Genomic DNA, 72,089 nt, shown 5'->3' with positions numbered 1-72,089 from the left:
AGGTGGGGTGGAATGGACAGGGGGGGAATGGGATCGAGACCGCAGTTATATACCCAGGGCTCTGGTTCAGCGAGATAGACTCTCAGCCACTTCTGCTTTCTCGTTGTGTTGCCTGCCTGAGAGACGGAGGGCTGGGAGAACAGAACTCACAGTGCAAACCCACTCCAACTAAAATAAACCCTGTGGTTTCTGACTACTGGACAGGAGAGAGAGGTTCCGAGCAGTGCAGAACTGCAGCTCAGCTCTTCCCAGATCTGGTACCGGGGGAGGGAGTCATTCACTGTTTACTCCCTCCACCCTCTGCTGATGGCTGAGCTGGTCCTGGGGTTGTGACCCTACACTCCCTGCCCAATAAATTCCATAAAACACAGGAATTAGACCATTTGGCCCATCGAGTCTGCTACTCCATTTATTATTCCTCTCAACCTCGGCCTCCTGCATTTTCCCCATAACCTTTGACACCCTGACTAATCAAAAACCTATTAACCTCTGCTTTAAATAGACCCAATGACTTGCCCTCTAAAGTTATCTGTGGCGATGAATTCCACAGATTCATCATCCTCTGGCTAAAGAAATTCCTCCTCACTTCTGTTCTAAATGGATGTCCCATTATTCTGAGGCTGTGCCCACTAGTCCTAGACAGCCCACTAATGAAACATCATCTCTATGTCCACTCTATCTCTATGTCCACTCGATCTCTATCTCTATGTCCACTCTATCTCTATGTCCACTCTATCTCTATGTCTATGTCCACTCTATCTTTATCTCTATGTCCACTCTATCTAGGCCAGGGGCCATTGACTCCTACTATTAACTGAGGGGTCAGTAGGCCCCAGGTTGGGAACCTCATACCTAGGCCTTTCAATATTCGATCAGTTTCAATTAGATCCTCCTTCATCCTTCTAAACTCCAGCAAATTTGATCTGCCCCTCTTCTGAATTCTTCAGCTGAGTGCTGGTGTTTGCAAATTTTATAAGGTGAAAGTCCAGTCTCCCACATCGCCAATGTCTCCCTTTCCCCACCAGACAGCTCCTTTGTCCTGAACCTCCCTATCAATCAATCCCTCCATTGACTGGGTCAATCCCTCCTCAGAATGCCTGACTGGCCCACTATCCTCACACCATAACTTTTAAAGAAGAGCTTTATTTGTCACATGTACATCAAAATATACAGTGAAATGCATCAATCAACACTGTCCCAGGATGTGCTAGGGGTTGCCTTGCTTCCAGCACTAATGTAGCATGCTGATAACTCACTAACCCTAACCTGATAACTCATTACTATCTCACTAACCCTAACCTGATAACTCACTAACCCTAACCTGATAACTCAATAACCCTAACCTGTGCATCTTTGGACTGTGGGAGGAAACCAGAGCACCCGGAGGAAATCCACGTGGTCGGGGGAGAACGTGCAACTGCTTACAGGTTATATCAGCAATTGAACCCTAATCACTGGTGCTGTAATGCACTACACAAATCAGTTACACTATCATGCAGCCATAGAACATAATCTTTTCAGTCCAGAGACAGCTCTGGGGAATCTGGCAAGTTTCTGATCCCTGAGTCAGTGTATGACCTGGGCCTTCCACACCATCACTGGACCCACTGGTCAGTGTCAGGTCTGCACGTGCAGGCTCCTCCTAGTCCACCCAGCTAACAGGATTCACCTGCTACTCATTTCAAACGCATCACCGGCAGCCTATTTAACCCAGTTCTCATCCACAGTCCTTATTCACTCATTGAGCTAGTTGCTTTTTGCTTTCAATCTCCCTGCCTAAAGTTTACCTTCTTGTCTGATGTGTTTAGTTTCTGGTCTTCTTGTTTGTGACCCCTCATGGATTGTTATTTTGTAGTCAATTATTAAAGCTATTGTTTACCACTGAATCATCTCTGCTGCTCTGACACTCCCTGACAGTCAACCTGTGGCACTGGCAGAAGGTCAGACCCCCTCACTCTCTGGTGAGTCATACATGGGGATCCATAAAGTGCTGCCAATGGAAAGCCGGAATTCCAAATGCTAGGATCTAGGCTCGGACACCACGGCTGGATACACAGAATATCGGGATTCATGCAGAATGTTGAAGGCTGTGAGGTGAAAGGTGGTGAGACTGGGGTTGACGCACAATATACTAACAGGATTATGCTTACCACAGCATTCTCCCTGTTAATCCTAGTTTCCTACACTCAATCCATAACCCTCCAAGCTCTTCCCCTCCATGTACCTGTCCAAATGCCTCGAAAGTGTTGCTGTTGTACCTACCTCGACCACTTCCTCTGGCAGCTCACAACCCTCTGTGTGCAATTACCTCCAGAGCCTCTTTGAAATCTCTCCCTCATCTGTGCCCTCTAGTTTGGAACTCCCCTACCCTGGGGAAAGGCTATGACTGTTCACCTTGTGATTTTATAAACTTCTAAATCTCTCATTTCCCTGTTCTCCAAGGATTAAAGACCTGACATGGCCAACCTCTCTGTATAACTCAGGCCCCCTAGTCCAGACAACATCCTCGTAAATCTCTTCTGCACCTTCTCCAGCTTGACAAAGTCTTTCCTATAACAGGCCGACCAAAAGAGCACACAATACTCCAATCTGTCTTCGCTCTACCCCCAATCTCATCCTCTTGCTGCCCCCTCTTCCCATCTCTCTCACTCTCTACCCTACCCTCTCCCCTTCTCTTCCCCTCCCATTACTCTGTCTCCTCTCTCCCCTCTCTCCCTCTTCCCCCCTCTCTCACCATCCCTCCATCCTCTCTTCCCCTCCTCTCCCCTCTCTCCCTCTCTCTCCCCACTGCCTCTGCGACCTCTCTCCTCTATTGGCCGCATGCACTCGCCATTTCTCTCTCTAACTGTAGCCACACTGTCTCTCAAGGCTGGCTGCCTCAGACCTCAACAGGAAACCCTCAGGGTCCGACCTCTTCACAGCTGCTGACGAATGAGGGCTGAGTGAACCGGCAGCCATGCACAGGGAACACCCGTCACCACGGGGAGCAATCCCCATGCACAGGGAATGCCCGTCACCATGGGGAGCAATCCCCATGCACAGGGAACACCCGTCACCACGGGGAGCAATCCCCATGCACAGGGAATGCCCGTCACCATGGGGAGCAATCCCCATGCACGGGGAACGCCCATCACCACGGGGAGCAATCCGCATGCAGGGGGAACGCCCATCACCACGGGGAATAATCCCCATGCACGGGGAACGCCCATCACCACGGGGAGCAATCCGCATGCACAGGGAGGGAACGCCCATCACCATGGGGAGCAATCCCCATGCACGGGGAACGCCCATCACCACGGGGAGCAATCCGCATGCACAGGGAGGGAACGCCCATCACCATGGGGAGCAATCCCCATGCAGGGGGAACACCCATCACCACGGGGAGCAATCCCCATGCACAGGGAATGCCCGTCACCATGGGGAGCAATCCCCATGCACGGGGAACGCCCATCACCACGGGGAGCAATCCGCATGCAGGGGGAACGCCCATCACCACGGGGAATAATCCCCATGCACGGGGAACGCCCATCACCACGGGGAGCAATCCGCATGCACAGGGAGGGAACGCCCATCACCATGGGGAGCAATCCCCATGCAGGGGGAACACCCATCACCACGGGGAGCAATCCGCATGCACAGGGAGGGAACGCCCATCACCATGGGGAGCAATCCCCATGCACAGGGAACGCCTGTCACCACGGGGAGCAATCCCCATGCACGGGGAGGGAACGCTCATCACCACGGGGAGCAATCCCCATGCAGCGGGAACGCCCGTCACCACGGGGAGCAATCCCCATGCAGGGGGAACGCCCATCACCACGGGGAGCAATCCGCATGCACAGGGAGGGAACGCCCATCACCATGGGGAGCAATCCCCATGCAGGGGGAACACCCATCACCACGGGGAGCAATCCCCATGCACGGGGAGGGAACGCCCATCACCACGGGGAGCAATCCCCATGCACAGGGAACGCCTGTCACCACGGGGAGCAATCCCCATGCACAGGGAACGCCCGTCACCACGGGGAGCAATCCCCATGCACGGGGAGGGAATGCCCGTCACCACGGGGAGCAATCCCCATGCACGGGGAGGGAACACCCGTCACCACGGGGAGCAATCCCCATGCACAGGGAACACCCATCACCACGGGGAGCAATCCCCATGCACAGGGAACACCCATCACCACGGGGAGCAATCCCCATGCACGGGGAACGCCCATCACCACGGGGAGCAATCCCCATGCACGGGGAATGGCCGTGACACCTCTGTCACTTCAGGTGGATAATCTGCTGAGGAGGAGGTGGCCGATGTAAAGCGGTGGGGGAGGGTGGACAGTCCAAGCTGTCCTGGGATACCGTTACTGCATTAGAACCATCTCTTCCAACTCAACACCAGCGTGGGTGGAGTTGCATTTCCCGAGTGTCTATCACAGCCACATGTCATCCCAAGGTGGACAGGACCAGATTAATTTCACCAGCATATGCCATGACACTTGATACCGTGACGGCACAGTACAATGAAATGCATGATAAATAAATATGGAGAGAAAATACTGAGTTACATTAAGTATCTATTTGTCAGTTATATAGTCTAGTAAATGGTATACAAAATTCTGAGAGGTATACAGTGGATAGGATAAATTCAAGCAACACACGTAAAAGTTGCTGGTGAACGCAGCAGGCCAGGCAGCATCTCTAGGAAGATTCGGCCTGAAACGTCGACTGTACCTCTTCCTAGAGATGCTGCCTGGCCTGCTGTGTTCACCAGCAACTTTTATGTGTGTTGCTTGCATTTCCAGCATCTGCAGAATTCCTGTTGTTTGAGGATAAGTGCAAGCAGGCTTTTTCCACTGAGATTGGGTGGGACAACAACCAGAGGTCATGGGTTAAGGGTGAAAGGTGAGAAGTTTAAGGGGAACGTGAGGGGAAATTTCTTCACTCAGAGGGTCCATAAGACATTGCAGCAGAACTAGGCCAGTCAGTCCCTCGAGTCATTCCATCGTGGCTAATCCCAGCTCCCACTCAACTCCATACACCTGCCTTCTCGCCATATCCTTTGATTCCCTGACTGACCAAAAAACGATCAACTTCCACCTTAAGTAAACCCACGAACTTGGCCTCCACCGCAGTCTGTGGCAGAGCATTCCACAGATTCACTAATCTTTGGCTAAAAAAATTCCTCCTTAACTCTGTTCTAAAAGGTTGCCCCTCAATTTTGATGCTGTGCCCTCTAGTTCCTCTGGAGAGGAAATACCCTCTCCACATCCACCCTATCTAGTCCTTTCAACGTTCTGTAGGTTTAAATTAGATCCTCCCCTCCCCCCATCCCCACATTCTTCTAAATTCCAATGAGTACAGGCCCAGAGCTGCCAAACGCTCCTCACAGGTCAACCTCTTCATCCCTGCGAGCCTCCGCTGGACTCTCTCCAATGACAACACATCCTTTCAGAGATATGGGGCCCAAAACTCTTGACAATACTCCAAGTGCAGTCTGACTAGTGTCCTATAAAACATCAGCATTATCTCCTGTCTTTTATATTCTATTCCCCTTGAAATAAATGCCAACATTACATTTGCCTTCTTTACCACGGACTCACCTGTAAATTAACCTTCTGGGAGAGACTGTGAGAGTGTGGAATGAGTTGCCAGCACATGGTGCATGTGAGCTCGATTTCAGTGATTAGGTACGTGGATGGTAGGGGTATGGAGGGCTCTGGTCCCAGTGCAGGTTGATGGGAGTAGGTAGTTTAAATGGTTTCACCATGGACTAGACGGGCCAACGGGCCTGCTTCTGTGCTGTACTTCCCTATGACTGTGACTCCTCAGCGTCTGACTGTTCATTGTGTAAGATCCACCCTGGTTGGTTCTACTGAAGTGCAACACCTCACACTTGTCTGCATTAAACTTCATATGCCATTTTTCAGCCCATTTTTCCAGCTGGTCCAGATCCTGCTACAAGCCATGACAGCCTTCCTCACTACATCCCCAATCTTGGTTTCATCCGCAAATTTGCTGACCTAGTTAACAACATAATTTTCCAGATCATTGATATAGAAGACAAACAATGGACCCAGCACCAATCCCTGTGGCACACCACTAATCACAGGTCTCCAGGCAGAGAGCCAACCATCTACTACCACTCTCTGGCTTTTCCCACATAGCTAATGTCTAATCTAATTTACTATATCATCTTGAATGGCAAGTAACTGAACCTTCTTGACCAGCTGCTCATGCAAGACCTTGTCAAATGCCTTGCTAAAGTCCATGTGGACAATATCCACTGCCTTGCCTTCATCAAGAAATGATCGTTGACTTCAGGAGTTCAAAGGACAGAGTACACACCCCCCTCCATATACATAGAGAGGTAGTGGAAAGTGTGGAAAACCTAAAGTTCCTTTGAGTTATGTTGTCAAAACAGCGTACATAGACCACCAACACCTCACTGCTTGTGAAAAAGGCACAACAAAGACTCTTCTTCCTCAGAAAGCTGAAACAGGCCAAACTCCCACAAAAGCTGTTGCTTAACTTCTACAGAAGCACAATTGAAACCATCCCGACCAACAGCGCCACAGTGTGGTATGCCAGCTGCACAGCCGCTGAGCGACAAGACCTGCATCGCGTGGTGAAGGCGGCCCAGCGAATTGTCAGGATGGAGCTCCCAGGACTGGACACCATCTATTCCAGCAGACTCAGGAGGAAAGCAATCAGCATAACCAGAGACACCACACACCCCGGCCACTCCCTGTGTGACCCACTGCCGTCCAGCAAAAGGTTCAGGACGCTAAAAGCCAGAACAAATAGACTGAGGAACAGCTTCTATCCCAGAGCTGTGGCCTCCATCACACCACTCCCACAGAACAGTGACTGAAACTGTGAGCACACACATGCACACACATGGACTCAAATACTTGCACTAATGGCACTTTGTGCATTACTGTGATATTCTGGTGCTGCTGCAGCTTATTTTCTGCTACTTATCTATTTAATATTGTTTTTCTATTGCTGTCTTGTTTTTATCTACCGCTTTATTTAATTGCCTGAGAGGAAGCCAAACAGAGTTTCATTGTACCTATGTATAATGACAATAAAGATCATTCAATTCAACTTGCCTGGTAACTTCCTCGAGAAGCTCTGTAAGATAGGCTAGATATGACCTACCACACACAAGGCCATGCTGACAATCGCTAATCAGTCCCTGCCTTTCCAAATACTCATATATCTGGTTCTTTAGAATATCTTCCAATAACTTTCCCACTACTGATGTCAGGCACATCGGCTGATAATTTCCTAGTTTATTATTAGAGTCTTTCTTAAACAACATAACAACATTGGCTATCCTCCAATGTCACTCAGGATGTTTTAAATATTTCTGCTAGGGCTCCAGCAATTTCTACACTCGACTACTGCAGGGTCCAATGGAACACTCTGTGCCGAAATAATTAATGATCAAACGGCCAACTAAACTAATCACTATGGACATCACAATGTCCATATCCTTCCATTTCCTCACATCTATGTGCCTATCTAAATGTCTTTTAAAACTCTCATGTATCTGCCACTGCTTCATTTTTCAAACAGTCAAACTGTGGATAGGAAGATCCCACAAGTAGCAAGGTGATAATTTACCAGCTGTGGGATGGAGACAGACCAGGGCAGGAGCGAAGATCCTGTTCATTGATAATAGACAATGGTGGATACACTTGGTAGGTCAGTTAGCATCTGTGAAGAGTCAACGTTTTGGACGGAAGGGGGCAGGAGGAAAACCAGACCATCACACTCTGACTGGCTCTGCAGCTGTCCACGTGCTCCTGGGTCCACCGAACTGTCGGTCTTGGGGGGTGCGGGATAGGGTTGCAGGTTGGGATGTTGAGTTTGTGCTCAGATCCCTGATCCCACTACCTCTGTCCATGGGCTGAAGGTGTCACCGAGCATTGACATTCTTCACTGCCCTGCTGGAGAAGGTGCTCCCTCAGTGCTGATGGTACGTTGGTAAAATAGTTTATTATTATGTCGTTTACTGTGAGACAGTGAAAAACTTCTCCATACAGATCAATTCATTACACAGTGCACTGAGGCAGTACAAGGGAAAACAATAACAGAAAGCAGAATAAAGTGCTACAGCCACAGAGAAAGTGTAGCTCAGTCAGACAAGGTCATAATGAGGTAGATTGTGAGGTTAAGAATCCACCTTATCATACTTGGGGACCGTTCAGTTGTCCGATAACAGTGGGATAGAAGCTGTCTTTGAGCCTGGCGATACGTGTTTTCTCCCTAATGGGAACGAGGAGAGTGTTCGGGGCTTGATTACTCTGGCTGTTTTACTGAGACGCTGAGATGTGTAGACAGAGCCCATAGAGGGGAGGCTGGTTTCCACCATGAGCACAGCCTTGTCCACAACCCTGCACTTTCCAGCGATCTTGTACAGGGCAGTTACCAGAGCAAGCGGTGAAGCACCCAAGCGGTGAAGCACCCAGATAAGATAAGTTTTATGGTGCATCAATAAAAATGGTGAAGGTCAAATTCCTTTAGCTCCCTGAGGAAGTGGCAGAGCTGGTGAGCCACGATGTCTATGCGTTTGGACTACGACAGGTTAATGATGATGCTCACTCCAAGGGACATGAAGCTCTCACCCCTCTCAATCACAACACCATTGATGTGGACAGACATGTGCACCCCCCACCCCTTCCTGTGGTCAATAACTGCTCAATGGGGAGGGAGTCCCTGGATTTAGCCCCGACCAAGGAGTGTCTGATGCCCAACCCCTTGGCCAGCCTAACACTCCCCAGACAGCACCCCCAGAGGCCCCAGAGGGGCAAATTGTAACAGGATACATCGTCAGTTTATATCCAGGATTGCCCTGTCATTTGGGGCAATGTCTCAGAGGAGGTCTGCTCCACGGAACTCTAGACACCAGGTCTGACCAACTCTAGAGATGGTGCCTGTCCCTTTAAGGAAAACGCTGTCCCCGATTGCCCTCGCAGGAACCTCTCTCATTGATTGTTGGTGACCAGCTGCCCCCTGCTGTTATTTCCCGGTATTTCGCCTCATTCATAATTCAGTCGAAAGCTGAGCTGAGCACCCCAGAGCCTGGAGAAGGAAACCCAGATTTAACCCTACAAACACGGAACGTCCAGAGGTTAGCAGGGTAACCAGTCGGGCAGGTGGAGACTATCGGTGTGGGCTGATTGCAGAGTTTGGAAGTTGGCAGAGAGTCTGAACATTGGATCCGGGTTGCAAGTGGTTGTCATCAACCATCAGGGTTTTGAACCGATCTGCACAACACTAAACCTACCTGAGCAAAGGAAACACTTTCACAGAGGGATAGGGTGTGCAGAAAGTTACCAGCTAACTACCTCTCTCTCTCTCTCTCTCTCTCTCTCTCTCTCTCTCTGTCCCTCTCTCTCCTCTCCCTCTCACCCACCCCATTCTCTCTCTCTCTGCCTCTGCCTCTCGCCTCTCTCTTCTCTCTCTCCCCACTTCTCCTCTCTCCTCTCTCTCCTGTCTCTCCTTCCCATCAATTTCAAAACTCAAATATATGTTCTTATTCCTAAACTACTTTAGGAATGCTTGCATTGTGTCCTCGTGTGGCAAATCCAGCACACAGCAACATGCAAGGCTGCAGAATAGTGGACAGAGCCTGCTCCATCACGGGTGCAAACCACCCCAGCACTGACAGCACCCAGAGGTGCTGCTTCTGTCACAAGGATCCCACCATCCGGACCAGCCCAGCACTGACAGCACCCAGAGGTGCTGCTTCTGTCACAAAGATCCCACCATCCAGACCAGTCCCTTCTTGCAGCAACCACTGAGCAGGAGGTACAGAAGCCTGAAGTCCCACACCAGCAGGTTCAGGAACAGTTAATTCCCTACAACCATCAGATCCTTGTGAATCGCTAACCCCACTCAGCAAGGAACACCAGGCCACTTCTGGCACTACCATGCACCTGTCTCTAATTGTGTCTGGTTCTCGCACAAGGTCGGTGCCTACACAGTTTCCTTCACTAATTTTTACAATGTTTGTTTAAAATTTGTATTCTGTGCGCTGTCTGTTCCAGATTGGATCGGAAGGCCTTCTTTGGTCAGGGTTGACCATTGATATTGCGTTTACACCGGAGTCGATTTGCAAGCCAGGGCAGCACGTTATGAAGAGCAACGCGTTGACCATGCGGCAGGCTCTGCCTCTTCGTACAGCTGATGAACCCAAAGGAATGGCAGAGACCCAAACACAAGTGGCGTGGTAGGGCCTGAAGTTGAAGGAGTTGGCGTTAAACTCAGGGTCGGATTACCTTAGGGACTCCAGCCCCAGATATTTCCTTGGGGTTTACTCCCCTGTGTGGGTATAGCCACGAGGCAGCAAAGGTTTGAGATCAGAGTTTTCCTTCTAGAAGAGCTGTCAACCACACTGACAAGCCCCATCTGGCTGATGTCTATGACCAACTATTAATCTGCCTACTTCCATCAAGTGTACCCGGACCATAGCCGTCCATATCCCTCCCATCTATGTACCTATCCAAACTTCTCGTAAACGTTGGAACTGGAATCACATCCACCACTTGTGCTGGTAGATCGTTCCACACTCTGAGTGAAGAAATTCCCCTCACGTTCTCCTTAAACATTTCACCTTTCACTCTTAACCCATGACCTCTAGTTCTAGTCTCACCCAATCACAGCGGAAAAAGCCTGCTTGCATTTATCCTATCTGTACCCCTGTACACCTCTATCAAACCCCCCCTCATTCTCCTACGCTCCAGGGAATAAAAACCGAACCTATTCAACCTTCCGTATATCTCAGGCCCTCCAGTCCCGGCACCCCCCAGTAACTTCCTCTGCTCTCCTTCGAGCTCCTTGAGCAATGTTGGGAGTTGCACCCATCAGGGCAGTGCTGCCAGTGGAAGAGATGACGAGGTGACCCAGGCCCTAAGTACAACCCTCCCCTACTCCGTGTTTGCAGCCATGGTATATCTGGGCCTGATGCCCTGCGTTTCTGGATGAGGAGGCTTTCAAGAGGAGATTTACCAGGATGCTGTCGGGATTAGACAGCATGTCATATGAGGACTGGCTGAGCAATCTAGGGCTTTTCTCTTTGCAGTGAAGGAGGATGGGAGGTGAACAAGATGATCGGCAGCATAGATCGAGCAGATAATTAGCGCCTTCTTAGGGGGGCATAACTTTAATGTGATTGGAGGTAAATTATAGGAGGGATGACGGAGGTGAGTTTCTTTACACAGAGGATGGGGGGTGTATAGAACGCGCTGCCAGGCGCGGTGGAAAACCACTAGAGTCACTATGAGGCTCTTAGACAAGCACGTTGACAAAAGAAAAATGGAGGCTATGCAGGAGGGGAGGAGTGGATTGTTCTTATAACGGCACAATATTGTGGGCCGAAGGGCCTGTACTGTTCCAAGCTCTGTGTTTTAACTCCTGTGCTAAAGTCCTGGGCCGTGTTCATTAACCACAAACACCCACACCCATTTCCTCGGTGCAAGGTCTGCCATTAGCTTTACGTTTACCAGGTCTACTCTCTCCCACAAGGGGGAGAGTTCCTCCGGAGTTCAGTTCTTTGATCGCTGATTCGCAGCCTCAGTGAACAGGTTGTAAGTCAGTGCTGTCTGATCACACTGTAGAGATCACCCTCCACTATTGGGTGACAAGTGGTTGAGAAGCTCGATTAAGATCATAAGACGTAAGAGCAGAATTAGGCCATTTGGCCCATCAAGTCTACTCTGCCATTTAATCATAGCCAATCCTTTCTTTCTCCCCCTCTCAGTCCCACTCCCCAGCCTTCTCCCTGTAACCTTTGATGCCATGTCCAATCAAGAACCTATCAATCTCTGCCTTAAATACACCCAATGACCTGGCCTCCACAGCTGCTTTTGCTAACAAATTCCACAAATTCTCCACCCTCTGGCTAAGGAAATGTCGCTGCATCTCTATTTTAAATTAACGCCTCTCTATCCCGAGGCTGTGCCCGTTTGTCCTTGAGTCCTCTGCCAGGAAGACATTTGTTTCATATCTACTCTGTCTAGGCCTTTCAAAATTCGAAAAGTTTCAATGAGATCCCCCCTCATCCTTCTAAATTCCAGCGAGTACAGACCCAGAGCCATCAAATGTTCCTCATATGATAACCCTTTCATTCCCGAAATCATCGTTGTGAACCTCCTCTGAACCCTCTCCAAAGTCAGCACATCTTTTCGTAGATAAGAAACCCAAAACTGTTCACAATACTCAAGGTGAGACCTCACCAGTGCCTTATAAAGCCTCAGCATCACATCCCTGCTCTTGTATTCTAGACCTCTTGAAATGAATACTAACATTGTATTTGCCTTCCTCACCACTGACTCAACCTGCAAGTTAACCTTAAGGGTGTTACAGCACAAGGACTCCCAAGTCCTTTTGGATCTCAGATTTTTGGATTCTCTCTCTGTTTAGAAAATAGTCTGCACATCTATTTCTACTACCAAAGTGCTTGACCATGCATTTTCCAACAGTGTATTTCATTTGCCACTTTCTTGCCCATTCTTCTAATCTGTCTAAGTCCTTCTGCATCCTACCTGTTTCCTCAACACTACCTGCCCCTCCACCACTCTTCATATCATCTGCAAAATTGGCAACAAAGCCATCTATTCCATCATCTCTATCATTTATATACAGCATAAAAAGAAATGGTCCCAACAAGGGCGCCCGCAGAGAACCACTAGTCACTGGCAGCCAACCAGAAAAGGATCCTTTTATTCCCACTCACTGCCTCCTACCAATGAGCCAATGCTCTAACCACGTTAGTAACTTTCCTGAAACACTGCTACATCAGACTTTACTTTCTCCCTATCAAATTTCAAGTTGAACTCAATCATATTGTGATCACTGGCTCCTAAAGGTTCCTTTACCTTAAGCTTCCTAATCATCTCTGGTTCCTTACATAACACCAACTCAGTACAGCTGATCCCTTAGTAGGCTCAACAACAAACTGCTCTAAGTAGCCATTTCATAGGTATTCAACAAATTCATTCTCTTGAGATTCATTACCAACCTGATTTTCACAATCTACCAGCATGTTAAAATTTCCCATGACTGTCATAACATTGCCTTTTTGACTCGCCTTTTCTATTTCCTGTTGTAATCTGTGGCCCACATCCCAGCTACTGTTGGGAGGCCTGTATAGAACTGCCATCAGGGTCCTTTTACACTCTCAGTTTCTTAAGTAAACCCACAAAGATTCAACATCTTCTAATCCAACGTCAAATTTTTCTAATAATTTGATGCCATTCTTTTCTAGCAGAGCCATGCCACCTCACCCCCCCCCCCCGCCTACCTTTCTATCCCTCCGATATAACAAGTAACCTTGGACGTTCAGCTCCCAACTCCAACCATCCTTCAGCCACGATTCAGTGTTGGTCACAACATCATATCCAACAATCTGTAAAAGTGTAACAAGATCATCCACCTTATTTCTTATACTCTGTGTATTGAGATATAACATTTAGAGTACCGTATTTGCTACCCTTTTTGATTTTGCATCCCTAATGCACTGATACACACCCTGCTGGCTGCAGTTTTGTCCTGCCATCTGCCTGCCCCTCCTAACAATCTGACTGCTCGCCATCTTTGCTTTTTTTATTATCTGTCCTATCCCGAGTCCCTTCACTCTGGTTCCCACCCCCTGCCAAATTAGTTTAAACCCTCCCCAACAGCTCTAACAAACCTGCCCACCAGAATATTGCTCCCCCTTGGGTCCAGGTGCAACCCATCCCTTTTGTACAGGTCATACCTCCCCCAGAAGAGATCCCAATGATCCAAGAACCTGAAGCCCCGCCCCCTGCACTAGCTTCTCAGTGTCGCATTTCTCTGCCAAATCATCCTGTTTCCACCCTCACTGTGTGTGACACAAGTAGCAATCCAGAAATTATTACCCTGGAGGTCCTGCTTCTCAGCTTTCTGTCTAGCTCCCTAAATTCTCTCTTCAGGACCTCTTTGCTTTTCCTTCCAATGTCATTGGTACCAATATGTACCAAGACATCTGTCTGCTCCCCCTCGCACTCCAAAACGCTGTGGACGCAATCTGAGATGTTCCTGACCCTGGCACTGGGAGGCAACATACCAATTAGGTGACAAGTTCACGTCCACAGACTGGATTTCTTTAGCCTGATCACCCCTATTGGGGCATAGGCCATGGAAAGCATCTCGCCAGAGTCCGGGTGTAGCCCATGTTCCTGCTGCATCCTTCCTCTCCCAGGGGTGAGGTTTTCGGAGCATTGTTGTAGCTCTGGCTTTTTATGGGATGGGTAGTTAAACGCTCTCTTCGCAGCTAGGCCTTGGACCGTACATGTTGGAGTCAGACAGGATATAGATCATATTGAAGTACAGCACAGTACAGGCCTTTCGGCCCACAATGTTGAGCCAATCCTTTAACCCACTTCACTTCCCTGCCACCTGCACTTCATTTTTCTATTGTCCACGTGCCCATGATGTGCGTGGTAAAGATGGGACGCCGCTGGGTAGAGGCTGGTGTGACTGAGTGAGGATGGCTACTCTGCACTCTGTCGTAGGCCACGTTGTTAAGAAGCATTCAGTCATCGAGTAGGGAAACAGGCCTTCGGCCCAACTCATCCACTGCTGTCTGCACACATTGAGGAGTGAGGAATATTGAACGGATATTTTGATGCACCGATATGGGCACTATTTAAAATATTCTACTTGTGGTTGTTTGGGGGATAAATATTCACAGGGGGCGTGTTACGGGGAGACAAGTAGAGTGGAAGTGACAGCCAGAGAATCCAAATGTTGACTGAGTATGCAGGGCAGGACCAGCAGAGGGAACCAGAGAGCCGAGCACAGACCGACACAATATCGATAGCACCTTCCACAACCCTGGGACGTCCCAGAGTTCACTACACACATGCAAGTACATTTATACTGTAGGTACTATTGCAGTGTACAAGGTTGCTACACAGAAAGCTCCCACAAACTGTGACGTGCTTTCATGACACGAGTTCTTCAGCACTGCCACTTAAATTCAGCCTGGTAACCCACTTCACCCGGAGCTGAAGTAACATTCCTCTATTCTGAGACTGTGCCCTTTAGTCCTAGACTCCCTCACTATAGGAAACATCCTCTCCACATCCACTCTGTCTGTGTCCTATGGTCCTAGACTCCCCCACCATGGGAAACATCCTCTCCACATCCACTCTATCTGTGTCCTCTGGTCCTAGACTCCCCCACCATGGGAAACATCCTCTCCACATCTACTCTATCTGTCCCCTCTGGTCCTAGACTCCCCCACTGTAGGAAACGTCCTCTCCACATCCACTCTATCTGTGCCCTCAGGTCCTAGACTCCCCCACTACGGGAAACATCCTCTTCACATCCACTCTATCTGTGTCTTCTGGTCCGAGACTCCTCCACTATAGGAAACATCCTCTCCACATCCACTCTATCTAGGCCTTTCAATATTCGATAGGATTCATTGTGTCCTTCCTGCCACACCCCACACCCCCATTCTTCCAAACTACAGCGAGTACAGGTCCAAAGCCATCAAACGCTTCTCATTCCTTTCATTCCTGGAATCATTCTCGTGAATCTCTTCTCGAACCTCTCCAATGCCAGCACATCGGGAATAGAGTTTTGACCAGCGACCAATCCGCGTTTCTGATCAATTAGCAAGAGCCAAGTAAAGGAAGGCAGGAGCAAGCACAGCGGCTGTCATCTGAGTGGGCAGAGTCAGAGTGGTGATCTGGAGGCTTTAGCTCCTCGAGGCTTCAATCAGAGATAACAAGAAATGAAAAGGATCTAGGTTAATTTTTTTTTCACATCCCTTCTTTATATCTGCTGAGCTGGGACAGTGGAGATGACAGGCAGGATAGTGGAATGCTCCTCTTGCGGGATGTGGGAAGGCAGGGAGATCTCCAGTGTCCCTGACGACAACAACTGCCAGAAGAGCATCGAGCTTCAGCTTCCAACAATTCACGTTAAGGATTTGGAGCTGGAACTGGATGAACATTGGATCATTCAGGAGGCTGAAGGGGTGATAACTAGGACATATAGAGAGGCTGTCCCAACACCAAGGGGGAATGGGGGGAGAAGAGGCACGCTGTGCTGACAGAGAATTCGTTAGTTAGGGGGAACAGACAGGAGGTTCGGTGGGCCAGAATGACACTGCCAGAAAGAGATTGCCTCCCGGGTGCCAGGGCCAGGGGCATCCTGGATCGAGTCTTCATCATTCTTAAGTGGGAGGGGGAACAACCAGAGGTCATGGTCCATAGAGGTACCAATGACATGGGTAGGACGAGTGATGATGTTCTGCAAAGTATGTTCAGGAGTTAGGTGCTAAGTTGAAGAGCGGAACCTCCAGGGTTGTGACCTCAGGATTGATACCTGTGCCACGCGCTAGTGAGGCCAGAACTATGAAGATTAAATAGCTTAATACCTAGCTAAGGAGTTAGTATAGGAGGGAGGGCATAAGATTTTTGGATCATTGGGCTCTCTTCCAGAGAAGTTAGGACCTGTACGGAAGGGATGGTTTGCACCTGAACTGGAAGGGGACTAATATTCTAGTGGGAAGTGCTGTTTGAACTAGAGTTGCAGGGATATAGGAGCCAGAGTGCCAGTACAGTTAGTGGAGAGGTTGTGCAGACAGATGTTGGTAAGACCTCAGACAAAGTCAGCAATCAAAAGGTTGAGCATTGTGTGACTAGTGTTCTGAGCTGCGTATATTTCAATGCAGGAAGTATCATAGGGAAGGCGGATGAGCTCAGGGCATGGGTCAACACCTGGAATTATGACATTGTAGCCATCCGTGAGACTTGATTGCAGAAGGGGCAGGACTGATAGCTCAATATTAACATAGAACATAGAAATCTACAGCACATTACAGGCCCTTTGGCCCATAATGTTGTCCCGAAGATGTAACCTACTCTAGAAATTGCCTAAAATTACCCTACCACATAGTCCTCTATTTTTCTAAGCTCCATGTACCTATCTAAGAGTCTCTTAAAAGACCCTGTTGTAATCGCCTCCTCCACCATCATCAGCAGTGCATTCCCACACACTCACCACTCTCTGCATAAAAAACTTACCCCTGACATCTCCTCTGTACCTACTTCCAAGCACCTTAAAACTATGCCCCCTCATGTTAGCCATTTCAACCCTGGGAGAAAGCCTCTGACTATCCAAACAATCAATACCTCTCATCATCTTATACACCTCTATCAGGTCACCTCTCATCCTCCGTTGCTCCAAGGAGAAAAGGCTGAGTTCACTCAACCTATTCTCAGAAGGCATGCTCCCCAATCCAGGCAACATCCTTGTAAATCTGCTCTGCACTCTCTCTATAGTATCCACATCTTTCCTGTAGTGAGGTGACCAGAAATGAACACAGTACGTTTTATATGTGACAGAGTAGGAGGGATCAAAGGAGGAGGGGTGGTGTTACTCATCAGGGAAATTGTCACAGCAGTTTTCCATCAGGACAGACTGGAGAACTCATCTAGTGAGGCATTATGGGTGGAACTGAGAAATAAGGAAGGTATGGCCACGTTAATGGGGCTATATTACAGACCATTCAACAGTCCGAGGGATTTAAAGGAACACATTTGTAAAGAGATCCCTGGTTGTTACAAGAAACATAAGCTTGTTATAGTAGGTGATTTTAACTTTCCCCAAATTGAATGAGAATCCCAAACTGTAAAAGGACTAGATGGGATAGAGTCTGTCAAAAATGTTCAGGAAAATTTCCACCGGTATCTTAAGGAAAGGTACTATTCATAAAGTCTCACTTTATGCTGATGACCTATTGCTTTTTATATCTAATGTTACAACTTCTTTACCCTCTATGTTTCCTTTACTGACTAATTTTAGTCAGTTTTCAAGATATAAATTGAATTTACATAAGAGTGAATTGTTTCCTTTAAATAATTTGATACCAACCGATATTAACCTTCCTTTTAAAATTTTAAGAAAACAATTTACATATTTGGGTGTAACAATCACTAAGAATTATGAAGATCTATTCAAAGAAAATTTTCTAACCTTCATGAATTACGTGAAAAAGACACTTTCTAATTGGTCGCCTCTCTCTTTATCATTGATTGGATGAATTAATTCTATTAAAATGAATATTTTACCTAAATTTGTATACTTTTTTCAAGCCGTACCTGTTTTTATTCCCAAGTCTTTTTTTGATTCTTTAGATTCGATTCTTTCTTCCTATATATATGGAAGAACATAAAACCCCAATTAAATAAAGCCCACCTTCAAAAAATTAAAAAGAATGGAGGCCTTGCTGTACCCAATTTTAGGTTATATTATTGGGCAATTAACATACGAAATCTTGCGTTCTGGTTATATTATATTAATCGTGAGGATTGTCCAATATGGGTCTTTTTGGAAGCCAACTCTGTTATGAAATTTTCTATTACGTCTCTTCTTGGATCCTCTCTTCCTTCATCTTTAAATAAATTAACTGACAGTTTGGTGGTTAAACACACTTTGAGGATCTGGCTACAGTTTAGATAACATTTTGGTTTATCGAGATTTTCCTTTTCTAGTCCTATTTTTTCTAATATTTTTTTAAACCATCTACGACCGGTCTGTTTTTTAGAGAATGGGATAGATTAGGCACTAAATGATTTCAGGATCTGTTTGATGGAGGGAACCTTTCTTCTTTTGAGCAGCTCTCAGTGAAATATAACTTATCAAATACCACTTTTTTCAATATCTACAGATTAGAGATTTTTTAAGATCTAAACTACATATATTTCCTACCAGCCTGGATATGAACATAATAAATGTAAGTTTTAATTTGAAACCTTTTGATAATGGCTCAATATCTTATATTTATGGTCTGTTGTTGGAACTGAGAATGGCTCCTTCAGACAAAATTTAAAAAGATTGGGAAAAGGATTCACAGACTTCATTATCTGATGAGATCTGAAGGGCTATTTTCAAAATGGTTAATTCTTCATCGTTATGTGCTGGTCATTCCCTCCTACAGTTTAAAGTAATACACAGGGCTCATATGTCTAAAGACAAGATCTCTAGTTTTTTTGCAGGTATATCTCCTTAGTGTGACAGATGTAATAATGGAGAGGCTTCATTAATTCATATGTTTTGGTCATGTTCGAGCCTTGAAAAATATTGGAAAGATGTATTCCAAACTTTTTCTGTACTTTTTAAAGATAATTATAAACCCAATCCTTTGACTGCCTTATTTGGTATTGTTGAGGAAAGAGCTATAATTTTGGAGCCTTCTCATTTGCGGGTACTGGCTTTTATTTCTCATGAGGCTAGGAGGGAAATCTTGCTTAAATGGAAGAAGGTTGCCCCCCCTACACATGTTCAATGGTTATGCAATGTTATGTCATGTTTAAATTTAGAGAGGTTTCGTTGTTCGACTTCTGATTCTAATTAAGATTTTCAAACGCTATGGGGACCCTTTCTGAACTATTTTGAAAATCTGTGAATTGTTATTATTAATGAAATATAGATCTGGGCTATTATTATAAAACACTATATAGTAAAGTACTCTTTTTTTTCTTGTTTTTTTACCAACCAGCTTTGTCTTGGTAGTGGGTATAGATTTTTTTATAATATAATTAACCATATTATTGTATTTCATAATTCAATTTATCTTATTTGATTGATCATGAATATGGGATACCTTGATTGCATCAGTGTGATTTATATATAGTGCATTTTGTGCTACCTTATTTTGATTTATAATAAGTATCCTTATGAATTCTGTATTTGTGTATATGAAATTTAATAAAATATTTGGGGAAAAAAAGGAAAGAAAGTTTCTTTCATCAGCACATATGAGTCCCAATGAGAGAGTGTGCGATACTGGATCTGTTATTAGGGAATGAGACAAGGCAAATGGCAGAAGTTTGTGTAGGGAAACACTTTGCATCCAGTGACCACAGTGCCATTAGTTTCAAAGTAAATATGCAAAGTGATAAATCTGTTCTGCGGGTTGAGGTTCAAAATTGGAGAAATTATCAGAAAGGATCTGGCAAGTGTAGATTGGGACAGGCTGTTTTCTGGCAAAGGTGTACTTAGTAAGTGGCAGGCCTTCAAAATCAAAGTTTTGAGATTACAAAGCTTGTATGTGTCTGTCAGATTAAAAGGTACAGATAACAAGTGTAGAGAACCTTGGTTTTTGAGGGATACTGAGGCCCTGGTTGAGTGAAAAATGGAACTGCATAGCAGGTACAGGCAGGCAGGAACAAACGTAGTGCTTCTGGAGTGCAAGAAATGCAAGAAAGCACTTAAGAAATAAATCAGGAGAGCCTAAAGAAGGTATGAAGATGCTCAAGCTGACAAGGTGAAGGAGGATCTTAAGGGATTCTACAGGTAGTGTATGCTAAGAACAAAATTATTGCAAGGGACAAAATTGGTCCTCTGGAAGACCAGAAAGGTAATCTATGTGTGGAACCAAAACTTAAATGCATTCTTTTTATCTGTATTTACTCGGGAGATGAACACAGAGTCTACAGAAGTGAGGCAAAGGAGCATCAACTTCATGGACCCTGTACAGATTACAGAGGAGGTGTTTGATATCCTGAGGCAAATCGGGGTGGATAAATCCCCAGGGCCTGGCAAGCTGTTCCATCAGACCCTACGGGAGGCAAGTCCAGAAATTGCTGGGGCCCTAGCAGAGATATTTAAATCATCCTTAGCAACTGGAGAGGTGCCAAAGGATTGGAGGATAGCCACTGTTGTTCCACAGTTTTAAAAAAAGGCTTTCAACAGAAACCAGGAAATTATAGGCCGGTGAGTCTGACATCAGTTAGGGGAATGTTACTGGAAGGTATCCTAAAGGACCGGGTATATAAGTATTGGGATAGACATGGACTGATTAAGGATAGTCAGCGTGGTTTTGTGTGTGCTAGGTCATGTCTAAACAATCTTATAGAGTTTTTGAGGAAGTTAGCAGGAAGGTGGAAGAAGGCAAGGCAGTGGATGTTGTCTATGGGGACTTCAGTAAAGTATTTGACAAGGTCCCACATGGGAGGCTGGTCAAGAAGGTTCAGCCACTCAGCGTTCAGGATGAATTAGTAAATCCATATACACTACATCCACTGCTCTACCTTCATCAAGGAGGGAGGAGAAGATGGTGGCGCGACGCAGTGCGCGTGGCCATTCCGAATGATATTGTAATGTGTTAACTAGGGGCCGTGCACAATCCTGATTTGATGGAGACAGCCGCGAGAAGCACAGAGGAACACCTGGAGAAACTTCTGAAATGCCTGCTTCACTGCCGCTGCTACTGTGCAATCCAGAATCTCTGGCTTTGCCTATTGCCCGTTGCCAGGGCCAGGGTCAAAGCGCTCGGCAGAGATGGTGCTCGGTGTCAGATTGCTGGTCGGAGGCTCGGAGTTTTCGGACGGACTTGGAGTCGGACTGTGGTCGGGTGCTTCCAGGATGCTGCATCAGCAAGTTTGCGGTGCTGGAGGTTCACCATCTGCGTGAGATGATGGGACTTTCGAGAGACTTTGAGACTTTTTACCATGCCATGGTCTGTTCTTTATCAAATTACGGTATTGCTTTGCACTGTTGTAACTATATGTTACAATTATGTGGTTTTTGTCAGTTTTTCAGTCGGTTTGTCATGTGTTTCTGTGATATCACACTGGAGAAGCATTGTATCATTTCTTAATGCATGCATTACTAAATGACAATAAAAGAGGACTGCGTGTCATCATAATCTAATCTAATCAATGTGTTTTGATAAATCCTCAGAGAATTCAGTCAGGTTCATAAGGCACGACCTGCCCCTGACAAAGCCATGCTGACAATCCCTAATCAGATTATGCTCTCCAAATGCTCATCAATCCTGCCTCTCAGGAACTTCTCCAACAACTTGCCCATCACTGAAGACTCACTGGTCCATAATTTCCTGGGCTATCTCTACTCTCTTTCTTAAACAAGGGAACAATGCTTGCAACCCTCCAATCCTCCGGAACCTCTCCCATCCCTATTGATGATGCAAAGATCATCACCAGAGGATCAGCAATCTCCTCCCTCACCTCCCACAGTAGCCTGGGATATAACTGCATTTCATCAGTTTTGTATCTGTACTCAGCACAATGACAATAAAGTTGAATCTAATCTAATCTAATCTAATCTCTTCCAGTTCCAGAGACTTATCTAATTTAATACCTTTCAAAAGCTCCAGCACACCCTCTTTCTTAATATCTATACACTGAAGGATTTCAGTCCACTGTAAGTCATCCCCACAATTGCCACGGTCCTTTTCACTGACAAATACTGAAGCAAAGTATTCGTTAAGTACCTCTGCTATCTCCTCCGACTCCATGCACACATTTCCACTATCGCACCAGTTCAGTCCTACTCTCACCTGGCTCATCCTCTTGCTCTTCACATACTTGTAGAATGGCTTGGGGTTTTTCTTAATCCTGCTCACCAAGGCCTTCTCATGGCCCCTTCTGGCTCTCTGAATTCCATTCTTAGGCTCCTTCCTAGCAACATTTTAGCGGCCATCATCGGAGTGGACTGAGTCAGAGTGGGACGGCTTTGGCTCAAACAGGCTTCGGCGAGAACAGGCAGAGGCCAGGGTAGGTTCCGGTAAGTATTTTGTTCAGATTGTTTAGTGCAGTGAGAATGCCAGGCAGGATGTTGGAATGCTCCTCTTGCAGGATGTGGGAAGTCAGGGAGCCCTCCGGTGTCCGTGACAACGACACCTGCAAGAAGTGCATCCAGCTGCAGCTCCTGACAAACCGCGTTAGGGAACTGGAGCAGGAGCTGGATGACCTGCGGATCATTTGGGGGAATGAGGAGATTATAGATAGTAGCTACAGGGAGGTAGTTACACCAAAGGAGCAGAGGACAGGAAATTGGGTCACTGTCAGGCGAGGGAAGAGGAAAGGGCAGGCAGAGCAGGGTTCCCCTGTGGCCATTCCCCTCAACAACAAGTATACCGCATTGGATACTGTTAGGGGGGATGACTTACTTGGGACAAGCTGCAGTAGCCGGATCTCTGGCACTGAGTCTGGTTCTGCAGTGCAGAAGGGAGGGTGGAAAAAGAGGAGAGTGGTAGTGATAGGGGATTCGATAGTTAGAGGTGCAGATAGGAGGTTCTGTGGTCGTGACAGAGAATCCAGGATGGTTTGTTGCCTCCCGGGTGTCAGGGTCAAGGATGTCTCTGATCGATTGCATGACATTCTGAAGTGGGAGGGTGATCAGCCAGATGTTGTGGTGCACATCGGTACCAATGACATAGCAAGGAAGGTTGAGGAGGTCCTGGAGAGTGAGTATAGAGAGCTTGGTAGGAAGTTGAAAAGCAGGACCTCGAGGGTGGTAATCTCAGGATTGCTACCTGTGCTACGTGCCAGTGAGGGTAGGAATAGGATGCTCTGGAGGATGAACAAGTGGCTGAGGAACTGGTGTAGGGAGCAGGGTTTCAGATTTCAGGATCATTGGGACCTCTTCTGGGGCAGGTGGGACCTGTACAAGAGAGACGGGTACACTTGAACTACAGGGGGACCAATATCCTTTCAGGGAAGTTTGTTAGTGCTATTGGGGAGGCTTTAAACTAGATTTGCAGGGGGATGGGAACCAAAGTGCCAGAGCTGACAGTGTGGCTGGGGTGAAAATAAATGATGTTAAAAGTTCAAGCAAATCCGCTGATTGAAAGGTTGTGAGTGGTGGTAAAAATCTTCTGAGGCGTATATATTTCAATGCTAGGAGTATTGCGGGGAAGGCGGATGAGTTGTGGTGGTAGGGGATTTTAATTTTCCATACATTGATTGGGACTCCCATACTGTTAGGGGTCTAGGTGGTTTAGAGTTTGTAAAATGTGTTCAGGAAAGTTTTCTAAATCAGTATATAGAGGGACCAACTAGAGGGGATGCAATATTGGATCTCCTGTTATGAAACGAGTTAGGACAAGTGACGGAAGTCTGTGTAGGGGAGCACTTTGGTTCCAGTGATCATAACACCATTAGTTTCAATTTGATCATGGACAAGGATAGATCTGGTCCTAGGGTTGAGGTTCTGAACTGGAAGAAGGCCAAAGTTGAAGAAATGAGAAGGGATCTAAAAAGCGTGGATTGGGACAGGTTGTTCTCTGGCAAAGATGTGATTGGTAGGTGGGAAGCCTTCAAAGGGGAAATTTTGAGAGTGCAGAGTTTGTATGTTCCTGTCAGGATTAAAGGCAAATTGAATAGGAATAAGGAACCTTGGTTCTCAAGGGATATTGCAACTCTGATAAAGAAGAAGAGGGAGTTGTATGAAATGTATAGGAAACAGGAAGTAAATCAGGTACTTGAGGAGTATAAAAAGCGTAAGAAAATACTTAAGAAAGTAATCAGGAGGGCTAAAAGAAGACATGAGGTTGCCTTGGCAGTCAAAGTGAAGGATAATCCAAAGAGTTTTTACAGGTATATTAAGAGGAAAAGGATTGTAAGGGATAAACTTGGTCCTCTTGAAGATCAGAGTAGTCGGCTATGTGCGGATCCAAAGGAAATGGGGGAGAACTTAAATAGGTTTTTTGCGTCTGTATTTACTAAGGAAACTGGCATGAAGTCTATGGAATTGAGGGAATCAAGTAGTGAGATCATGGAAACTGTACAGATTGAAAAGGAGGAGGTGCTTGCTGTCTTGAGGAAAATTAAAGTGGATAAATCCCCGGCACCTGACAGGGTGTTCCTTCGGACCTTGAAGGAGACTAGTGTTGAAATTGCAGGGGCCCTGGCAGAAATATTTAAAATGTCGCTGTCTACGGGTGAGGTGCCGGAAGATTGGAGAGTGGCTCATGTTGTTCTGTCGTTTAAAAAAGGATCGAAAAGTAATCCGGGAAATTATAGGCCGGTGAGTTTAACATCGGTAGTAGGTAAGTTATTGGAGGGAGTACTAAGAGACAGAATCTACAAGCATTTGGATAGACAGGGACTTATTAGGGAGAGTCAACATGGCTTTGTGCGTGGTAGGTCATGTTTGACCAATCTATTGGAGTTTTTCGAGGAGGTTACCAGGAAAGTGGATGAAGGGAAGGCAGTGGATATTGTCTACATGGATTTCAGTAAGGCCTTTGACAAGGTCCCGCATGGGAGGTTAGTTAGGAAAATTCAGTCGTTAGGTATACATGGAGAGGTGGTAAATTGGATTAGACATTGGCTCAATGGAAGAAGCCAGAGAGTGGTGGTAGAGAATTGCTTCTCTGAGTGGAGGCCTGTGACTAGTGGTGTGCCACAGGGATCAGTGCTGGGTCCATTGTTATTTGTCATCTATATCAATGATCTGGATGATAATGTGGTAAATTAGATCAGCAAATTTGCTGATGATACAAAGATTGGAGGTGTAGTAGACAGTGAGGAAGGTTTTCAGAGCCTGCAGAGGGACTTGGACCAGCTGGAAAAATGGCTAAAAAATGGCAGATGGAGTTTAATACAGACAAGTGTGAGGTATTGCACGTTGGAAGGACAAACCAAGGTAGAACATACAGGGTTAATAGTAAGGCACTGAGGAGTGCAGTAGAACAGAGGGATCTGGGAATACAGATACAAAATTCCCTAAAAGTGGCGTCACAAGTAGATAGGGTCGTAAAGAGAGCTTTTGGTACATTGGCCTTTATTAATCAAAGTATTGAGTATAAGAGCTGGAATGTTATGATGAGGTTGTATAAGGCATTGGTGAGGCTGAATCTGGAGTATTGTGTTCAGTTTTGGTCACCAAATTACAGAAAGGATATAAATAAGGTTGAAAGAGTGCAGAGAAGGTTTACAAGGATGTTGCCGGGACTTGAGAAACTCAGTTATAGAGAAAGGTTGAATAGGTTAGAACTTTATTCCCTGGAGCGTAGAAGAATGAGGGGAGATTTGATAGAGGTATATAAAATTATGATGGGTATAGATAGAGTGAATGTAAGCAGGCTTTTTCCACTGAGGCAAGGGGTGAAAAAAACCAGAGGACATGGGTTAAGGGTGAGGGGGAAAAAGTTTAAAGGGAACATTGGGGGGGGCTTCTTCACACAGAGAGTGGTGGGAGTATGGATTGAGCTGCCAGATGAGGTGGTAAATGTGGGTTCTTTTTTAACATTTAAGAATAAATTGGACAGATACATGGATGGGAGGTGTATGGAGGGATATGGTCCGTGTGCAGGTCAGTGGGACTAGGTAGAAAATGGTTCAGCACAGCCAAGAAGGGCCAAAAGGCCTGTTTCTGTGCTGTAGTTTCTATGGTTTCTATGGTTTCTATTGTTATTTTCTAGAGCTCAAACAGTACTTAGTTTCTTGAACCTTTCATAATCTTATCTTTTCTTAACTAGCTTTTCTACATCCTTTGTACGCCATCATTCTTTTACTCTACCATCCTTTGCCTGCCAATGGAACATACCCATGCAGAACGCCATGCAAAGGTTCCCTGAACATTTGCCATGTTTCTGCGGTGCATTTCCCTGAGAACGTCTGCTCCCAATTTATGTTCCCAAGTTCCTGCCTAATAGCATCATATTTCCCCCCACCCCAATTAAATGTTTTCCCAAATTGTCTGCTCCTACCCCTCTCCAGCACTATGGTGAGGGAGATAGAGCTGTGATCACTATCTCTAAATTGCTTTCCCACCGAGAGACCTGACTCCTGGCCGGCAACACACACAAAATCTGGAGGAACTCTGCAAGCCAGGCAACATCTAGGAATAGAGTACAATTGATGTTTCAGGCTGAAGCCCTTTGGCAGGACTGGAGAAAAAGGCTGAGGAGTAGATTTAAAAGGTGGGGGAGGGGAGAGAGAAACACAAGGTGATGGGTGAAATCTGGAGGGGGAGGGATGAAATTAAGAGTTGGGAAGTTCATTGGTGAAAGAGGCAGAAGGCCATGGAAGAAAGAAAAGGGGGGGGGGGAGCACCAGAGGGAGGTGATGGGCAGGTAAGGAGATAAGGTGAGAGAGGGAGAAGGGGATGGGAAATGGTGAAGGGGGGGGGGGCATTACCAGAAGTTAGAGAAGTCGATGTTCATGCCAAAAGGAATATAAGGTGCTGTTCCTCCAGCTTAAGCGTGGCCTCATCACGACAGTGGAGGAAGCCATGAATGGACATATCAGAATGGGAATGGGAAGTGGAATGAAAATGGGTGGCCACTGGGAGATCCTGCTTTCTCTGGCAGACGGAGTGTAGGTGCATGGCGAAGCAGTCTCCAAATCTGCGTCAGGTCTCACTCATATGTAGGAGGCCACACCAGGAGCACCGGACACAGTATTATACCCTAACAGGTGAAGTGTCGCTTCAACTGGAAGGACTGTTTGACACCCTGAATGGTAGTGAGGACAGAGGTGTAGGGGCAGGTGTAGCACTTGTTCTGCTTGCAAGAATAAGTCAGACGGGAGATCAGTGGGGAGGGACGAATGGACGAGGCAGTCGCGTAGGGAGCGATCCCTGTGGAAAGCAGAAAGTGGGGGGAGGGACGGATACGCTTGGTGGGCGTATCCCGTTGGAGGTGCCGGAAGTTTCGGAGAATTATGTGCTGGATGCGTAGGATGGTGGAGTGGTAAGTGATGACAAGAGGAACCCTATCCCTGGTAGGGTGGCGGGAGGATAGGGTAAGAGCAGATGTGCGTGAAATGGAAGAGATGTGCTTGAGATCAGCGTTGATGGTGGAGGAAGGGAAGCCCCTTTCATTGACACCTGACCAGGTTCGTTTCCCAATACCACATCAAGTGCAGCCTCTCCTCTAGTTGCCTTATCTACATATAGCGTCAGGAAACCTTCCTGAACACACCAAACTCTACCCCATCTAAACCGCTAAGGAGATGCCAGTCAATATTCGGAAAGTTAAAATCACCCATCATAACAACCCTATTATTATTGCACCGTTCCAGAATCTACTTCCCTCTCTGCTCCTTGATGTCTCTGTTACTCTTGGGGGGGGGGGTCTATAAAACACCCCCAGTAGTTATTGCCCCCTTTCCTGTTTCTGACATCCACCCACACTGACTCAGTAGACAATCCCTCCATGACCTCCCTTTCTGCGGCCGTGATACTACCCTGATTAGCAGTGCCATTATCCACCTTTTTCGCCTCCCTCCCTGTCCTTTTTGAAACATCTAAAGCCTGGCACACTCAGCAGCCATTCCTACCCCTGAGACATCCAAGTCTGTGTAATGGCCACAGCGTCACAGTTCCACGTATTGATCCATGCTCTAAGTTCATCCGCCTTGTTTATGACACTCCTTGCATTAAAAATAGACACATCACAAACCATCAGGCTGAGTGCATCTTTGCTCCATCATCTCTGCCTGTCCTTCCTCACAAACTCCCAGCAAGCCGTCTCTACTTGTGCGTCAATCGCCCCATCCTCTGCCTCTTCACTACGGTTCTCACCCCCCTGTAAACCTAATTTAAACCCTCCCCAATAGCATCAGCAAACCTCCCTCCCAGGATATTGGTCCACTTTCAGTTCAAATGCAACCTGTCCCATTTTTACAGGTCACCCCTTCCCCAGAAAATGTTCCAATGATCCAAGAACTTGGAACCCTGCTCCCCGCACGATCCCCTCAGCCACTCATTCGTCTGCACCATCTTCCTGTTCTGACTTTCACTAGCTCGTGGCACTGGGAGTAATCTGGAGATGACCACCTTGGAGGTCCTGCTCTTCAGCCTCCTTCCTAACTCACTAAACTTACAGCGCAGGACCTCTACCTGCCCATGTCATTGGCACCAACATGTACCACAACCTCTGGCTGCTCACCCTCCCCTTCAAGAATATTCTGCAACCACTCAGAGACATCCTGGACCCTAGCAGCTGGAGGCAACACACTATCCTGGTGTCACTTTTGCTGCCATAGAATCTCCTATCTGTCCTCCTAACTATCGAGTCCCCTATGACTGTTGCTCCACCTGACTTCACCCTACCCTTCTGAAGCTCAGAGCCAACCACAGTGTTATTGGTCTGGTTGCTGCAGCCTTGCCCAGATAGGTCACCTCTCCCCTCAGCAGTATCCAAAGGGGCATACCTGTTACTGAGGGAAAAGGCCACAGGAACCCTGTAGTGACTTACTGCGCCCTTTATTCCTCGGGACGTACAAGATTGAGATTTGATAGAGGTATACACAATGATGAGGGATATAGATAGGATAACTACTCACAGGCTTTTTCCACTGAGGAGGGGTGGGACAGAGGTCATGGTTGAAGGGTGAAAGTGAAAAGTTTAAGAGGCACATGAGGGTCGTGTGAGTGTGGAGTGAACTGCCAGCACAAGTAGAGCATGTGAACTCGATTTCAATGTTTAAGAGAAGTTCGGACAGATACGTAGATGGTACTGATACAGAGGGCTATGGTCCCAGTGCAGCTTGATGGGACTAGGCAGTTTGAATGGTTTTGGCATGGACTAGATGGGCCAAAGGGGCCCAAAACTGCTGGTAATACTCCAAGTGATCTGACCAAGGCCCTATGGTCTCTGCATCATTATATCTTTGCTTTTGTATCCTCGTCCCCTCGTAACCAATGCTAACATTGCATTTGCCTTCCTCACCGTCGACTCAACCTGCACGCTAACCTTTAGGGGATCCGGAACGAGGACTCCCAAGTCCCATTGCATCTCGGATTTCTGAATTCGCTCCCCTTTTAGAAACTAGTCTACGCCTTTATTTCTTCTACCCGGGTGTGGTTCGGGACCACTCCACTCCCAAAGCACCGGAAATATAACTAGCGCAGGGTATGGCTACTCGACACTCTCGTTCCCACAGCTCAGAGATACTTTACCACATTGTCATGGAGACGCTGAGAACCCGGATTCGGGTCACTAATTCTGTGCCCTCACCTGAGCTAAAGCCGCTAGACAGAGAGAATAATGTTTAAAGGGTAAAGTGGCAGTTTTAAAATATGTTTTATTTTATTTAGAAATACGGCACGGTACCAGGCCAACGAGCCCAGACCACCTAATAACACCCTTATGACCAATTAGCCTATTAACCCATACATCCATGCACTGTGGGAGGAATCCGGGGCACCCGGAGGAAATTCACACAGTTCCGGGGAAAACATACAAATTCTTTACGGATAGCAGCAGGAATTGAAGTCAGTCACTCACTGGCGCAGTAAAATCTTACGCTAACCGCTATGTTAACCTGATTCCGAGCAATAATTGTAATTACTGTTTAACTAGATAACCACAGGCCGAACCAGCATCAGTGCCGTACAGACCAGGTGGGAGGTGAGCCTGGCGGTTAACGGTTCGCAGGAAGAGCCACCGCTCCTCGTTGGTTAAAGCGGATCATCAAGTAGAAACGCACCAGATTCTGCAGATGGTGGACATTAGAAACAACACATACAAAATGCTGGAGGAACGCAGCAGATCAGGCAGTGTCTACAGAGGGTCCGGAGAAACCTTGAGTTGGTTATATACAGTCATAGAAACCCTACAGCACAATACAGGCCCTTCGGCCCACAAAGCTGTGCCGAACATGTCCTTACTTTAGAAAATACCTAGGGTTACCCATAGCGCTCTATTTTTCTAAGCTCCATGTACCTATGCAAGAGTCTTTTAAAAGACCCTAACAAATCCGCCTCCACCACCGTCGCCGGCAGCCCATTCCACGCACCCACCACTCTCTGCGTAAAAAACTTACCACTGGCATCTCCTCTGTACCTACTCCCAAGATGACTGAACTCGGCCGACACATGGATTGTTTATTCTCTTCACAACGCTGCCTGACCTGCAGCTTTCCAGCCCGGGGACCACCGACCACGGACCGCTTGCTTAATGGCATTGGCCCATGGCATTAAAAAGCTTGCGAGCCCCTGCTCCCGCATTTTGCGTGTGTTAGCTCAAATGTAAATGCCGCTCTGCACAGAGGTTAACCAGAAACGCGATGCGGATAACACTAAATGGACAGAACTCTCTGGGCGTTTCCTGTACGCCAAGCAAATGAGGCCGTTTGTCCCGTCAACTTTCTCCTGATCCTCTGAAAGATTTCTCTCCTTACTGCCACTCACTCGTCAGTCACCTCAGCATTACTCCAGTCATCTCTCCTTACCTTCCAGATTTCCGAAACTGCTAACGAATGCAGTTCCTATTTCAGTTCTCCCCATCACCAAACACATCCGGAGCCGCTCCCGAACAAGCGCCGGGTTCTCCCATTCCATTTCTATCTCCCTCAGGCGACAAGGGCTGCCAGCTGCCTGGATCTCTGGCTCAGTATCCCCTCCCTCAGCCTCTCTCTTCCTTTGAGATGCCCAGTCCCCGTGCCGGACTCTGTAACAAAGTCACATTTTTTCGCTGTCCCGGGACGGATGAAGAAGCAGAGACGTGACAGATCTGCAAGTGACGGTGCCGCGATCAGCTCCTTTACCTGCGCAGATGAACTTCTGAAAAACCCTTCGTTCCCTCTTTCCCCTCTCGGTCGATAAAGCACGTCCACTCTGCGCTTCCCCCGAGGTTCTGGTGAAATTCATTTCGGTGTTAAAGTTAATGTTAAGTTTAGTGCCCATGTTACATTCCGTGCCAAAATGACATCTGGTGTGGATGTTACAGGCAGTCTGGGTGTTACACACAGTGTACAGTTGATGTGGGTGTAGCAATCGGTGCGGGTATTACACACAGTGCAGTCAGTGCGGCTGTTACACACAGTGGACAGTCACTATGGGTGCTACAGTCGGTGTGGCTGTTACGCACAGTGTAGTCGGTGTGGGTATTACATGAATTGTACAGTTGGTATGGGTGTTACACACAATGTACACCCAATGTAGGTGTCACAGTTGGTGCGCTGTTAAACACAGTGGACAGTCACTGTAGGTGCTACAGTCGGTGCGGATGTAACACACGGTGTAGTCGTTGTGGGTGTTACAGTCGGTGCGGGTGTTTCACACGTTGTACAGTCAATGTAGCTGTCATAGTTGGCGCGCTGTTAAAGACAGTAGACAGTCACTGTGGGTGTTACAGTCGGTGCAGATGTTACAGTCGGTGTGGGTGTAACAATCGCTGCATTACACACAACATACAGACGATGTGTGTTACACATAGTGGACAGTCACTGTGGATGTTACAGTCGGTGCAGATGTTACACACAGTGTACAGTTGGTGTGGGTGTAACAATCGCTGCGAGTATTACACATAATATACAGACGATGTGCGTTACACATAGTGGACAGTCACTGTGGCTGTTACAGTCGGTGTGGCTGTTACACACAATGTACAGCCAATGTGGGTGTAGACTTCCCCAGGTATTGCAATGATCGTCCGGAAGTGAAGGAGGGAGGAAAGGCCGGTCCGGAGCCGGAGCTTGCGCGGCGCAGAGATGCAGCGGAGCGTCGGGAGGACGCCGGAGACCTCGGGCACCGTGCATCTGTCGCCGGATCGCTGCCTGGCCGTCCTCTTGTCGCTCGCAGCTCTGGCCGCGCTCATGACTGTGCCGCCCGCCTCTCTCCTGCTGCAGCCACCGGGATCCCAGCTGTCGCCCCTGCCCGCAGCTACCACGCGTCTGCTGCGCCCTGTCGCCCGGGGACTCGCCTCTCTGTCCGTGTCGCTGCACTTGTGCTGCCTGCTCCTCGCTCTGCTGCACGGGCACCTGGCGGCCGACGGACACCCGGACAGGTAACCCCCACCACCCCGGCCCCGGCCCCGGCCCGTGAGCACAACAGAAGTGCCCACTGAAGCCGGGAACACCGAGGGTGCGCCGCGGGAGGCGGCAATGTGGGGGATCGGGGCCGAGGGAGAGCTACGGGAGGCGGCAGTGTGGGGGATCGGGGCCGAGGGGGCGCCGCTGGAGTGGGTGGGATACAAGTTCGGAGCTTAGGGAGCGCACCCGATTCGTTTCTGTCACGTAATGATGCTGATATAATTCGAATAGACAGGATTACTGAAACGCACTTTTCAGTGGCTGTCCAAAGCAATCTATTGGCAAACTTCAACGCGTTCGGAACTCCGCGCTCGGCTTTTATCAAACCCCGAATGAGGGAACATATCACTCCCGTCCTGGCTACTCTGCATTGCCTTCCTGCATCTTTTTGAGTTGATTTTAAAGTCCCCTCACTTGTTTTTAAAGCTCTCAATTGTCTGAGACCGGAGTATATCACAGAATGATTTTCGTTTTATAATCCCGCTCCAACTGCCAGGCTTTCTTCCCCGGTCTCTTAATTTAAACAATCTCCCTCAAAAGACAACTGGCAGGTCAGTTTTTTGAACTACGCTCCTCAACTGTGGAACTCAATACATAAAACTATAAGGAATACGGACTCAGTTAACACTTTTAAACACCAGTTCAATGTCTATTAGTTTAACCTTGCTTTGTACAGACATCGTTTTTGTCTTTTATTTTCATGTTTGCCCTTTATCCCACCGTAAAGTACTTTGAACTGCGTTGTCAGCATGAAAGATAATCTATAATAAGTGATTGTCCATTTGAGGTGTGTACTACCGATCCCGTTGCGGTTCGGTGGGGACGGAGGTCTCCATTACCGGGACCATCGTCTTGTTCAGCTGCTGGAGTTCCTTCGCCCACATCGGGGGCTCCCTCACCCACACCCAGAGTTCCCTCGCCCACATCGGGGGATCCCTCACCCACACCCAGAGTTCCCTCACCCATATCGGGGGCTCCCTCACCCACACCCAGAGTTCCCTCGCCCACATCGGGGGATCCCTCACCCACACCCGGAGTTCCCTCTCCCACATCGGGGGCTCCCTCACTCACACCCGGAGTTCCCTCGCCCACATTCAGGTCTGCGCCTGTCAAAGGGGTTCCGAGTTTGGATGATTAAGCTGCTGGAGAAAGTCACGTCGTTCGGTATCAGGTGAAACCATGCGCAGGTGTGATCGGATTGCGTGGCAGGTGCAGCCCCAGTACGTTGATGTGGAGTATCTGTGGGGACGGGGGCAGTGCTGGAGGACTTTCGGCCCGTTGAACCTGTGCTGGGTTTCTGGTTGCTCCCACCTCCTGCTCATTCCCTGGGATACCGCCAATGTGTGTTAGCCGGTACTGGATTTATGAGGGTTCTGACGTCGGCACCTCCTTCGGCACTGCCTGTCCCATCTCCCGGTGGGCGGGAGCTGCTCTCCTTCCATTCGGCCACTCCAGCGCTCTGCTCGCCCACTCATCCAGTAGGTATCACCCTGCTGTCCCCGCCTCTCGCACCTTACCCCGCGCTCTGACATCCCACACTTTCACCCCTCCCCTCCCCTCCCCTCTCCCCGTCCGTCTGACCCCCCTCCATCCCTCAGAATAATAAGTATACCACTTTGGATACTGTTGAGGGGATGGCCTTCAGGGGGAGCCGGAGCCGGAACCGGAACCGGAACCACCGGGACCGGGTCTCTGGCACTGAGCCTGATGCTGTGGATCAGAAGAGCAGAGGGGTGAAGAGGACTTAAGTGTTGGTAGGAGATTCCTCAGTCAGAGGAATAGACAAGATTGTGTGGGCGCGATAGAGACAAATGTCTCCACTCTTCAAGAAGGGAGAGAGGTAGAATAATTTAAATTATAGGCTAGTTAGTCTGACCTCAGTGGTTGGGAAGATGTTGGAATCGGTTGTTAAGGATGTGATTTCGGGGTACTTGGAGTCACATGATAGAGCAGACTGTAGTCAGTGTTGTTTCCACAAGAGAAAATCTTGCCTGACAAATCTGTTGGAATTCTTTGAAGAAATAGCAAGCAGCGTAGACAAAGGAGAATCGGTGGATGTTGTGTACTTGGATTTTCAGAAGGCCTTACACATGAGGCTGCTTAACAAGCTGCGAGCCCATGGTATTACAAGAAAGATACTAGCATCGATAGAGCGTTGGCTGATTGGCAAGAGACAAAGAGTGGGATTAAAGGGAACATTCCCTGGTTGACTGCCGGTGACTAGTGGTGTTCCACAGGGGTCTATGATTGGGACCGCTTCCTTTCACGAAAATATATGAATGATTTGAATGACGGAATTGATGGCCCGGTGGCCAAATTTGTGGATGATACGAATATAAGTGGAGTGGCGGGTAGGCTTGAGGAAGCAGAGAGGCTACAGAAGGATTTAGACAGATTAGGAGATTGGCCAAAGAAGTGGCAAATGGAACACGGTGTCGGGAAATGAATAGTCAAGCGTTTTGGAGAAGAAATACAAGGGCAGACTATGTTCAAAATGGAGAGGAAATTCAAAAATCTGAGGCGCAGAGGGACCTGGGAGTCCTCGTGCAGGATTTTCTGAAGGTTAATTTGCAAGGTCAGGAAGGGAACTGCAATGTAAGCATTCATTTCGAAAGGACCTGAATATAAAAGCAAGGATGTAATGTTGAGGCTCGATAAAGCACTGGTGAAGCCTCACTTGGAGTTTTGTTTTCAGTTTTGGTCACCCTATCTAAGAAAGGATGTGCTGACATTGGAGAGGATTCAAAGGAGGTTCGCGAATATGATTCCGGGTTTGAAAGCCTTTTCATATGAGGAGCGTTTGATGGCTCTGGGCCTGTACTCACTGGAATTAAGAAGAGCGAGTGGGGATCTCATTAAAACCTATCGAATGTTGAAAGGCCTTGATAGAGTGGATGTGGAGAGGACGTTTCCTATGGTGGGGGAGTCTAGGACCAGAGGACACAGGCCTCAGAATAGAAGGACGTCCATTTAGAACGGAGATGAGGAGGAATTTCTTTAGCCAGAGAGTGGTGAATCTGTGGAATTCGTTGCCACGGACGGCTGTGGAGGCCAAGTCATTGGGTATATTTAAGGCCGAGGTTGATCGATTCGTGGCATGAAGGGATGTGGAGAGAAGGCGGGAGATTGAGCCTGAGAGGACGATTGGATCAGCCATGATCAAAGGGCGAACAGACTCACTGGGCCAAATGGTCTAATTCTGCTCCTGTATCTTATGGAAACCGGACCACCCAGACCATGGATCGTAGGACCATGCTGTCACAGGGAGAACGTGCAAGACTCCATACGGACAGCGACGGGGATTGAACCCCGACCGGTAGCACGCCAAACCGCTATGCCATCCCGTGTCTACAGGGAAATTAGCCATTCTCAATGAATGGCGGAATAGGTTCCACTGATTTCGTAAGTTCATCTCTGAACACCCAATCAGAAAAGAGGAGAGGGCGGGTGAAGAAAGGAGAACAGTAATGGCTAATCCGGATGTGAAACCAGACTGACTAATCATCAAAGCGATGCAGGATTGTGGGGTGGGGCAGCGTCAAGTGTGCAGAGCATGATCCCACATACGGCGGGGAGACAGACGGTGGTCGGGCCACGCGTTTACTAATTGAATGATAATTCCGCAGTAACACACACACACGCACACAAAATGCCGGAGGAACTCAGTCGGTCTGGCAGCATCTATGGAAATGAATAAACAGTCGACCTTTCGGCTGAGACCATTCATCAGGCCTCGTGCAGAATCTCATGATGAATAGTCTCGGCCCAAAAGGAATATTTATTCCTCGTCATAGATACTACCCCACCGGCTGAGTTCCTCCAATATCTTGTGTGTGTTGTTCTGGATTTCCAGCGTCTGCAGAATCTCTAGTGTTTATGATTTGCTGTTTTGTGACTGTTCCCGGGTTTTGACTCTCCGCAAACGTGAGTAGGGACTTTAATGAACTGCGGGCTTTGTGTTAGTGTTTGTACAGAAAGCACCCTCCCCGCCTTGGTCCCTTTGTAAGGGGCCAGATTAGCTTGGCTCACGGTGAACGTGTCAATCCCAACCTGAACTAGTCTGAATTCACTTTGAGACAGTAACAGTCTGTGCGGGTTTGCTTCCGGGCCACTTTCCCAGAGACTGTGCTCGGAACGGAATTCCATTTGAATTGCCAGTTCCCGGGTGAGGGAAGGGCAGGCACATTCCAGTTGGCATTCGGAAAAAACGGTACAAAGAAGCTGCGACAGGTCACGGTGCCAAATACTGGAGATAGTTGGCAAGGGTGTCTCTTTGAGCGCTTCTGTGCGCAACTGACACGCTTCACCGAGGAACTGGCCAACAGGAACCGTCATGTACAACATAACAGAGGAAATAAAACGATAGCCAACGATTCATACCACCCCCACCCCGCGCGCAACACCGGCACTACGGCTCGAATGGCACCCGGCCACGCCACCGCCGGCCTCTGTCACCCGGGCACGCCACCGCCGGCCTCTGTCACCCGGGCACGCCACCGCCGGCCTCTGTCACCCGGGAACGCCACCGCCGGCCTCTGTCACCCGGGCACGCCACCGCCGGCCTCTGTCACCCGGGCACGCCACCGCCGGCCTCTATCACCCGGGAACGCCACCGCCGGCCTCTGTCACCCGGGAACGCCACCGCCGGCCTCTGTCACCCGGGCACGCCACCGCCGGCCTCTGTCACCCGGGCACGCCACCGCCGGCCTCTGTCACCCGGGAACGCCACCGCCGGCCTCTATCACCCGGGAACGCCACCGCCGGCCTCTGTCACCCGGGAACGCCACCGCCGGCCTCTGTCACCCGGGAACGCCACCGCCGGCCTCTATCACCCGGGAACGCCACCGCCGGCATATATCACTCCATGCTGCCCACACTTGGAGATGTACCGCCAGGAATCTTGGCACATCCCCTTCGCAAAGAATGAAAAATAAACTGCACGTGTTGGAAATCCAAATAAAGTAGACCCCCCCCCCCCAAGAAACACTCGGCAGGTCGGGCAGCGTCTGTGGGAAGAGACGGAATCAACGTTTCAAGTCAGAGACTGTTGACTGAACTGTGGAAACATCTTCCCTTTTTTAGGCTTGGCTCAAAACCCTCTTCTCGTTGCTGCAATCGAGGAGGTACAGAAGCCTGATGGCACACACTCAATGTTTCAGAAGCAGCCTTTTCTTCTCTGCCATCAACAGTCTGAATGGACAATGAACCCATGAAATGTCAGAACAAAATTTAACAAACTGGGACATACTCCAGCAAGCCAGTGTCCTGAAAGCAGAGTCAAAAGTCGTGAAACCAATCCAAACTTCACAAGTACTTTATTCAAAAGTCCAGAAACAGCACCCTTCTCAATATCTTCAATAACACTTACCTCACCAATTTTTACTACTTTCTCTCTTTTAGCACTATTTACTTAATTTTATATATCTTGTTGTCATTTATAGTTGCAACGTACTGCTGCCGCAAAACTACACATTTCACGACCTGTGCCAATGATGTTAAACCTGATTTTCTGGTTCCTCGAGGTTGCAGGAGTTCAGGAAAGCCACCCGTCACCACCACCTCAAGCAACCTGGGGTTGGGCAGGGGTTCCCCGTCCCGGGAATGCAATATGGGAATATGGTGGGCTGAATATGGGAACCAACGGTTCCAGAAGCAACAAAAGCAAAAGGGTTAGTCGCTGGTACATCCCCAACCCCACCTTGTGCCCCACTTCTCCCACCATTCCCCCCTCCGGGAATGGGCAGTTGTAACATTTCTGTAGCTTGCAGGGATATATGCCGGGGTGGGGGGATTTAGTGGGGACGGGTGAATGGGCAAGGGAATCACGGAGGGAGCGATCCTTGCGGAAAGCGGAGAGTGGAATGGGGGGTGGATGTGTTGGATGCGGAGGCTCGTGGGATGGTCGGCGAGGACAAGAGAAACTCTCTCTGTTAAGGTGGCGAGAAGATGGGTTGAATGTGGATGTCCGGGAGATGGAGGAGATGCCGGTGAGGGCAGCATCAAATGTGGAGGAAGGGAAACTCCCGTCCTGCAGAGTCTATTGTCTTTGCTTTTAGAAGGGACCTCTCCCACCGCAGTCATTCGGAATGGACCTCGTACACTAGAAATGAATTTAAGATTCCCAGCATCTGCAGAATCATGTTTGTTTATAATTTCACATCACACCTGAGGGATAATAATCCTGGTTTGGATTTTGTTTGGCGTCCCAGCATCCCTTTACCAAGGAGTTCCGAAATCTACGGTTCTTTGATTCTCATTTACTGTACCTTTTTCAAGGAAAGGGCAAAAGGTTCATGTGAGAACTTGATGGAGGAGAGAGGTTGGAGAGATTCAGGGAGAGGATTTTTCGTGGAGTACAGAGATAGCGAAGGAATTGAGGGTTAGAGGCTGAAAGGGGTTACAGAAGTAACATGGAACAAAGCCTCAGAGCGATGTTACGGTCAGGAACTTTGTCAGCCCATCCTAGTTGAAGTTTAATTATCATTTAATCGTACATGAATACAGCCAAATCAAACAGCGTTCCTCCAAAACACAGTACCAACAGCACACAAATATAGCACATAGGATTACGACAGCAGAACGCATAGTGACAGAAACAAAAATAATTTGGCCAACTCCCTGAGTACATGCCCTGTAGACTGATGGTGCAAGGATGTTGTCCTGGTCCAGCTTGTTCTTCCATCAAGCAACACCGATGGGAAAGGCTAGTGTGCAACCCAGTAGAGATTCCAGCGTGCCCACAGAGGCCTTTGCTCTCTCTCACACCACCTCAGCATCTCCTCTCCACGAGAAAACATTATGGATAACCGAGCTGTTTCCTGGATTCCTACCCTAGATCTTTACTCTTTGCAGATTCATCACTCTGAATAGTTAGACCTACCACTCTCCACTGGCACTGCCTCGCCCAACCACTTTCCAACAACTTTACTTTTATTGCAGATTGCTGGCATCTGTGGCATTCAATTGTGACTATTCATATTTTCTCTCCCATTCCAGGGCTGGTTGGCTTCTCCTGAACAGCCGATGTTCTCGACAGCTGGCTCTCTCTGCGTTCTGTCTGGGCGTCACTGCATATTTAGCAGGTATGTGGTGCAGTGTGAAGCCTGAAACATCCTGCCCCTCTGTAATGTTAGTCCACAGCTGTGCGCAGGCAGTCTCGGCTAACTTTCTCAGCACAGTACCAGGGGAACACCTCACTGCCAGTGTTGTCTTCTGGCCAACGTAAACCTGCTGTGAGGATGTCACACAAAGTCCAGGATCCTTCCCCTGGGCTGAGATATTGTTCATCCTTCAATGTCAAATCAAATTCATTTATATGATTCAAAATGGCAGAGGAACTCGACAGATCAGACAACATCTATGGAGGGGAATAAACAGCAGACATTTCAGGGCAAGAACTTTCATCAGGACTGGATGAGAAGGGGGAAGAAGCCTGAAGGGTCTCAGCCCAGACGCGTGGCACCCCGCCATGTCAACAGTGTTATACCAGTCACGGTCAGCAGGCACTGTGGGCCCAGACGTGTGGAAACTCCAGTTAACACTCAGTTGTACTCTTCGTCTGCTCAAAGACATCACCTCTCATTAGTCACCGTTTGTGCCTAAGGATTGCTTCAACCTCTCCAGGGCTGTGGGTATCACTGGGAACGTGAACATGAGAAAGGCCTCTGAGCACCCTGGAAATGAGCGGGTCAGTGGGCTTGAGGGATAAACAGGCCTAGGGATGGAAATGTTCCCTCCGGTTTGAGCTTATTTCTGTACCCCTAGGCCTGTTTACCAACATTACCTGCGCACTACTGTAATCTGTGTGACACTAGTTACCTATAAAAGGTAGCACAATTCCTGCATCAGGACAGCTCATCGAGTCAGAGCGTCATGGAGTTATACAGACCAAAAACAGGCCCTTCGGCCCAACTGGTCCATGCTGCTCACAGCATCCTCAAAGCTGCTCACTCCATGTACCTGTTGCCATGCCTCTTAAAAGATTGTACTCACCTTGATCACTTCCTCTGGCAGCTCATAGCAGGTACTCACTACCCTCTGTGTACAGTTACCTTTCCTATCTGTGCCCTCTAGTTTGGGACTCTTCCACCCAGGGAAAGACTATGATGGTCCACCCTAGCCATTCCCCTCTTTTTATAAATTTTGGAGGTTACCCCTCAATTTCTTATACTCCAAGGAATAAAGATCCAAAATAAGACCATAAGATATAGGCACAGAATTAGGCCATTTGGCCCATCGGGTCTGCTCTACCATTTCATCATGGCTGATCCAAATTTCCTCAGCCCCAATCTCCTACCTTCTCCCCATATCCCTTCATGCCCTGACCAATCAAGAATCTATCAACATCTGCCTATATATACATAAAGACAGCCTCCACAGCTGCCTGTGGCAAAGAATTCCACAGATTCACCACTCTCTGGCTAAAGAAATTCCTCCTCATCTCCTTTCTAAAAGGACACCCATCTATTCTGAGGCTGTGTCCTCTGGTCTTAGATTCTCCCACCATAGCATGGCCAACCTCGCCCTATTAATCAGGCCCTTGTAAATTACTTCTGCCCCCTCTGCAGCTTTACAACACCTTTCCCATAACAAGGTAATCAAAACTACACAATACTCCAAGTGCAGTCTGCCTTTATCATCCATTTATTTAAAACAGAGTATATATACATCATTAGTGCTAGCCCACCAAAACCACATGATCACAGGGACTTGGCCCTTTATCACAGAACAGCCCAAACCACATTGAGATAGCAGTAAGAATTTCCGGGCAGAGTGGCCGTAACATCACCGAGGCCAGGGCTTTGCACAGTGCCTTCAGATATGGTGGAGAGGGTCTTGACAGGCAGGAGGAACAGGGGAATGCTGTCCTCTGTACAGTCCCCATTAGCACCGACAGTCAGCTGGCAATCAAACGCTCCCCCAGGCACTGTTTGCGAGAGAGAACCACGCTGCTGACAGGAGGAGGGACATGTGCAGTGGGGATGGTCTTCCGTGCTGATGAAACCAGTTCCTTTAACTACCTACAAGAAGCATATCTCTTATATCCTAGTACCCATGTGCATACACACACGCGTGTGCACCTACACAGACATGTGTGTATATATACACACATACACATGCAGCAGTGCCACTAATTGTCCGACCTCAAAAGCTGGGAGTGTCTGATCCTGTTGGTTCTGGTGGGCTGGGATGAGCTTGACGGCCGTTATTCACTGAATACACCATCCAACACTGTGGAGAAAGCAAAGCAGGTGTCAGCCATGCTGGTGTTACACGGAGACTCCTACCTACTCTCAGTGGGTGAACATCCTGCCGTTTGGATCACTGACTCAGGGAGATATGGATCCAGGTTCCACTCCTCATCTGTACCAGGAGAAACATATTTGGCCTCAAAGCAATCAAAATGACAAACTTTTATAGACGTGTGGTGGAGAGAACATTGAGAGTATATTGACTGGTGGCATCATGACTGGGTATGGAAACGCCAATGCCCTTGAATGGAAAATCCTGCAAAAAGTAGTGGATACAGCCCAGTCCAAGACATGTAGAGCCCTCCCCACCATTGAGCACATCTGCAAAGAGCGCTGTCGCAGGCAAGCTGCATCCATCATCAAGGATTCCCGCCATCCAGGCCATAATCTCTTCTCGCTGCTGCTACCAGGAAGGAGGTAGAGGATCCTCAGGACCCACACCACCACGTTCAGGAACAATTATAACCCCTCGACCATCAGGCCTCTGAGCTCAAGTTCACTCACCCCAACGCTGAACTGTTCCCACACCATGGGCACTCAGTACCAAGGATTCTTCATCTCATGTTCTCAATATTTATTGTCAATGTATTTATTATTACCTTAGCTTTTTTTTGTTTCTTTGTATTTACTGTGAATGCCCACAAGAAAATTAATCTCGTACATGGTGACATATATGTACTTTGATACTAAATTTTCTTTAAGCCTTTCGAAGTTGGGAGAGGGCAGATGCAATCAGCAAATATGCCCAGCTCTATGCAAAGAAAATGGCATTATATTCATTACAAAACCCAATTAGAGCACCATTAAGCCAAAGCAGAATGGGCTGCTGTGTGAAATCACTCATATTCCTGCTGGAAAATGAAGAGAGGTGGGGCAGTGGTTGGTAGCAGAGGCAACAGGGAGGCACATTTGGAGTCACCAACACATACCATCAACGGGAAGGCATCGTCAGATTCACCAAAACAAACCACCAACAGGGAGGCACAGTCAGAGTCACCAATGCACACCGTAACAGGGAGGGACAGTTGGAGTCACCAACACTCACCGTCACTATAGTTGCACAATCAGAGTCCCCAAAATCAATGGTGACTGGGAGGCACAGTTGGAATCACCAGCACATATTGTCAATGGTGAGACATAGTCAAAAGTCCCCAATGCACACCGTCAATGAAGAGGCACAATCAGAGTCACTAACATTCACCATCAATGGGGAGGCACAGTCGGAGTCACCAACACACACCGCAACAGGGAGGCACAGTCAGAGTCACCAACATTCACCAACAATGGGGAGACACAGTCAGAGTCACCAACATTTACTGTCAATGGGAAGGTAAAGTTGACGTGGGGCGGGGGGGAACAAGTGCATCGTCATTCTCCCCTCAGGCCCTTCCCAACAGGGAAAGTGTAGGGCTCAGAGGGACTGCATCCATCAGATCTGTGAGCAGATGTTAATCCAAATTGCAGTAGTCTACAACTTATCTTCAAAGTATTATTAATTTTCTTTATTATTTGCACAATTTGTCTTCTTTTGTACACGGGTTGTTTGTCTGTGTTTACACATATTTTTCATAAATTCTGTTGTATTTCTTTATTCACCTGTAAATGCCTGCAAGCAAAAATGTATCTCACTGTTCTATTTGTGACATAAACGTACTTTAATAATGAAGTTACTTTGAACTGACTTAAGTAGACCCTGGAAAGGACAGTACAGAGGAGCTATACCTTGTCTGCCCTGGGAGTCTGGAACAGGACAGTCCAGGGGAAACAAGAGATCCTGCAGATGCTGGCACTCCAGAGCAACATACACAAAATGCTGGAGGAACTCAGCAGGTCGGGCATCATTAACTGAGGGAAATAAACAGGCAATAAAGGGCCTCGCACCAAAACACTGACTATTTATTCCTCTGCACAGATGCTGCCTGACTTGATGAGTTCCTCCAGCATTTTGTGTATGTTGCACAGTACAGGGGAGTTTTACTGTGTCCCTGTCCTGGGAGTGCAGGAGGGGGCAGATTTGCACAGTACTGGGGAGTTTTACTGTGTCCCTGTCCTGGGTGTGTAGGAGGGGGCAGATTTGCACAGTACAGGGGAGTTTTACTCTGTCCCTGTCCTGGGAGTGTAGGAGGGGCAGATTTTCACAGTACAGGGGAGTTTTACTGTGTCCCTGTCCTGGGAGTGTAGGAGGAAGCAGAGTTGATGAATAAATTCGGTGAGATTTGCTTATTTATTTAGAGATAACAGGCCCTTCCAGCCCAACAAGCCCGTGCCACTCAATTACACCCACGTGACCAATTATGTCTTTGTAATGTGGGAGGAAACCCACACAGTCACAGGGAGAACATACATATTCCCCACAGGCTGTGAGAGGAATTGAACCCAGGTCGCTGGCGGTGTAAAGTGTTGCACGAACTGCTACACTATCCTGCAGCCCCAACATCCTCATGTTGAACTCTCCTTCCTGTGACTCTGTGCACTAATGTGGATATTTGTTGCTTTCCTCCTGTCAGCCCTCTGCATCCACATGCTGCTGGAGTTTGAGAAGGAGAGTGCAATTGCGAGCGCCAGTATCCTGGGCGCAGGAGTACTGGGAGTTGGCATTATCATCATCCAGGTACTGGTGAAGGCCTGTCGAGGGGGCAGGAACAGGTATCCAGAGGCAGCTGCCACTTTGTTTGAGAACAGCTGCCCATCAGGCGGCAGGTACCCGGAGCCCGAGCGTCTGGACCACGTAGAGGAAGAGGGGTCATCACACGTGCCTGCCTTCCACAGGGAGACAGCCTACGAGCGTTACCGGGAGAAGAAGGCCTTCTATGTAGCCACGTCTGCCAGCAGGGATGGGTACGGGCGCTCGCAGGCACAGCCAGCTGCACGCGGTCTGCCGTCTGCTGAATCCTGGGATGGAGTCACCCACGAAATGAGGCGAGTGCTGTCCCGTAAGGGAACGGTGTGCAGGAGGGACTCAACGCTGGTCTGAGCCCTGCTTTGCTGCCACAGGTCAGGCTGCAGGAAACCTCAGCATCAATATGGCCGATTGGAGTATCAGACTGTGTGACCCCTCTCCATATTAATTACTGACTCTTCAGCCCTCCACCTCCACCACGGGCAATGACTTTGTCCACAAGCCCACAACCTGCCAACCATAACGCACAACCTCTCCGAGTAGAGCAGGGTGGATCAGGGAATTGGGCTGGATTAGGATCAGGCATGATCAGGTACAGGGGAAGGAAGACCAGGCCAATGACAGGAAAATTAAAGTTACAACATCTAACAGTGTTTTTTACCATTAAGAATGAGTTCAGAGATTAAAACTGTTCTTTTATTAGCTGTAGAATTTGTGTGCCTTTAACACAAATCTCATTAAAAATTATTTACAAGCTTGTCCTAAAATGGAGTGCAATCATTCGCTATTATGTCAATGATGAATTTTCTAGGGATGATGATTTGGGAATTACTTTACCCACTCCCCTGCCCGATCCCCAGAATGGCAAGACCATCCCACATTGCACCTGCGGCACCACCGACACCGACATCACAACGAGGACAAGCTCACCAGATGCAGAGGAACACCACCACCACCAGCAGGTAGCACCCTAACCTGGAGATAGTACCACCAGTTCTTCATCACGCCCGGGTCCAAGTCTCGGAACTCTCCACAACAGCACTGTATTCTTGACAACGTCCAGGGATGTGCAATAAATCATAAACACAGGAGATTCTGCAGGTACTGGAAATCCAGAGCACAGCAGGTCAGGCAGCATCCATCGAAATGAATAAACAGTTGATGTTTCAGGCTGCAATCCTCCTCCTTCCCCCTTCCTTTCCAGTCCGAAGACAGGTTTTGGCCTGAAACATCGATAGTTTATTCATTTCGATGGATGCTGCCTGACCTGTTGAGTCCAGTATCTTGTGTTGATGTGTAATAAACATTGGCCTTGCACAGATCCCGACAATGAATTACAAAACTGTGTCCTTTTCTTCATTTACCACCAGAAGATATAAAAAATCAACTTAATTTGTCACATGTACATCGACACACACAGTGAAATGGATCGTTCTGCACCAAAGCAAATCAGCAAGGCTTGTGCTGGGGCAGCCCACAAGTGTCAGCACACTTCCAGTGTCAACACAGCATGACCACAACTGACTCACACTAACTCGTACGTCTTTGGAATGAGGGAGGAAACCCATGTGGTCACGGAGAGAACATACAAACTCCTACAGACAGTGGCAAAAATCAGAATCAATTGATCATGGGCACTGTAAAGCGTCATGGTGTTCGCAATACTACCGTACCGATCACCCAAAGAAAACCCATGCGGTCATGGGGAGAACGTATAAACTCCTACAGACAGCAGCAAAAATCAGAATCGATTGATCACTGGCACTGTAAAGCGTTATGGTATTGGCGATACAACTCTGCTGCCGTCAATTTTTGCAGACAATTCAGGGGGCGCTTCGAGATCAGTGTTTGTGATTCCCCAAATGTCCCAGGGTCTTGAGCTACCAAACCACAGGGGAAGAGTTCAGATGACACTGTCCAGTGCACACCTATCAGTGTCTCTCATCTGCAGCCAATTCTTTGGTGCTAGCCCCCTTCTTGCCCCCAGTCCCCCCACCCCATTTTATCACTTCCGATCCTGGTCCATTGGTGCGTCCAATTCTTGAATTAAACTCACTCTGCCTTGTGACCAAGTTGATTCACCCACACAACAAGTGAGGGACAACAGAACAGGGGAGCAGCATGGTAGGGAAATGGTTAGTGTTACGTTAGAACAGCGCCAGCGATCTGGGTTTAAATCCCGTGCTGTCTGTAAAATTCTCCCTGTTTCTGCGTGGGGTTTCTTCCATGTGCTCCACTTTCCTCTCACATCGCAAAGGTGTAAGGGTAAGCAGATACATTGATCACATTGGGTGTAATTGGGCGGTGTGGGTTCAGTGATCACATGGGTGTAATTGGATGGTGTGGGTTCATTGATCACACTGGGTGTAATTGGGCGGTGTGGGTTCATTGATCACACTGGGTGTAATTGGGCGGTGTGATTTCATTGATCACACTGGGTGTAATTGGGCGGTGTGGGTTCATTGATCACACTGGGTGTAATTGGGCGGTGTGGGTTCAGTGATCACACTGGGTGTAATTGGGCGGTGTGGGTTCAGTGATCACATGGGTGTAATTGGATGGTGTGGGTACATTGATCACACTGGGTGTAATTGGACGGTGTGGGTTCATTGATCACACTGGGTGTAATTGGACGGTGTGGGTTCATTGATCACATTGGGTGTAATTGGACGGTGTGGGTTCAGTGATCACATTAGGTGTAATTGGACAGTGTGGGTTCAGTGATCACATGGGTGTAATTGGATGGTGTGGGTTCATTGATCACACTGGGTGTAATTGGACAGTGTGGGTTCAGTGATCACATTGGGTGTAATTGGACAGTGTGGGTTCACTGATCACACTGGGTGTAATTGGACAGTGTGGGTTCACTGATCACATTGGGTGTAATTGGACAGTGTGGGTTCAGTGATCACATGGGTGTAATTGGGCGGTGTGGGTTCATTGATCACATTGGGTGTAATTGGGCGGTGTGGGTTCACTGATCACACTGGGTGTAATTGGGCGGTGTGGGTTCACTGATCACACTGGGTGTAATTGGACAGTGTGGGTTCATTGATCACATTGGGTGTAATTGGACGGTGTGGGTTCAGTGATCACACTGGGTGTAATTGGACGGTGTGGGTTCATTGATCACATTGGGTGTAATTGGACGGTGTGGGTTCATTGATCACACTGGGTGTAATTGGACGGTGTGGGTTCATTGATCACATTGGGTGTAATTGGACGGTGTGGGTTCAGTGATCACACTGGGTGTAATTGGACGGTGTGGGTTCATTGATCACATTGGGTGTAATTGGACGGTGTGGGTTCATTGATCACACTGGGTGTAATTGGGCGGTGTGGGTTCATTGATCACACTGGGTGTAATTGGACAGTGTGGGTTCATTGATCACACTGGGTGTAATTGGATGGTGTGGGTTCATTGATCACACTGGGTGTAATTGGACGGTGTGGGTTCATTGATCACACTGGGTGTAATTGGATGGTGTGGGTTCATTGATCACATTAGGTGTAATTGGACAGTGTGGGTTCATTGATCACACTGGGTGTAATTGGACAGTGTGGGTTCAGTGATCACACTGGGTGTAATTGGACGGTGTGGGTTCATTGATCACATTGGTGTAATTGGACAGTGTGGGTTCATTGATCACACTGGGTGTAATTGGACAGTGTGGGTTCATTGATCACATTGGTGTAATTGGGCGGTGTGATTTCATTGATCACATTGGGTGTAATTGGATGGTGTGGGTTCATTGATCACACTGGGTGTAATTGGGCGGTGTGGGTTCATTGATCACACTGGGTGTAATTGGACAGTGTGGGTTCATTGATCACACTGGGTGTAATTGGATGGTGTGGGTTCATTGATCACACTGGGTGTAATTGGACGGTGTGGGTTCATTGATCACACTGGGTGTAATTGGATGGTGTGGGTTCATTGATCACATTAGGTGTAATTGGACAGTGTGGGTTCATTGATCACACTGGGTGTAATTGGACAGTGTGGGTTCAGTGATCACACTGGGTGTAATTGGACGGTGTGGGTTCATTGATCACATTGGTGTAATTGGACAGTGTGGGTTCATTGATCACACTGGGTGTAATTGGACAGTGTGGGTTCAGTGATCACACTGGGTGTAATTGGACGGTGTGGGTTCATTGATCACATTGGTGTAATTGGACAGTGTGGGTTCATTGATCACACTGGGTGTAATTGGACAGTGTGGGTTCAGTGATCACACTGGGTGTAATTGGACGGTGTGGGTTCATTGATCACATTGGGTGTAATTGGACAGTGTGGGTTCATTGATCACACTGGGTGTAATTGGACGGTGTGGGTTCAGTGATCACACTGGGTGTAATTGGACGGTGTGGGTTCATTGATCACATTGGGTGTAATTGGACAGTGTGGGTTCAGTGATCACACTGGGTGTAATTGGACAGTGTGGGTTCATTGATCACACTGGGTGTAATTGGACGGTGTGGGTTCATTGATCACACTGGGTGTAATTGGGCGGTGTGGGTTCATTGATCACACTGGGTGTAATTGGACAGTGTGGGTTCATTGATCACACTGGGTGTAATTGGGCGGTGTGGGTTCACTGATCACATTGGGTGTACTTGGGCGGAACGGGTTCATTGATCACACTGGGTGTAATTGGGCGGTGTGGGTTCATTGATCACACTGGGTGTAATTGGGTGGTGTGATTTCATTGATCACATTGGGTGTAATTGGACGGTGTGGGTTCATTGATCACACTGGGTGTAATTGGGCGGTGTGATTTCATTGATCACATTGGGTGTAATTGGACGGTGTGGGTTCATTGATCACACTGGGTGTAATTGGACGGTGTGGGTTCAGTGATCACACTGGGTGTAATTGGACAGTGTGGGTTCAGTGATCACACTGGGTGTAATTGGACAGTGTGGGTTCATTGATCACATTGGTGTAATTGGGCGGTGTGATTTCATTGATCACATTGGGTGTAATTGGACGGTGTGGGTTCATTGATCACACTGGGTGTAATTGGGCGGTGTGGGTTCATTGATCACACTGGGTGTAATTGGACAGTGTGGGTTCACTGATCACATTGGGTGTACTTGGGCGGAACGGGTTCATTGATCACACTGGGTGTAATTGGGCGGTGTGGGTTCATTGATCACATTGGGTGTAATTGGACGGTGTGGGTTCATTGATCACACTGGGTGTAATTGGACAGTGTGGGTTCACTGATCACATTGGGTGTACTTGGGCGGAACGGGTTCATTGATCACACTGGGTGTAATTGGGCGGTGTGGGTTCATTGATCACACTGGGTGTAATTGGGCGGTGTGATTTCATTGATCACATTGGGTGTAATTGGACGGTGTGGGTTCATTGATCACACTGGGTGTAATTGGATGGTGTGGGTTCATTGGGCCAGAAGGGCCTGAGACCATGCTATATCTCAGTCTGTCAGAGGGGCAATAGTGGGTAAAAATGCAACACTTGGCATTTGTACAGATTTTCCAATCTCAAGGTAAACTTCATTTGGTCCTTTCATTTGGCTAAGGAGGAGGGACAGGAGCTGGGAGACACACACTCAATGTTTTAAAAACAGCTTTTTCCCCTCCACCATCAAATTTCTGAATGAACAATGAACCCATGGATACTACCCAATAATATTGCCCCTCTGACTGAAGGCCTGTGACTGGAGGAGTGCTGGGTCCGCTGTTCTTTGTCATCTATGTCAACGGCCTGGATGGTAATGTAGTTAACTGGATCAGAAAATTGGCGGATGACACCAAGATTGGGAGTGTAGAGGACTATGAGGAAGACTATCATGGCTTGCAATGGGATCTAGACCAGCTGGAAAAATGGGCTGAAAAATAGCAGATGGAAATTAATGCAGACAAGTGCGATGTGTTGCACTTCGATCAGACCAGCCAAGGTAGATCTTACACTGTGAATGGCAGGGCACTGAGGAATGTGGTAGAACAAAAGCTTCTGGGACAACAGGTCCATAATTCATTGAAAGTGGCATCACAGATAGAAAGGGTTGTTAAGAAAGCTTTTGGCACATTGGCCTTCATGAATCAAAGTATTGAGTACAAGAGATGGGATGTTATGTTGAAGTTGTATTAGACATTGGTGTGGCCTAATTTGGAGTATCGTGTGCAGTTTTGGTCACCTACCTGCAGGAAAGATGTAAATAAGGTTAAAAGTGTACTGAGAAAATTTACAAGGAGGTTGCCAGGTCTGGAGGACATGACTTATAAGGAAAGATTGAATAGGTTAGGAGTCTATTCCTTGGAATGTAGAAGATTTAGAGGAGATTTGATAGAGGTATACTAAATTATGAGGGGTATAGATAGGGTGAATGCAAGCAGGCTTTTTCCACTGAGGTTGGGTGGGACTACAACCAGAGGTCATGGGTTAAGGTTGAAAGGTTAAAAGTTTAAGGGGGAACATAAGGGGAAACTTTTTCCACACAGAGGGTTGTGAGAGTGTGGAACGAACTGCCAGAGCAAGTGGTGCATGCAAGCTCAATTTCAACGTTTAAGAGAAGTTTGGGTAGGTATGTGGATGGTAGGAATATGGAGAACTATGGTCCCGATGCACCTCGATGGGAGTAGGCAGTTTAAATGGTTTGGCACTGAATAGATGGGCCAAAGGGCCAGTTTCTCTGTTGTACTTTTCTATGGCTTTGAGACTACCTCACTTTTTTTGCACTTTTTATGCACTAATTTAATTATTTTATATATACTTATTGTAATTTATAGTTTTATATTATTTTAGAAACATAGAAAACCTACAACACAATACAGGCCCTTTGGCCCACAAAGTTGTGCCGAACATGTCCCTACCTTAGAAATTACTAGACTTCCCTATAGCCCTCTACTTTTCTAAGCTCCATGTACCTATCCAAAAGTCTCTTAAAAGACCCTATCGTATCCGCCTCCACCACCACTGCCGGCAGCCCATTCCACTCATTCACCACTCTCTAGTAAAAAACTTACCCCTGACATCTCATCTGTACCTACTCCCCAGCACCTTAAACCTGTGTCCTCTTGTGGCAACCATTTCAGCCCTGGGAAAAAGCCTCTGACTATCCACACGATCAATGCCTCTCATCATCTTATACACCTCTATCAGGTCACCTCTCATCCTCCGTCGCTCCAAGGAGAAAAGGCCGAGTTCACTCAACCTGTTTTCATAAGGCATGCTCCCCAATCCAGACAACATCCTTGTAAATCTCCTCTGCACACTTTCTATGGCTTCCACATCCTTCCTGTAGTGAGGCGACTAGAAATGAGCACAGTACTCCAGTGGGGTCCGACCAGGGTCCTATATAGCTGTAACATTACCTCTCCTAAATTCAATTCCACGATTGATGAAGGCCAATACACCGTATGCCTTCTTAACCACAGAGTCAACCCGTGCAGCTGCTTTGAGCATCGTATGGACTCGGACCCCAAGATCCCTCTGATCCTCCACACTGCTAAGAGTCTTACCATTAATACTATATTCTGCCATCACATACGACCTACCAAAATGAACCACTTCACACTTATCTGGGTTGAACTCCATCTGCCACTTCTCAGCCCAGTTTTGCATCTGTCAATGTCCTGCTGTAACCTCTGACAGCTCTCCACACTATCCACAACACCTCCAACCTTTGTGTCATCAGCAAACCTACTCACCCATCCCTCCACTTCCTCATCCAGGTCACTTATAAAAATCACGAAGACTAAGGGTCCCAGAACAGATCCCTGAGGCACACCACTGGTCACCGACCTCCATGCAGAATAAGACATTGTACTGCTGCTGCATACTCAAATTTCATGATCTATGCCAGTGATATTAAACCTGATTCTGATTTTAAAAGTGTTTATAATCAAATAGCCAATCATTTAGAGGCTCCTCTAAGTCCACAGAAGTCATATTCTCAAAGTTCATACTTTGCTATACAATATAGCTGTAGAGCATTGCAATGAACTAGCCCCGCAGTAGTTTAAACGATGTTAAAGGTTGCTCAGGTTAGGCAGTGAGGGGGAGAGGAAGCGTTCATCAAGATTCAAAAATGGGCAAAGCCTTCCCCAACATTGAGCACGTCTCTACGAAGCACTGTCGCAAGAAAGCTCTCCCCAACATTGAGCACGTCTCTACGAAGCACTGTCGCAAGAAAGCTCTCCCCAACATTGAGCACGTCTCTACGAAGCACTGTCGCAAGAAAGCTCTCCCCAACATTGAGCACGTCTATACAGAGTGCTGTCACCGGAAATCAGCATCTATCATCAAAGACCCAACCACCCAGATCATGCTCTCTTCTCACTTCTGACACCAGGAAAGAGGTATAGGCGCCTGAGGATCCTCACCACTAGGTTCATGATCAGTTATTACCCCTCAGTCATCAGGCTTCTGAACCAGAGGGGATAACTTCACTCACCCCAACACTCAATTGTTCCCACAACCTATGGACTCACTTTCAATGGCTCTTCATCTCGTGTTCTTGATATTTATTGCTTATTTATTATTATTTTTCTTTCTTTTTGGATTTCCACGGTTTGTTGTCTTTGCACAGTGGTAGTCCATCTTGTTGCTGGGTGGGGCCTTTCATTGATTCTATTGTGTTTCTTTGTATTTACTGTCAATGCCTACAAGAAAATGAATCTCAGAGTTGTACACGGTGACATATATGTATTTTGATAATAATTTACTTTGAACTTTATACATCATAAAATATACCTGTGCAGCATTCCAGTGAACTAAACCCACAATAATTTAAACTTTGTAAGAGGTTGTTGAGGATAGGTGGTGAGGGGGGAGGAAGTATTCATCAAGTTTCAACAAAGATCATGGCTGCCCTCATGCTGCCGACATCAGCAATACTAACCTGGAAAGGGAGGGGTGCACGCTTGGCTCTGCACTCAGGAAGAAGAGAAGGGAGTTTCAGGAACTGCCTGTGTAACAATGGAACTGTAACAGACACGCACATCACTAAAGCTGCATGCAGCGATGGGTGAAGAAAAACAGAAAGTGGAAAAATGCAACACAAGTCATTGAGTACTGAGGGCTCATTACAATAGTGGTATCTGACAGTGGAGAAGGAATTTGTCCCTGCGAAACTGCTCAAACTAGTCCATAAGAAAGACCGTAAGACATCACAGCAGAATTAGGACATTTGGCCCATCAAGTCTGTTCCACCATTCCATCAGGGCTGATTTATTATCCTCTCAAACCAATTCCCTGTAACCTTTGACATCCTGACTTACCAAGAACCTATCAACCTCCACAGCTGTCTGTGGCAATTCCTCAGATTCACCACTCGTTGGCTGAAGAAATTCCTCCCCGTCTCCATTCTAAATGGACATCCCTCTATTCTAAGGCTGTGCCCTTTTGTCCTAGACTTTTCCACTAAAGGAAACATTGTCTCCACACCTAGGTCTTTCAGACACTGGGACAAAGGCAATGAACTTGCAATAAGGTACAGGTGGCACGGTGGTGTAGCGGTTAGCAGAACGCTTTACACCACGGGCAGTAAGATCAGGGTTCGATTCCTGCCGCTGTCTGTAACGAGATTGTAAGTTCTCCTCGGACAGTGTGGGTTTCCTCTGGGAGCGCCCGTTTCCTCCCACATTCCAGAGATAGGTTAGGGTTAGTCTGTTGTGAACATACTATGCTGGCGCCAGAAGTGTCACTTGCAGGCTATTCCCAGCACAATCTCTGCTGGTTTCACTGCTTGTTTCAATGTACACGTGATAAAGCCAATCTCAATAAGACCACATAGCAGTGAGAAACTGATATCCTTCAGAATGTACCACTCAAAATCCAGGGTACAAGTATCCAAGACATGACATGTGATGTGTTGAACAGCTAAATGTGGGCACAGGTTTAGGGTTAATGGTAAAGGATTTAGAGATGTGAGGGAGAATTATTGACATGGTAGTCACAACCTCAAATGCACTACATGAGGCAATAATGGAGGCATGTACTCTCAGAAAACTCCACCATGATCAGTCCCAAGCCCGGCTGTGAGAGGAGGAGGGTTGGACATGGGACTAGCAAGCCCATCCTGTATAAACTCAGAGCTACAGAAACACCAACAGAAGCTCCATAGACCTCATCCCTGGGAAAGGAAGGATACACCGAGAAGATGGGCTACACCTGGAGACAACGTGAAACAGTGGCCCAGCTCAGAGGACTCCAGCCAGCTGCTGTTGGCGGCCTATGCCCCATTAGGGGTGTTGGGCTTACGAAAGTCAACATCATCATCAGTGATCACTCATAGTCGAGTATGATTCTTCTCCTGGTGGTTGATCTGGTCTCGTGATGACCGAAGAGGCCAATCTATGATCTACAAGTCCTATTGCAGTGTTGGCAGGCGTGGGTCACTGAGGTGGTGCATACAGCTGTTTGGATCTTTCCCAGTCTCTCCTTGTGTTGAAGCTGCTTAGACTCAGCAGCACAGTGGAGGTATTCTTTGAGCTGTGCAGTCCCCTCAAAGACAGTCCTTCACCAGCTTTCCCTATCCGGTGCTAATTTCTCCCATCCATTCAGGTTGATGTGGCACTTCCTCAGGTAGGTCTTGATATTGTCCCTGAACCACTTTTTCTGCCCTCCAGGAGTGCACTTTGCATCCCTGAGTTGGCCAAACAGAAGTTGTTTATGGAGGTGGAAGTCAGGCTTATAGATGATGTGGCCGACCCATCGCAATTGGTGTTGAGTCACCATTGTGGCCATGGAGTTAATGTCATCTTCCTCCAGGATGCTGGAGCTAGTGCGCCTGTTCTTCCAGCTAACACTCAGAATCTTTCGCAGGTATCTTTGATGGTAAGTTTCTAGGAATTTTCTGTGCCTGCTGTTTGTTGTCCATGACTCTGCTCCATATAGCAAGAGGGGAGGGCCATAGCTTTATAGACCAGAAGCTTAGTGTTGGGTCTTGATATTCCAATCTTCAAAAGCTCTCTCAGCCTGGAAAAAGCTCCACTCACAGAGCCTATTCTGCAACTTATTTCAAGGTCAATGTTGGCTCTTGAAGAAAGAAGGCTACCAGGATATGGGAAATGATCAGTGTTCTCCAGAAGAATGTTGTCAACTTGGATAGTTGGAGGTTTAGGAGCTTGATCTGGAGCAGGTTGGTGCAGGACTTGAGTTTTCTTGATGTTTAGATCAAGTCCCAGGAGCTAGTATGCTGTGCAAAAGCATTCATGATGCACTGAAGATCCTCCTCAGAGTGAGATGCGATGGCATTGCTGTCTGCATATTGGAGCTCCAGGATGCAAGTAGTTGGCACCTTGCTCTTTGCCTTGAACCTGTTAAGGTTAAAGAGCAGCTCCCACCAACCACCACCCTGCCTCCCATCTGTCCCATAGAAAATCTGGACTCCTTGTGGGAGGTCTTGGCCTGTAAGGTGAAGAATGGTTGCAATGAAAATGGCAAAGAGTTGGGGCAACGATGCACCCCTGTCTCAACCTTAAGAGGTGCTGTTTCAGAGCTGCTGTTGCTGATGACTGTTGCACTCATTTCATTGTTTAAGAGCTACAGGATCTTGAGGTATTTCTCTGGGCACCTGATTTTGGACAGTACCTGCCAAAGGCCGATTTACGGAGTCAAATGCTTTTGTAATGTCTGTGAAGGCCATATAAAGAGAGAGATTTTGTTCCTGCAATTGACGTGCTGTAAAAATCATGTCAGATGTTCATCTGGCTGGACGGAAGCCATATTGAGACTCAGGCAGGAGATTTTCCGCCAGAGGTGAAAGCCGGTCGTATAAAATTCAGGTGAGTACCTTTCTTGTTGTAGAGAGGAGGGAGATGCCTCTATAATTTCTGCAAAGCTTAAGTAAGTAAGCACTCTCAGAGAAGCAGTACTCTGGTTTAATCCTTGATTCACTGAGACATAGGAAACTGTAGACCAAGTGCTGGTGAATGGGCTACATCTAGTTGAGAACTTAATGGTCAACATGGATGCGATGGGATGAATGGCCTGTTTCTGTGCCACTTGACCCACAATCACTTTGCCCCACTACCATCAGGAAAGAGGTACAAATGCATCAGAACTAGGACTACCAGATGGGTAACAACTTCTTCCCTCAGGCTGTGAGACTAATGAATACCATCACTAGCAGAGCAAACTGTTCACTTCTGCTGCACAATGCATTCATTTTTGAATTGTATTTTATTAACTTATTTAAGGTGATATTTTGTTTAATGCGATGTGTGTGACATATATTTTGTGTGTGCACCATGGTCTGGAGGAATGTTGTTTTGTTCGGTTGTATATATGAACAATCAGAAAGACAGTAAACTTGAACTTCAATGTGAATGCCTCTTCAAGAAGCTGGTGTGTGCCGTGCACAGGGAGATAGTATAATCGAACCTGGTGTGTGAGAGAGAGAGACACTGAGATGGTGAAATGGGGATGTCTCTCTCTTTCTTTCTCACTCACACACACACCGGTAGAAAGGATGCCAAATCATGTCATAATGAACACTCAGTACTCACAGAACTAGAACACAGCTACAAATACTAAAATCCAAATATCAAATTAAATTCTCCCCCGGGGGATTCATTGAAACAGCACTTCACCTTTCATCATCTTTGAACCCTACATCCATCTCCTTAAAAATCAAATGGGACGACTGGTGAGACTTGAAAAGAGTATAAGAGGCATAGACAGAGCCCATTTCCCAGAGAACCAATGGCCAATATCACAGGACATTTAATCTGAAACTTTGACAAACTTCTATGGACGTGTGGTGGAGAGTGTATTGAGCAGATGCATCACGGCCTGGTATGGAAACACCATGCCCTTGAACGGAAAATCCTACAAAAGGTAGTGGATATAGTCTATTAAGCACACCTATATGGAGTTCCACACCACCAGGTTCAGGGACAGTTACTACCCTTCAATCGTCAAGCTCTTGAACCAGGGGGGATAACTTCACTTGTCCCATATCTGAACTGTTTCCACAACCTATGGACTCACTTCTAAGTGCTCTTCGTCTCATGTTCTCAGTATTTATTTATTTCTTATTATTTTGCTTTTTTTTGTTATTCCTTTGTGAATGCCTGCAAGAAAATGAAGCTCAGAGTTGTACATGGTGACATACATGTACTTTGATAATAAATTTACTTTGAACTTTAAACTACTAAGGTGCGTGAAGGAGAGTTGAGGGGAGAGGTCAGAGGTCGATAGTTTTTTTTATATACACGAAGTGGTGGTTGAATGGAATACACAGCAGCAAGGGTGTTATAGGCTGCTACATCCTGGACATTCATGCCTTAGGCACACAGATGAAAGGAAAAGGTAAAGCTAAGGGTTAGATTCTTTAAGGAGTAGATTTATATAAGTTTGGCTCAACATTGTGGGCTGTTCTCTGTTGAAATGTGCACCCTTCCTGGCAAGAACATTCACTTTCTGTTCTTACTGGGTTGATATCAAAAGCAAGGCGTGACTGATGTAAATTGATACATTTCCTTTTCCATTTGCAACAGCAAAGCAAATCCTCATAGATTGAGAGGAATCCCCAACATCCTGACATTAAACACAGAGGAGCATTCTCTCTGTGCCAGAGCACATGGAGTCCAAAGTCAAAGTGTGGGAGAGGTGTACTGCATCCCAAACTACCCATCCCGTCAAGGATCACGGATCCCACAAATGATCCTTCAGCCCCTTTGAAGCCCTCCAGCACACTAAAGAGCTGTCCATGACACTAACATACTCTGTTCAGTCTCCTGTCCCCACCCTTAGGGAGAGGCCAATAAGTGGCAGTGTGAATTGACTTTGAGATTAAGCATTATTTTCACAGGTGAGTTACTGCAAGGCGGGTCTGAAGTCTAACCTCACCTCAATGAGACAGGCGTGACGTGCTGTTTTCAATGACTTCCCCGACAATCACCCAAGCACAATGATTCAAATCAAACCACAGAAGTGGGAAGAGTGGGCACACCAAGCAGAGCCCACAACCCTCAGTACCTGCGGCTCTGTAAAGAGCTCATCTGGTCCTTGATGCTGATGGCTTGTCGCAGCAGCCCCTCGATGTTGGTGAAATAGGCCGCACTGTTTGACATACTCTTCACTGCACTGCAGGAGGAGGAGAGGAACAGCACACTGAACATCAGGACAGCTGTCCAAAGCACGACTGCAAGGTGAACATCTGCAGTACATGCAAAAGGCTGGAGGAACTCACCAGGTCAGGCAGCATCTAGGAGTCCTGATAAAGGGTCTCAACCCAAAACATCAACTGTTTATAAACACGAGAAATTTTGCAAATACTGGAAATCCAAAGCATCACATACAAAATGCTGGAGGAACTCAGCAGGCCAGGCAGCACCTATGGAAATGAATAAAGGATCGACGTTTCGGGCCGAGACACTTCACCAGGACTGAAAAGGTAGAGGGAAGTTAACAGAATAAAAAGGTAGCTGAGGGGAAGGAGAATAGCTGGAAGGTGATAGGTGAAACCAGATGGGTAGGAAAGGAAAAGCGGTGGAAGAGGAAGAAATCCGATAGGACAGGAGAGTGGACCAAAGGAGGAAGGGACTGTTTATTCCCCCCTATAGATGCTGCCTGACCTGATGAGTTCCTCCAGCATCTGTGCAAGCTCCTCGATATTTGCACAATCTCTTGTTTATGCAACATTGATTGAACAGCACAGTACAGGCCCTTCAGCCCACAATGCTGTGCCAACCTTTTAAACTATTCCTTCTCTCCTCCATCGCCCTGCATGTTTCTATCATCCATGTGCCTACCTAAAAGTTTCTTAAATGCCCCTAATGTGCCTGACACTACCACCAACCCTGGCAAGGTGTTCCACGTACCCACCACTCTCTGTGTAAAAACCTACTGCATTCCGCTCCTGTGGCGCACACAGATCATGCTGCAGAGGGGTGTCTGGCATACAGCACTTTGCTTTAACGTCCCTCTCCCTCACATACAGCACTGTGCTTTAACTTCCTTCTCGCTCACATACACACTGTGTTTTAACATCCCTCTCCCTCATACAGCACTTTGCTTTAACGTCCCTCTCCCTCACATACACACTGTGTTTTAACGTCCCTCTCCCTCACATACACACTGTGTTTTAACGTCCCTCTCCCTCACATACACACTGTGTTTTAACGTCCCTCTCCCTCACATACACACTGTTTTAACGTCCCTCTCCCTCACATACACACTGTGTTTTAACGTCCCTCTCCCTCAGATACAGCACTGTTTTAACGTCCCTCTCCCTCACATACACACTGTGTTTTAACGTCCCTCTCCCTCACATACACACTGTGTTTTAACGTCCCTCTCCCTCACATACACACTGTGTTTTAACGTCCCTCTCCTTCACATACACACTGTGTTTTAATGTCCCTCTCCCTCACATACACACTGTGTTTTAACGTCCCTCTCCCTCACATACACACAGTGTTTTAACGTCCTTCTCCCTCACATACACACTGTGCTTTAACGCTCCTCTCCCCACAGAGCCTCACCTGCAGGCGTACTCAACGGTGTATATCGCTCCCTGACACTGTTCTTCTACGCCCTGCATGTCTGTCTGCAGAGGAAACAAGAATCCAATGTCAGACTCTACTGACGAACCAGACGGGGTATCACATTAGGCGAATGAAACCCTTTCAGTCGAGGCGGCTCAGTGATGGACGGAGGCTCCACATGGGCTGTGACACATGGGCACTTGTCAGTGCATGTGGGGTTAAGTGCTGCAGTGCATATGGAATTGTCTGAGAGCCTGTGTGGAAGGTGAATAAGGCACGTCGTGAGAACAATGAGTAGGAAGTAAAGTCCATACATCGCTCAAAATTGCTGCTCAGATTGTTAGGATGTTTAAGACGACAAATGGTGTGTTGGCCTTCATTAGTCAGGGGATTGTGTTCGAGAGCCGCAAGATAATGTTTGAACTCGATAAACCCTAGTCAGACCACATATGGGGGAGTACTGTGTTCAGTCCTGGTCACCTTAATATGGGAAGGATGTGGAAGTTTTATAGAGGGTCAGAGGAGATTTACTAGGATGCTGCCTGGATTAGAGAGCATGTCTTATGGAGATAAGCAAGTTAGGGCTTTTCCCTTTGGAGCGAAGGAGGAGGCCAGGCAATTTGACAGAGGTGCACAAGATGACAAATGGATAGCCAGACACTTTTTCCCAGGTCAGAAATGACTAATGCGAGGGGATAAAACTTTAAGATGATTGGAGGAAAGTATAAGGGGCATGTCAGAGGTAGGTTTTTTTTTACACAGAGAAGGTGGGTGTATGGAATGCCTTGCCCGGGGTGGCGGTGGGGGGGGAGGCGCGGGGAGAAACTCTCAGGTAAGTGCATGGATAGGGAAATGGAAGGCTATGTGGAGATTGACGTTTATTGATGTGTGTGTAGATTGATCCTAGAGCAAGTTTTTTAGCACATCACAGGCCAAAGGGTCTGAACTGTTCTGTGATGTTGTACGTTCTACAATCCATCTTCGATGAAGTGAAGAACAGAGGAAGAGAAGTTAATGGCCAGGGAGTGTTACGCAGGCCTGGTCATTCATGACAGGATTGAGGAATGACAAGGTGACCCCGAAAGCCAATATTTCCCGGCCACCCTCACTTTTCTCACCTTGTGCTGTACCAGTTCAGGAAGAGACCGGCGGACGTGCTCCTGGAGACGGTAGAGGGCAACTGATGGCTCGTTAGCCAGAAAGTACATGCTCTCAGTGAATTTATCTGTAACTGGAGGAGAAGCAGGGAGTGAGAGATACAAAACAGTACTCTGTCTCGTAGCAGCAGAGGAGAGGCTGGCTAATGAAGATGCAACAGTTTTGGTCAGAGTCTCAGCAACGTCACTGATCACATCTGCTCCCGGAGATCAGTCACTGTTTTGAGATCCAAGGGATTGACCACCCATGCCCTGCATACACACCTGCTCACTCTCCCACAACTCTGGATCTTCTGTCGCCAGCTTGCTGAATTTCTACAGATATACCATGGAGAGCATTCTAACTGGTTGCATCACCGTCTGATATCAGAAAAGGCTGCAGGAAATTGTAAACTCAGCCAGCTCCATCATGGGCACTGGCCTCCCCAGCATCGAGCACATCTTCGAAAGGCAGTGTCCATCATCATAGACCCCCATCACCGGGACATGCCCTCTTCTCATTGCTACCATCAAGGAGGAGGTACAGGAGCCTGAAGACACACACTCTTCATTTTAGGAACAGCTTCTTCCCCTCCACCATCAAATTTCAGAATGGACAATGAACCCTTGGACACTACCTCAGCACTTTTTGTTTCTTTTTGCACGACTTATTTAATTTAACATTTTATGTACAGTGGATTCAGTTTAATTGGGCCATCAGTTAATTGAGGTAGCCACTTATTTGGAACAACTCTTAAAAAACAAAAATCAAGAAAATCGCTGGGATTCCCTTTGTTTACCTGGAACACTTAAGTTGGTTAATTGCAGAAGGCGACTGTTGCCAAACAGTTTCTAGTTAGTGTCAGTCATGTGGCCCTAAGACATTACACTGTGCTTAGAGAAAACAGTTTTTAAATAGGGTCAACTGCATGTGTTTGTGTTCAAAAAGCAGTGATTTTTGTCACTGATGGTTGATGAGAAATAAGCAATAAAACAATTCGGATCTGCTCTGCTCACTGCAGTTTGAAGCATTCAGGCTCGGAGATGCTAGAAACGGTCGGGAGTGAAGATGAAACCATTTCATTACTTCAGTGGTTAGGACCTACAAAGAAATTCAAGATATCAACAATCATCTTGAATGTCAAATGAAAATGAAGATTTGGGGGATGCAATTGTCAATAGCATTGTACGAAGGCAGTCCATTATCTACACTAGAAGGCTGCACTGATTTTGTTTATTGTTTACACTGGATGAATTCCTCCATCTCTTACTATTAGGAACTAGTATACAGTTTCATAGTATTCTAGTGCATTGCCAGTTTTCTAATTTGTTTTGTATTTCATGTAAATACATAATTTGTTACTCAGTTTTTAAACGCAAACAACAGGAATTCTGCAGATGCTGGAAATTCAAGCAATACACATCAAAGTTGCTGGTGAACGCAGCAGGCCAGGCAGCATCTCTAGGAAGAGGTACAGTCGATGTTTCAGGCCGAGACCCTTCGTCAGGACTAACAGAAGGAAGAGAGAACCCTTCAGTTAGTCCTGACGAAGGGTCTCGGCCTGAAACGTCGACTGTACCTCTTCCTACAGATGCTGCCTGGCCTGCTGCGTTCACCAGCAACTTTGATGTGTGTTGCTTGTTACTCAGTTTGTCTTTTTTATACCTTTTTAACTATTTAATGAAACTTCGGTTAAATGTGGCAGCCACTTAATTGAGCCAAAATGTATTGGTCCTGATGTGTCCCAATTAACGGGAATCCATTACACTTCTTCCTGTAATGTACCATTTAATTATCATGTATTGCACTGCTGCCGCATAACAAATTTCACAACATATGGAAATGATATTAAACCTGACTCTGATTCAGAATACTTCCCTCTCCTCTCCCCTCCGTCCTCCCTCACTCCCTCTCCTCTCCCTCTTCCCTCCCCTCCGCCCTCCCCTTTGTCCGTGTCAGACCCACTCCCACCCACCCTCTCATCCCTGCACCCAGCCCCGGGCCCGCTGCCGGGACAGCCCCCAGTCTCGCCCGCCTTACCCCGCCGAACCCGCAGCTGTAGCTCCGACTCCTCCATGGCCGAGCCCGAGGCCGAGCGCCGCCCCGGAAGTGTCCCGCGGCCCTGGTGACGCCTGGCCGTCTCCCCGGCGCGGTGACGCGCCTTCCGTCAGCTACAGGGGCCGGGAGACGCCGGGGCTGCTGAGGCTGCGCTCTCTCATCAGCAGGCGCGACTGGCCCTTCGGCCCACCGTCTCTGTGCTGTACATGCTGCCGCGTTGACTGGAGCACACCCTGCATATCCATGCGTCTGTTCAAACAGCCTCTACCACTACCCCTGTCCCACACATCTCGTCTGAATGTCTCCCTCTGCCCTCTGCTGCTTGACATTTTCACCCTGGGGAGAAAGATTCTGATCAGCGTGGCTACAGATCCTTCGGCCCAACAAGTCCCTGCCACACCCAGTTAGTCCACATCCCTCTAAACTCCTCCTCCCCATGTCCCTATCAAAGTGTTTAGTGATACTCTTGTATCTGCCTCAGCCTCTTCCTCACAGCATTTTAATCTGGAATGAGGTCTGTGGACTTTGTGAAAAGCCTTACTGAAATCATCCATGTAAGCAACATCAACACCTCTATCTTCATAAATCATCTTCATCACCTCCTCAAAAAACTCAAGTTAGTGAGATACGACCTGTCCCGCACAAAGCCATGAAGACTGTCCCTAATTAAATTGAGGCATGATTTTCCAAATATTCATAAATCCTATCTCTAAGAATCTTTTGCAGTATTTTCCCAAAATGAGACTCAGTTTATTGTTTCCAGCATTTCACTTCTCGAACAATAGAACAACACTAGCTTCTCACCAGTCCTCTGGGACCTCACCTGTGGCTAGAGAAGACACAAGAATCTTAGTCAAGGCCCCAGCAATCTCACCTCTTGCCTCTTGCAAAACCTAGGGTATATCCATCAGGCCTGGTGGATTTATCCACCTTAATGTTCATTAAGAGACCCAATACTAACAACTTCTTTCCATCAAAAGCTCTTAGCATATCAGCACACTCCACAGGGATCTCCTTACCCTCCATATCATTCTCAGTAAATACTAATGCAAAGTGCTTGTTTAGGAGTTCGTCCTCTGCCTCCAAGAACATGTTCCTTTGGAGGTATGAGACGTGAATTAGCTAAGATAGACTGGCAAATGATGCTTAAAGGGTTGACGGTGGATATGCAATGGCAAGCATTTAAAGATCGCATGGATGAACTGCAACAATTGTTCATCCCAGTTTGGCAAAAGAATAAATCAAGGAAGGAAGTGCACCCATGGCTGACAAGGGAAATTAGAGATAGTATCAATTCCAAAGAAGAAACATACAAATTAGCCAGAAAAAGTGGCACACCTGAGAACTGAGAGAAACTCAGAGTCCAGCTGAGGATGACAAAGGGCTTAATTAGGAAAAGCAAAAAAAGATGATGAGAGAAAGCTGGCAGGGAACAGAAAAACTGACTGTAAAAGCTTTTATAGATATGTGAAAAGAAAAAGATTGCTTAAGACAAATGTAGGTCCCTTACAGTCAGAAACAGGTGAATTGATCATGGGGAACAAGGACATGGCAGACCAATTGAATAACTACTTTGGCTCTGTCTTCACTAAGGACGACATTCATAATCTTCCGGAAATAGTAGGGGACCAAGGGTTTAGTGAGATGGAGGATCTGAGGGAAATACATGTTAGTAGGGAAGTGGTGTTAGGTAAATTGAAGGGATTAAAGGCAAATAAATCCCCAGGGCCAGATGGTCTGCATCCCAGAGTACTTAAGGAAGTAGCCCAAGAAATAGTGGATGCATTAGTGATAATTTTTCAAAACTCCTTAGATTCTGGATTAGTTCCTGAGGATTGGAGGGTGGCTAATGTAACCCCGCTTTTTAAAAAAGGAGGGAGAGAGAAACCAGGGAATTATAGACCGGTAAGCCTGACATCGATGGTGGGGAAAATTCTAGAGTCAGTTATCAAAGATGTGATAACAGCACATTTGGAAAGCAGTGAAATCATTGGACAAAGTCAGCATGGATTTGTGAAAGGAAAATCATGTCTGACAAATCTCATAGAATTTTTTGAGGATGTAACTAGTAGAGTGGATAGGGGAGAACCAGTGGATGTGGTATATTTGGATTTTCAAAGGGCTTTTGACAAGGTCCCACACAGGAGATTAGTGTGCAAACTTAAAGCACATGGTATTGGGGGTATGGTATTGATGTGGATAGAGAATTGGTTGGGCAGACAGGAAGCAAAGAGTGGGAATAAACGGGACCTTTTCAGAATGGCAGGCAGTGACTAGTGGGGTACCGCAAGGCTCGGTGCTGGGACCCCAGTTGTTTACAATATATATTAATGACTTAGACGAGAGAATTAAATGCAGCATCTCCAAGTTTGTGGATGACACAAAGCTGGGCGGCAGTGTTAGCTGTGAGGAGGATGCTAAGAGGATGCAGGGTGACTTGGATAGGTTAGGTGAGTGGGCAAATTCATGGCAGATGCAATTTAATGTGGATAAATGTGAGGTCATCCACTTTGGTGGCAAGAACAGGAAAACAGATTATTATCTGAATGGTGGCCGATTAGGAAAAGGGGAGGTGCAACGAGACCTGGGTGTCATTGTACACCAGTTATTGAAAGTGGGCATGCAGGTACAGCAGGTGGTGAAAAAGGCAAATGGTATGCTGGCATTAATAGCAAGAGGATTCGAGTACAGGAGCAGGGAGGTACTACTGCAGTTGTACAAGGCCTTGGTGAGACCACATCTGGAGTATTGTGTGCAGTTTTGGTCCCCTAATCTGAGGAAAGACATCCTTGCCATAGAGGGAGTACAAAGAAGGTTCACCAGATTGATTCCTGGGATGGCAGGACTTTCATATGATGAAAGACTGGATCGACTAGGCTTATACGCTCTGGAATTTAGAAGATTGAGGGGGGATCTTATTGAAACATATAAAATTCTAAAGGGATTGGACAGGCTAGATGCAGGAAGATTGTTCCCGATGTTGGGGAAGTCCAGAACGAGGGGTCACAGTTTGAGGATAAAGGGGAAGCCTTTTAGGACTGAGATGAGGAAAAACTTCTTCAGACAGAGAATGGTGAATCTGTGGAATTCTCTGCCACAGGAAACAGTTAAGGCCAGTTCATTGGCTATATTTAAGAGGGAGTTAGATAGGGCCCTTGTGGCTAAAGGGATCAGGAGGAATGGAGAGAAGGCAGGTACAGGGTTCTGAGCTGGATGATCAGCCATGATCGTACTGAATGGTGGTGCAGGCTTGAAGGGCTGAATGGCCTACTCCTGCACCTATTTTCTATGTTTCCCTCCTTTATCCTTGAGTGATCCTACACACTCAGAGCCGTGTAAGAGACACCAGGTGCCCAAGCAGCTCGTCCTGCGCCAGTCTGCACTTTCTGGGCTTCCACCTCGATCCACAGTGAGGGAGCAGCACACACTCTGGGGGCAGGGTGTTTCTGCTCCCTCTCCCAACACACCCTTGTTATCAGCCTGACACTACAGGGGAGGGTCACTCCTGGCGTCACAGGTTCTAGAAACTGATACAAGCAGCTCTCACTACCGCACAAAGTTGAAGATTCATCCAGCTCCATCATGGGCACTGGGCTCCCCCGCATCCAGGACAGCTTCAAAAGGCAGCATCCCTCATTAAGAGCCCTCACCATCCTGGACATGCTTTCTTCTCATTGCTACCATCAAGGAGTGGCTATAGAAGCCTGAAGACACACACTCAATGTTTCAAGAACAGATACTTCCCCTCTGCCATCAGATTTCTGAATGGACAATGAACCCATTAACACTACCTCAACTTTTTATGCTCTCTTTTTCTTACTTAATTCAATATTTAAACTATATTTCTTATTGTAATTTATAGTTTTATGTGATTTTATTATTATTATTATTATTATTATTATTATTATGTCATCTTGAACAAAGGAGATAACTTCACTCACCCCAACACTGAACTGTTCCCATAACCCATGGGCTCACTTTCATCTCATGTTCTCGATATTATTGTTTATTTATTTTATTATTATTAATTATTTTTTCTTTCTCTTTTTGTATTTGCAGTGTGTTGGGTTTTTTTCATATCGTTTGTCCATCCTGTTGAGTGTAGTTTTTTCATTGTTCTTATTGTGCTTCTTGTATTTACTGTGAATGCCTGCAAGAAAATGAATCTCTGGGTTGTACGTGATGACATACATGTACTTTGATAATAAATTTACCTTGAACATTGTACTGCTGCTGCAAATGAACAAATCTCACGACGTATGCCAGTGGAATTAAACCTGATTCTGACTCTGACTCTGAGCTCCAAGAGTAAGTCAGGGAAAAGCAGCAACTTTTCCTGGAGAGAGAGGGAACAGGAGGATAGAAGTGATGGAGATTTCCTCTTCACAAACCATCTCTGTTGTCCGTACTCAAGTGTAAAGGAAAACAAAATAATTGTAACTGCGGATCTGATGTAGCTCAAAAAAAGCACAATAAGATGAAGGTCACAATAATAATAAAAAAACACAATAAATACAAATACAGTGAGGTGCATATGAAGTGAATGAGTGTCTGATTGGCACAGGACAGAACGGTGCCAGGCTGATAGAATGAAGCCTGTGCCCGTGGTGGGCAGCTCTCCACACAAGGCTTCAGATGAATACTCTACTGGCAGCATGTTAGCTGTTGGCATGGTTAGTGAGAAATGAGCCAGGCAGCCTCCTGTCTGCACGTCGACAGAAACTGTTTCACACATCTAATGTTTTGTAATTCCAAAACATAAAAAGCTAATTAAAAGAAAAACATGGAGCCGGAAGTTAACTCATGTACGTACATTTCTACTTGAAGCGAGGCACACACCTATGACGTGGTAGTGTCATCAAGTATGCAATTCAATTATTTTTACGTTTCACCTGCAATGAATTATTTAAACAAACAAGGATGCTTAATCAAACAATATTTACAATATTACTCAAATACAACTAAAATATTGAATTCACAACACTACACTCCTTTCCCTTCTCCACTCCGGCTCTCCTATCCTGACTCCTGCTGGGTACGGCTCCCAGGACAGACAAAGGCCAGTCCTTGTGCTGAGATCGAGATGGAAATCAGGGGCTAGGTGATGAGAGCAGGGGAGTGAGCTGAGGTGGTTTTTGTGACTGTATGTGCTGTGTGCTGTGTGTGACTGTATGTGCTGTGTGCGACTGCATGTGCTGTGTGCAACTGTATGTGCTGTGTGCAACTGTATGTGCTGTGTGAGTCTGTATGTGCTGTGTGTGACCATATGTGCTGTGTGAGACTGTATGTGCTGTGTGAGACTGTATGTGCTGTGTGCAACTGTATGTGCTGTGTGAGTCTGTATGTGCTGTGTGTGACCATATGTGCTGTGTGAGACTGTATGTGCTGTGTGAGACTGTATGTGCTGTGTGTGACCATATGTGCTGTGTGAGACTGTATGTGCTGTGTGTGACTGTATGTGTTGTGTGTGACTGTGTGTACTGTGTGTGATTGTACATGCTGTGTGTGACTGTATGTGCTGTGTGTGACTGTATGTACTGTGTGTGACTGTATGTGATGTGTGACTGTACTGTGTGTGACTGTATGTACTGTGTGTGACTGTATGTGCTGTGTGTGACTGTATGTGCTGTGTGTGATTGTATGTACTGTGTGTGACCATATGTGATGTGTGACTGTACTGTGTGTGACTGTATATGCTGTGTGTGACTGTATGTACTGTGTGTGACTGTATGTGCTGTGTGTGATTGTATGTACTGTGTGTGACCATATGTGTTGTGAGACTGTACTGTGTGTGACTGATGTGCTGGGTGTGACTGTATGTACTGTGCTCCTTGGCACCAGAGGAATGCTGTTTCTTTTAGTTGTACTATATACATGTGAATGGTTGAATAACAATAAACTTGAAGTTGAACTTGAAGATCAGCCATGATCTTACTGAACATAGGAGAAATCATGAAGGGCCAAGTGGCCTGCTAGCCACAGAGTCTCCCGACTCAGTCCCTCCCTCGGACACGTTACTTTCTGCAGATCTCTCAATGCACTTGGCGGGAGCAACGACTCAATCACTGCAGTTACTCACCCCAGCTCGTCCCACAGCCCCTCCCGAATCTGTCACCTACCCCACCGCACAGGGGAGCACCACTACCTGCAGGTTCCCCTCCAAGAGGATTGCACAGCACTCCAGAGACCCAGGTTCAGTCTCAAACTGCGATACTGTCTGTGTGGAGTTTGCATGTTTTCACTATTTTATTTAGAGATACGGCACAGAACAGGCCCTTCTGGCCCTTTGAGCCATGCCACAACAACCCCTAGCCTAATCACAGGGTAATTTACAATGACCAATTAACCTACTGACTGGTACGCCATTCGACTGTGGGAGAAAACCCACACATTCCACGGGGAGAACATACGGACTCCTTACAGAGGACATCGGAATTGAACTCTGAACTCTGAACTCTGACACCCCGAGCTGTAATAGCTTCATGCTAATCATGAACATATTAGTTTCCTCCAGGTGCTCTGGTTTCCTCCCACATCCCAACAACGTGAGTTTGGGTGGGTTAATGGTGTAGCTGTGTGGGGAGCGGGTTACATGGACAATTACTGAGGAGATATATCACCTCCACTGAATGACAGTTCTGTAGCTCTCTGCTAGGTGACACCCTCAGCCACAGCAAGTCAGGGGCCCGACTCACCCCTACCGTCTGATGGGCAGTAGGGGTGGGCAATAACTACCCCAAATGTCCCAAACATGAATTCTTTCAAAAACCCATCATCATTCCTTCCATCCCTTATCCCCCACACTCTCATTCCTCCCCTTCCCTATGTCTCCTCACCCAAACCTCCCCCACCCTAATTCCACCTCCATTATCTCTCCCCTCCACTCTCTCCCTCCCTTCCCTCCTATCCATCACTCCTCTCTCCTCTCTTCATCCCTCTATTCTCCTCATTTCTTTCCCATCCCTTCATTATTCCTCCCTTCCTCCACTCTCTCCCTCCCTTCCCTCCTATCCATCACTCCTCTCTCCTCTCTTCATCCCTCTATTCTCCTCATTTCTTTCCCATCCCTTCATTATTCCTCCCTTCCTCCATCCCTCCCCCTGCCCTTACCCCTCCCCTCCATCCCTCCATCCCCCCATCCCCCTCCAACACTCATCACTCCATTCCACACACCCTGGATTTGCAGTCAATGACCAACTAACCTACTAACCGGTACGTCATTCAACTGTTCGCTCTGCAAGCTCCCCACCCCTCCAGCCGAGTGATGGAAGTGAACACCCCATAGCTTTTGCATCATGGTTCCTTACTGCCGCAGAGAAATATTGTGCACAGATTGACAAGGAGGTCTTCAGTCTAGTTTGGGGTGTAAAATGTTTCAACCTGGTTTTACCCTGGTTACTGGTGCTCAACCACTGGTGTCCATTGTCAAAACAGAAGGCTGTTCCGCTAACAGCAGCAGCACAACTGCAGAGACAGGCTCTGTTCCTTGCAGGACACATGTACAAGATCAAATTCAAGTGGCAACTCATCATGGAAATGCCAATGGATTGTCCCATTTACCACTGGAAAAGGAAATACCTGAAAAATTTACAAAAGAGGACACTCCTCTTGACATATTCTCCCTGATGCAAATCAAGGTGCTCCCTATTATGGCAGTGATGATCCAAAAGGAAACCAGAAAAGATCCCACATTATCTCAGGTTGACAAGACCACACAAAGCGGCTAGAATCCCAGTTCCTCCATTTTTACCAGTATTGGGATGAACTTGCCCTTGACAGTGGTTGGCTTATGTGGAAAATGAGAGTCATTGTACCATCCAAGTTGAGAACTAAAATGTTGGAGGAGCTACATGCCAATTGTGTCGGCATGGTTAAAGTGAACGCATTAACTGAAAGCTTCGTCTGCTGGCCTGGGTTTGATCAGCAGATCGGGCAGCTCACCACGCACTGACTGGGATGCCAACTCGTCCAGAAGATGCAAAGAGCAGCGCCTCTCCATCCCTGGGATTATCCTGCATTGCCCTGGCAGAGGATTCATGTGGATTTTGCTGGACCATTCATGGGCACAAATTTCTCGCTCATGGTGGATGCAGCTACAAAGTGAACAGAAGCATTCCCAATGGACTTGACTACAGCTTCCCACAATGCTGATGTGTTGAGAAGCCTCTTCTCAAGGGCTAGTGTTCCAGAACACTTTGTCAGTGACAATGGACCACAGTTTGCTGTGGAACAGTTTCAGTCATTCCTGAAAATGAATGGAATAACATATATTTAATCTGCACCTTACCACCCAGCTACAAATGGCTTGGTCAAAAGGTTTATGCAGAGTCCAAAGAATGCACTGCAAGCATTGTCAGTCGAACACACTACATGGATGCTAAATCAGAAACTCTCCAATTCCTTCTTTGCATATCGCAATGCAGCACACTCCACAACCAACCACTCCCCAGCTAGCGAGACTGTTCCTGCATAGATCCTTGCTTTCACACTTGGCTCTCCTCAAACCGAATCTCAGAAGGAGTATGCAGGGCAAACAGCTGCAACAAATTGAGGCTTCCTCAAACAAGAAGGTTCAATGTTTCACTCCTGATCAAGCAGTTCTGGTGAGGGACTACAGAAATAATCAAAAGTGAGCAATTGGGGGTCCAGAGCTGTCAGAACTATTTCCTGCAGTTCCAGGGTCAACCTCTATGACCATCATGAAGCAGATCCCAAAACCTGATATCGTTTCTCTCTGCCAAGCAGAGTGACTCCATTGTCTGGACAGGCATTATCCCACAAGAGTAAGAAATCCTCCACAGCAATTAAATCTTTAGACCTGAATGGGATAATTTAAAATTAACTGTGCTGTGGATGCCTAAATAGTAGTTGTATTATATAGTGTACTGTCTATGTATACATATATGTATACAGTATATAGATTACTAGCGAGAAATACATTACATATTTGAGTTGAGGTGCATTCTATATTGAGTTGGAGTTTATAGCTAA

The 72,089-nt window shown here is 47.1% G+C and overlaps 2 protein-coding genes across 5 annotated transcripts; one reads left to right on the top strand and one right to left on the bottom strand.

Annotated features, from left to right (window-relative positions):
* The first annotated feature begins 32,240 nt into the window (after nucleotides 1-32,240).
* Nucleotides 32,241-45,107, top strand: tmem221 (transmembrane protein 221). The gene is made up of 3 exons (XM_072243951.1): nucleotides 32,241-32,536; nucleotides 39,558-39,643; nucleotides 44,320-45,107. The coding sequence occupies exons 1-3, from the start codon at nucleotides 32,241-32,243 to the stop codon at nucleotides 44,784-44,786; spliced, it is 849 nt and encodes a 282-aa protein (XP_072100052.1). The 3' UTR covers nucleotides 44,787-45,107.
* borcs8 (BLOC-1 related complex subunit 8) lies at nucleotides 41,187-63,186 on the bottom strand. 4 transcript variants are annotated; one of them, XM_072243952.1, is made up of 6 exons: nucleotides 63,081-63,186; nucleotides 61,022-61,134; nucleotides 59,901-59,965; nucleotides 58,393-58,500; nucleotides 53,309-53,391; nucleotides 41,187-41,792 (listed from the first exon to the last, which is right to left on the bottom strand). In XM_072243952.1, the coding sequence occupies exons 1-5, from the start codon at nucleotides 63,115-63,117 to the stop codon at nucleotides 53,343-53,345; spliced, it is 372 nt and encodes a 123-aa protein (XP_072100053.1). In that variant the 5' UTR covers nucleotides 63,118-63,186; the 3' UTR covers nucleotides 41,187-41,792; nucleotides 53,309-53,342. The 4 variants fall into 4 exon arrangements, with proteins under 4 accessions (XP_072100053.1, XP_072100056.1, XP_072100057.1 ...); XM_072243954.1 differs by lacking the exon at nucleotides 41,187-41,792 and adding an exon at nucleotides 52,982-53,069; XM_072243955.1 differs by lacking the exon at nucleotides 53,309-53,391.
* Between the last annotated feature and the right edge of the window lie 8,903 nt (nucleotides 63,187-72,089).

Source organism: Mobula birostris, chromosome 26, assembly GCF_030028105.1.
Source record: "Mobula birostris isolate sMobBir1 chromosome 26, sMobBir1.hap1, whole genome shotgun sequence".
Classification (NCBI taxonomy): domain Eukaryota; kingdom Metazoa; phylum Chordata; class Chondrichthyes; order Myliobatiformes; family Myliobatidae; genus Mobula; species Mobula birostris.
Note: the sequence above shows the minus strand (reverse complement) of the source record. Positions and strands in the feature narration are given on the sequence as shown.

What these genes read in the sequence shown, in the direction of transcription:
- borcs8 (XM_072243952.1), bottom strand. Translation starts at nt 63,117, where the DNA reads ATGGAGGAGTCGGAGCTACAGCTGCGGGTTCGGCGGG. An exon ending in ACAGCTGCGGGTTCGGCGGG is followed by an intron (nt 61,135 to 63,080) that starts GTAAGGCGGGCG and finishes CTTCTCCTCCAG; the next exon opens with TTACAGATAAATTCACTGAG. An exon ending in CTGAACTGGTACAGCACAAG is followed by an intron (nt 59,966 to 61,021) that starts GTGAGAAAAGTG and finishes TTTCCTCTGCAG; the next exon opens with ACAGACATGCAGGGCGTAGA.
- tmem221 (XM_072243951.1), top strand. Translation starts at nt 32,241, where the DNA reads ATGCAGCGGAGCGTCGGGAGGACGCCGGAGACCTCGGGCACCGTGCAT. An exon ending in GCCGACGGACACCCGGACAG is followed by an intron (nt 32,537 to 39,557) that starts GTAACCCCCACC and finishes CTCCCATTCCAG; the next exon opens with GGCTGGTTGGCTTCTCCTGA. An exon ending in CGTCACTGCATATTTAGCAG is followed by an intron (nt 39,644 to 44,319) that starts GTATGTGGTGCA and finishes TCCTCCTGTCAG; the next exon opens with CCCTCTGCATCCACATGCTG.